At 44.0% G+C, this 72,089-nt stretch overlaps 3 protein-coding genes across 5 annotated transcripts; all 3 read left to right on the top strand.

Moving 5' to 3' along the window:
* Window positions 1-11,138: 11,138 nt before the first annotated feature.
* LOC125552425 (histone H3.2) lies at window positions 11,139-11,797 on the top strand. Its single transcript, XM_048715977.2, has one exon. The coding sequence runs from the start codon at window positions 11,240-11,242 to the stop codon at window positions 11,648-11,650; it is 411 nt and encodes a 136-aa protein (XP_048571934.1). The 5' UTR covers window positions 11,139-11,239; the 3' UTR covers window positions 11,651-11,797.
* A 21,928-nt stretch (window positions 11,798-33,725) lies between these two features.
* On the top strand, window positions 33,726-42,441 carry RIK (RS2-interacting KH protein). Of its 3 annotated transcripts, XM_087518763.1 has the most exons (13): window positions 33,728-33,948; window positions 34,143-34,359; window positions 34,462-34,560; window positions 34,664-34,698; window positions 34,779-34,854; window positions 35,586-35,714; window positions 38,717-38,800; window positions 39,004-39,097; window positions 39,171-39,288; window positions 39,621-40,080; window positions 40,873-40,908; window positions 41,614-42,004; window positions 42,093-42,441. In XM_087518763.1, the coding sequence occupies exons 1-13, from the start codon at window positions 33,890-33,892 to the stop codon at window positions 42,146-42,148; spliced, it is 1,854 nt and encodes a 617-aa protein (XP_087374889.1). In that variant the 5' UTR covers window positions 33,728-33,889; the 3' UTR covers window positions 42,149-42,441. The 3 variants fall into 3 exon arrangements, with proteins under 3 accessions (XP_048571937.1, XP_087374889.1, XP_048571936.1); XM_048715979.2 differs by lacking the exon at window positions 40,873-40,908 and having other exon boundaries at window positions 33,730-33,948; XM_048715980.2 differs by lacking the exons at window positions 41,614-42,004; window positions 42,093-42,441 and having other exon boundaries at window positions 33,726-33,948; window positions 40,873-41,071.
* Window positions 42,130-47,315, top strand: LOC125552426 (putative inactive purple acid phosphatase 1). The gene is made up of 13 exons (XM_048715978.2): window positions 42,130-42,267; window positions 43,053-43,240; window positions 43,462-43,553; window positions 43,709-43,775; window positions 43,865-43,987; window positions 44,312-44,404; window positions 44,762-44,891; window positions 45,101-45,182; window positions 45,294-45,426; window positions 45,888-46,093; window positions 46,193-46,318; window positions 46,457-46,766; window positions 46,860-47,315. The coding sequence occupies exons 2-13, from the start codon at window positions 43,055-43,057 to the stop codon at window positions 47,163-47,165; spliced, it is 1,854 nt and encodes a 617-aa protein (XP_048571935.1). The 5' UTR covers window positions 42,130-42,267; window positions 43,053-43,054; the 3' UTR covers window positions 47,166-47,315.
* Window positions 47,316-72,089: the final 24,774 nt, after the last annotated feature.

The following is a 72,089-nucleotide window of genomic DNA, read 5'->3' as shown; positions in this document are numbered from 1 at the left end:
GCACCTCATTTGGACACTCCTAGCTCCCTCTATGCCTATAAATATCACCCCCCCCTCCGAAATTCACGGGTCTCCCCTCCCCCCTAAACCCTAGATCCATCCGCCGCCGCCGCCGCCGGACGTGTCCGGACGGAGCCGGACAGCGTCCGCCCGCCGCCTCCAGCCATCCGCACACCGACACGTGGCAGCCGCCACCTCCCGCCGCCGCCGGCCCGCCCGGCCCAGGCGAGGCCCCCGCGGCCCGAAGAGCCGCGCCGCCACCTCCCTCCTAGCCGGCCGCCGCCCCGGGTCACCGCGGCGCCCGCCGCCCACGTCGCCGACTCCGGCCGCCGCCGCCGCCGCGCCGGCTTCGCCGCACTGCCCCGCGCCGTGGTCGCCGCCCCGCCGCCTCTCCGACTCCCCGCCGGCCGGATCCGGCGAGATCCGGCCCAGGAGCACCTCGCCACCGTCATCCCGCTCCGGCCACCTCCGTTTTCCGGTGAACCTCGTTAGGCGCGCCACGATCCAGATATGGCAGCTACAGTAAACCCTAGGTCGAATTTCTTCTAAGTCCTGAGATTTCTAATCCATGTGCTCCTGTTCGTCAGGCTATATCTCCGCATCTGTAACTCCGTTTTTGGCATATAGCATATCAAAATGTTCATCTCAGAGAGTACATCATTTCATTCCATTGCATCATTTTCATTTGAGTTCATCTTGATGCCCGAAATGCTGTTAGAAGAGGGCTACTTGAGATAATTGTCAGATCTGCTACTCCTTTTGCATATTTGTCATTTTTGCCATGATTATTGTGTGCATGATATGCCCATGAGCTCTACATATATTTTGTTAAGGGTTTTGCCATCTCTCCAGAGGTGCAACCCATGTATTTTTGTGATGTGTGTGGTGACTAGTGCAAGCTTGCAAAGTGAGGCACTTGGTAGTGCTGATTTCAGGGACTTAGCTATTCCACTAAGTCCTTGACCTGTTTATTTCACATGGCCATATGTTCATGTTGTTTCCTAGTGATCCGTGCCTCTTTTGAGGATGATCAGTAAGGATGCTTTGTTAATCTTGTAGTGCTCTATCCATCCATGTCTTTTTTTGCAATTATGGAGCACCCTATCTTGAGTCAATCGAGCTCTACTTTTGCTACTTTGTGAAACTGGGCAGATTGTCAACTTGTTTGCAATTTTGCCGATGTTGTTGTAGTTGATCCGTGCATGCTATGTTATTTGTTCTTGCCATGTCTAGCTTGAATTTTGTGTGTTCTTGATAGATGTATGCTTAGCTTTACATGTCTTGCTCCGTAGTGAGTGCATCGACCTCGTAAACATGCCTACTTGATATCTGTTTTCAGCATGCTCCAGTTTTCACTAAGTCTGTGATCTGATTATGTTTTTGCCATGTTCACATGCTTGCAATTGTATTTTCTGATCCCTTTTGGCTCAAGGTCACTAAGGGACTTTTGTTAAGCTCTTTGAGTAGCTCCATGTCATGCTTTACTTGCCATGTTCAGGTTCTGTAGCATGTAGTTTTGTTGCTCCGAAGAGTGCTACCTGATCTGAAATTCCAGACAAGTGTTAATTTCACTAAGTCTGAGATCTGTTTGCCATATGCATTTTTGCCATGCTTGTTTGAACCTGTTAATGGATGAATTGGCCGTGGCTCAGTGCTAGATTTTTGTTAAGCATCTTGAATGCATCCATGCCATGTATTTTGTTGTCATGTTTGGGTGCTGTAGCATGTTCATCTCATTGCATTTAGATGGCTACTTGCTGCAAATCGCAGACCGGTGTCATATTTGAATCGCTTGCCATTTTCAAACCGTAACTCCGATTCCGGCGTTCTTTATATCGTTTTCAAGCGATTTCATCTCATCTTTCCAGTGGAACACTTGGATTTCCAAGTTGAGGCCAGGTTCATGCATCCCTCGTCAAATCGTGCATATGCATCCCGCATCGCATCCCGCGTAGCATGCCATCCTTGCATCTTATTGTTTGATCCTTGCACGTGGTTGATTGTGTCCTTGTTGCTTGTTTGTCTTGTTTGGGTAGAGCCGGGAGACGAGTTCGCTAACGAGGAGCCCGTTGAGTTTTCTTTCGAGGATCTAGTCAACTCTGACAACTGTGCAGGCAAGATGATCATACCCTCGAAATCACTACTATCTTTGCTATGCTAGATTGCTCGCTCTTTTGCTATGCCAATGCTACGATGCCTACCATTTGCTTTCAAGCCTCCCAAATTGCCATGTCAAACCTCTAACCCATCTTGTCCTAGCAAACCGTTGATTGGCTATGTTACCGCTTTACTCAGCCCCTCTTATAGCGTTGCTAGTTGCAGGTGAAGATTGAAGGTCGTTCCTTGTTGGAACATTTTTTTACTTGTGGGGATATCATTATATTATCTTGCTATTTTATGCATCTATATACTTGGTAAAGGGTGGAAGGCTCGGCCTCTCGCCTAGTGTTTTGTTCCACTCTTGCCGCCCTAGTTTCTGTCATATCGGTGTTATGTTCCCGGATTTTGCGTTCCTTACGCGGTTGAGTTATAATGGGAACCCCTTGATAGTTCGCTTTGATTAAAGCTTTTCCAGCAATTCCCAACCTTGGTCTTACCTTTTGCCACCTAGCCTCTTTTTCTCTTGGGTTTCCGGAGCCCGAGGGTCATCTTATTTTAGCCCCCCCAGGCCAGTGCTCCTCTGAGTGTTGGTCCAACCGAGCGATGTCCGGGGCTACCAGGGGCAACTCTGGGCTGGCCTACCCGACGTCTGGCTCATTTGAGTGTGCCCTGAGAACGAGATATGTGCAGCTCCTATCGGGATTTGACGGCACATTCGGGCGGTGTTGATGGTCTTGTTTTAACCTGTCGAAGTGTCTTGAAGAACCGAGGTACCGAGTCTGATCGGAACGTCTCGGGAGGAGGTCTATTCCTTCGTTGACCGTGAGAGCTTGTCATGGGCTAAGTTGGGACTCCCCTGCAGGGATTTGAACTTTCGAAAGCCGTGCCTGCGGTTATGGGCAGATGGGAATTTGTTAATGTCCGGTTGTAGATAACTTGAACCTTAACTTAATTAAAATGAATCAACTGAGTGTGTTACCGTGATGGCCTCTTCTCGGCGGAGTCCGGAAAGTGGACACGGTGTTGGAGTAATGTTTGCGCAGGTTGTCCTCTAGTTTCTCGCTCACGCTTTGCCTCCTCTTCTCGCTCTCTTTTGCGAATAAGTTAGCCACCATAGTCGCTAGTCGCTTGCTGCAGCTCCACTCATATTTACCTTGCCTTACCTATAAGCTTAAATAGTCTTGATCGCGAGGGTGCGAGATTACTGAGTCCCTGTGGCTCACAGATTACTATTACACCAGATGCAGGGCCTGATGATTCCTCTCCAGGTGACGCGCTCGAGCTCAAGTGGGAGTTCGACGAGGACTCTCAACGATACTATATTTCTTTTCCTAATGATCAATAGTGGTGCCCAGTTGGGGGTCATCGGGACCGTGTCGCAGGTTGGGTTATCTTTTATTTTGGCGCCGTAGTCGGGCCATGAGTGTTTGGATGATGTAATGTTATTTATGTACTTGATTGACGTGGCGATTGTAAGCCAACTATGTTATCCCTTTTTATTATCTATATTACATGGGATGTTTGTGATGATTGCCTGACTTGCGACATATGCCTTCAATGCGATTATGCCTCTAAGTCGTGCCTCAACACGTGGGAGATATAGTCGTATCGAGGGTGTGACAGAACACCACAGCGTAATGGTGTGTCCGAACATCGTAATCGTACTTTACTAGATATGGTGCGATCTATGATGTCTCTTACTGGTTTACCGCTATCATTTTGTGGTTATGCTTTAGAGACAGCCGCATTCACGTTAAATAGGGCACCATCGAAATTCGTTGAGACAACGCCTTATGAACTATGGTTTGGCAAGAAACCAAAGTTGTCGTTTCTTAAAGTTTGGGGCTGCGATGCTTATGTGAAAAAGCTTCAACCTGATAAGCTCGAACCCAAATCGGAGAAATGTGTCTTCATAGGATACCCAAAGGAGACTGGTGGGTACACCTTCTATCACATATCCGAAGGCAAGACATTCGTTACTAAGAATGGATCCTTTCTAGAGAAGGAGTTTGTCTTGAAATAAGTGAGTGGGAGGAAAGTAGAACTTGATGAGGTAACCATACCTGCTACCTTATTGGAAAGTAGTTCATCACAGAAACCAGTTCCTCTGACGTCTATACCAATTAGTGAGGAAGTTAATGATGATGATCATGGAACTTCAGATCAAGTTGTTACTGAACCTTGTAGGTCAACCAGAGTAAGTTCCGCACCAGAGTGGTACGGTAATCCTGTTCTAGAGGTTATGTTACTAGACCATGACGAACCTACGAACTATGAAGAAGCGATGATGAGCCCAGATTCCGCAAAATGGCTTGAGGCCATGAAATCTGAGATGAGATCCATGTATGAGAACAAAGTGTGGACTTTGGTTGACTTGCCCGATGATCGGCAAGCCATTGAGAATAAATGGATCTTCAAGAAGAAGGCTGACGCTGATAGTAATATTACTGTCTATAAAGCTCGACTTGTTGCGAAAGGTTTTCGACAAGTTCAAGGGATTGACTACGATGAGACCTTCTCACCCGTAGCGATGCTTAAGTCTATCCGAATAATGTTAGCAATTGCCGTATTTTATGATTATGAAATTTGGCAAATGGATATAAAAACTTCATTCCTGAATGGATTTCTGGAAGAAGAGTTGTATATGATGCAACTGGAAGGTTTTGTCAATCCAAAGGGAGCTAACAAAGTATGCATGCTCCAGCGATCCATTTATGGACTGGTGCAAGCCTCTCGGAGTTGGAATAAACACTTTGATAGTGTGATCAAAGCATTTGGTTTTGTACAGACTTTTGGAGAAGCCTGTATTTACAAGAAAGTGAGTGGGAGCTCTGTAGCATTTCTGATATTATATGTGGATGACATATTGCTGATTGGAAATGATATAGAATTTCTGGATAGCATAAAGGGATACTTGAATAAGAGTTTTTCAATGAAAGACCTCGGTGAAGCTGCTTATATATTGGGCATCAAGATCTATAGAGATAGATCAAGACGCTTAATTGGACTTTCACAAAGCACGTACCTTGATAAAGTTTTAAAGAAGTTCAAAATGGATCAAGCAAAGAAAGGGTTCTTGGCTGTGTTACAAGGTGTGAAGTTGAGTAAGACTCAATGCCTGACCACTGCAGAAGATAGAGAGAAGATGAAAGATGTTCCCTATGCTTCAGACATAGGCTCTATCATGTATGCAATGCTGTGTACCAGACCTGATGTGTGCCTTGCTATAAGTCTAGCAGGGAGGTACCAAAGTAATCCAGGAGTGGATCACTGGACAGCGGTCAAGAACATCCTGAAATACCTGAAAAGGACTAAGGATATGTTTCTCGTTTATGGAGGTGACAAAGAGCTCATTGTAAATGGTTACGTTGATGCAAGTTTTGACACTGATCCGGACGATTCTAAATCGCAAACCGGATACGTGTTTACATTGAACGGTGGAGCTGTCAGTTGGTGTAGTTCTAAACAAAGCGTCGTGGCGGGATCTACATGTGAAGCGGAGTACATAGCTGCTTCGGAAGCAGCAAATGAAGGAGTCTGGATGAAGGAGTTCATATCCGATCTAGGTGTCATACCTAGTGCATCGGGTCCAATGAAAATCTTTTGTGACAATAGTGGAGCAATTGCCTTGGCGAAGGAATCCAGATTTCAAAAGAGAACCAAGCACATCAAGAGACGCTTCAATTCCATCAGGGATCTAGTCCAGGTGGGAGACATAGAAATTTGCAAGATACATACGAATCTGAATGTTGCAGACCCGTTGACTAAGCCTCTTCCACGAGCAAAACATGATCATCACCAAGACTCCATGGGTGTTAGAATCATTACTATGTAATCTAGATTATTGACTCTAGTGCAAGTGGGAGACTGAAGGAAATATGCCCTAGAGGCAATAATAAAGTTATTATTTATTTCCTTATATCATGATAAATGTTTATTATTCATGCTAGAATTGTATTAACCGGAAACATAATACTTGTGTGAATACATAGACAAACAGAGTGTCACTAGTATGCCTCTATTTGACTAGCTCGTTGATCAAAGATGTTTATGTTTCCTAACCATAGACATGAGTTGTCATTTGATTAACGGGATCACATCATTAGGAGAATGATGTGATTGACTTGACCCATTCCGTTAGCTTAGCACTCGATCCTTTAGTATATTGCTATTGCTTTCTTCATGACTTATACATGTTCCTATGACTATGAGATTATGCAACTCCCGTTTGCCGGAGGAACACTTTGTGTACTACCAAACGTCACAACGTAACTGGGTGATTATAAAGGTGCTCTACAGGTGTCTCCGAAGGTACTTGTTGGGTTGGCGTATTTTGAGATTAGGATTTGTCACTCAGATTATCGGAGAGGTATCTCTGGGCCCACTCGGTAATGCACATCACTTAAGCCTTGCAAGCATTGCAACTAATGAGTTAGTTGCGGGATGATGTATTACGTAACGAGTAAAGAGACTTGCCGGTAACGAGATTGAACTAGGTATTGAGATACCGACGATCGAATCTCGGGCAAGTAACATACCGATGACAAAGGGAACAACGTATGTTGTTATGCGGTCTGACCGATAAAGATCTTCGTAGAATATGTGGGAGCCAATATGAGCATCTAGGTTCCGCTATTGGTTATTGACCGGAGACGTGTCTCGGTCATGTCTACATAGTTCTCGAACCCATAGGGTCCGCACGCTTAAAGTTTCGATGACGGTTATATTATGAGTTTATGAGTTTTGATGTACCGAAGGTTGTTCGGAGTCCAGGATGTGATCACGGACATGACGAGGAGTCTCGAAATGGTCGAGACATGAAGATTGATATATTGGAAGCCTATATTTGGATATCGGAAATGTTCCGGGTGAAATCGGGATTTTACCGGAGTACCGAGGGGTTACCGGAACCCCCCGGGGGCTTAATGGGCCATAGTGGGCCCTAGTGGAGAAGAGGAGAGGCGGCTAGGGCAGGGCCGCGCGCCCCTCCCCCTCTAGTCCGAATAGGACAAGGATAAGGCCCCCCCCCTTCCTTCCTCTCTCCCTCCTCTTTCCCTCCTTCTCCTAATCCAACAAGGAAGGGAGGGAGTCGTACTCCCGGTGGGAGTAGGACTCCTCCTGGCGCGCCTCCTCCTGGCCGGCCGCACCTCCCCCCTTGCTCCTTTATATACGGGGGCAGGGGACACCCCATAGACATAACAATTGATTTGATTTTTTAGCCGTGTGCGGTGCCCCACTCCATCATAGTCCACCTCGATAATATTGTAGCGGTGCTTAGGCGAAGCCCTGCGTTGGTAGAACATCATCATCATCACCACGCCGTCGTGCTGATGAAACTCTCCCTCAACACTCGGCTGGATCGGAGTTCGAGGGACGTCATCGGGCTGAACATGTGCTGAACTCGGAGGTGACGTGCGTTCGGTACTTGATCGGTCGGATCGTGAAGACGTACGACTACATCAACTGTGTTGTGCTAACGCTTCCGCTTTCGGTCTACGAGGGTACGTGGACAACACTCTTCCCTCTCGTTGCTATGCATCACCATGATCTTGCGTGTGCGTAGGAATTTTTTTGAAATTACTACGTTCTCCAACAGCCGCGTCGCCGTGGACGACACCGCGTAGTTGTGACTGCAGTCCTGGCCGTGGACATCGCCACCGGTTCCGCACTCCTCACCGCATGAGGACAATCTATTATCCGTCTCCGTGCCTGTCGCGCGGCCGTAGTATTGGTCACCATCGCGCAGCCTCTGTACTCTGCCAACCCCACTCTCCAAATCCATGGGTAAAGTGTGAGTGTCTCCAACCTAGCACCGTCCTCCTCTAGCGGCCTAAAGCACAAGTTCTCCGGCGACGCATCCGCAGCCCTCCACACGGATCTCTCATCCAGCGGGTACTCTAGGTCGCAGTTTCCCTTCTTTTTTCTTCTGCGGTTGATTGTACACAAAATGTGATTTTGTAGCGCCTCATTTTTCTGCTCGTCATGGGCTTGTGCTGAAGGCTTCATTTTTCTGCTCGTCATGGGAATGTGCTTGAAGGATCTTGATTATGGCTCTCTTTTTTCAAGTTCCGCAATACTTTTTATTGCAAGGAAGACGAATTCCTTAAGAAACTAGAAGACATTCAGTTATTGTTTATACATGCTAATTGCTGTTGAATTTCAAATAAGGATTGGGTGCTGTTGTTGTTGACGGAGGGCGAGCCTCGGGGCGCTGGTAAAATACCTCACTCTCTTTTCTCTTTTCCTGTCTTATATTCTTTCCCATGAAGGTCACATAATGCCTCCAATTTGTACTTCTTGCTTCATAATTCGTTTTCCTGAAACAAATGAAATAAGATGATTATACTTTTGGTTATTTTGGATCATTCAATTTGATGATGATCTCTTGCAGATCTCCAAAATGGAAAAAGTAATGTTTCATTATCTCCCACCGCAAGGGAAACAACTCGAAATTTTTAACAACCTTGCTCCTGTAGAACGGGCTCACCAGGTCACCTTGTAAAAGTGCAACTCACTTAGATCCAGTGTTGCTTGTTGTCGTTGTTGTATCCATATCCAATGCTACCATATGTTATGAAGTTTATGTTGATATGAGATTCTGATGTACTCACTGAATGCAGAGGTGAGAAAAGAGCACACGATTGGGGCAAGCGAAAAAGGGAGGAGGCATATTTGTCCACAACATGAACTAGGGACTGGATGCGTGGAAGGTGGAGTTGAAGCATGTGTCCTGTTTAGCCCAGCTTTGGAACATGAGGAGGAAGGTGTTGTTTTCTTGGTAAGTAAATTAGTGTTGCACTGACCATGGTAGTGTTTCCTGGGTAAATCCTCTGTCATCAGTGTCAGGAGGAACCGGGGGAGGAAGAGAACATCAGTAGCCCCTGCAACAAGGACCCATGCAGGCTACAGCGGTGACGCCAGTGGCATGGCTAGCATGAATTGCAGTAGCATCTCCCAGTAGCTGACGAAGACGCTGCCCGACTGGCATGTTGATGGCTTCCTCTTGGACGATGCCACGACCTCAGCTGCAGTCGTAGTCTCCATACCGGGGTCACTTTACGTGCTATTTTTTATTGTACATATATGTTTCAAGCTACTGCAAGCAAGATGCAGAAATAAGGACAACAAAGGTAGCCGAGGATGATAAAGATCATATTCATCTTTATCTTGTTTTTCATATGGGACTTAGTGTGGAGAAAGGGACATGGTGATTGGCGGAAAGAGAGCTACGTGGGAGAAAGACAACAAAGTTTTTTGAATTTTAAAAATAGAAGACTTGTTGCTCAATGACATGGTGAGAAAACTTCATGATATGTTGTGGTATGTAGATAATTTAGCATCTAGTATGAGGTTTATCCGTGGTTCAGTTTTTGTTCAGTGAGCGAGCATATAGTGACCAAACTGTGTTCAGTTTATATATGTCACCAACATATCCCAGTAAGATTTCGCTCATATTTATGTTTTGCCTTCCCAACTCAGTATGCTTCATCTACTCCTGATTTGACCAGACTGGAAGAACATTTAGTGTCTTAGCAAACCAAGAGCAAAAGCGAGCACAATGATGAATTCACTTTTTTTAGGTCTGATGAATTCACTTATTCTGAGAATTTTGTGATGCTTGGTGAGAATGAAAGAGGGAAAACACATGAAGCATTTATTTGAACGTCTGGTTGGTCCAAAGTCCTCATGAAAACACACATACACATGAGCGCAATCAATCAAACCATAAAAGAACAAATCACAATCATCGCAAGAGTTAGCTTATCATCTCACAATGAAGCTATATCAAGTGAAGTTATACCAGGACATCAAAGCTAGAGCGAAGTGGCGGACCAGTGAAGGAAGATCAATGTTTGTCTGTTTATTTGTGGGATAAGAAATATGTCAAGAAAAATAGAACCAGTGAAGGGTCAAGAAGGACAAATACAACAATAAAACATTGTTGTGCTGCTCCATGGCAATTGACGGGCAGTCAGCTAGTTATGTATAAGTTCTTCTTGTCAAGCAACCAACATGAGCTATGACTTTTTAGAAGATAGAACAAGAGAATTGACGAATTTATTAAAAAGAACTAGCCAAAAACCGATACATATCCACACACGCCAACCTCGAGGCTAGGGTACAAATGAGCCAACGACTTTGTAGCCCAAGAAACGTGAGACAACACCCTACCACACGACCCGGACCCGACGCTCTAACCACACAAACGCACGGACCGGCCCCGAGGTTGCGTACCGAACGAGTTTGTCGACTCTGCCCCCAAGCAACCCAAGATGCAACCATGGAGGGTGAACTCCGGAGCCGCCGCTCCGTCTTCCACATCACCCCCAGGTCATGCACCCACCTATCCGACAACGATGCAAAAAAAACCTCATGTGCTAGTGTTATCCGACAGAAGATGATACCTCCAAGACGACTCCCCCAAGGAGCATGCGACGAGAACAACGTTGACGCCCACTCCAACCAAGGCCGGAGCTTGGGTTTTTTGATCAGCTTCATGATGCAAATTTGAACCAAAAATCAGGAGAAATTCAGAAAAGGCTCAAACACATATCCGCATAACAAGGTAAGCAAGATGACGCGGGAGATGTGAATTAGACCGTGGTAAAAATTATCGATCATGCAACGGTCCATTTAACATTTTAAACATCCTTTTAACAAATTGCTCCGGAACTAGGTTATATTATCATCTTTTGTTTTCAAATGACAATCAATTCTTCAGAACACCCCCCCCCCCCCCCCCCCCTCCCAAAAAAAACAATTCTTCAAAAGTTTCAGTACAAGACTGAAATGCTTCGTAAAAGTCTACCCCCGCAAAAAAAAAGTCTACTGCTCTAGTCCCGCTCAACAGCAGCACACCGCTCGTGAGGCACACGGATAGCGATCCGCGTGACGGCCGCAAACTTGAATCCAAACCGTCCATCTGGAAGCGATCCAACGGTGCCCGTGCCACCCTCCGCCGCCCGCCCGGCGAAATCCAAACCCCAAAATCATCGCGCGCAAAGCACCAAAACCCATCCCAGATCCTATTTATACCCCCCTCCATCCCTCCACGAATCCACCACCGCGAGAAATCACAATCTCAATCTCCAAACCGTAGCAGCAGCAGCAGCATCTCTCCCCTCTCCAACAAGCTTCGATGGCCCGCACGAAGCAGACGGCGCGCAAGTCCACCGGCGGCAAGGCGCCGAGGAAGCAGCTGGCGACCAAGGCGGCGCGCAAGTCCGCCCCGGCCACCGGCGGCGTGAAGAAGCCCCACCGCTTCCGCCCGGGGACCGTCGCCCTCCGCGAGATCCGCAAGTACCAGAAGAGCACGGAGCTGCTCATCCGCAAGCTCCCCTTCCAGCGCCTCGTCCGGGAGATCGCCCAGGACTTCAAGACCGACCTCCGCTTCCAGTCCTCCGCCGTCTCCGCCCTGCAGGAGGCCGCCGAGGCCTACCTCGTCGGCCTCTTCGAGGACACCAACCTCTGCGCCATCCACGCCAAGCGCGTCACCATCATGCCCAAGGACATCCAGCTCGCCCGCCGCATCCGCGGGGAGCGCGCCTAGGCTCCGCACGCGCCCTGCCCGCTCCGCTTGGTTGCCGGTAGCTGTCTATGGTTCTGTAGTTGTTTGCCCTCCTTGTATGTCCTGTGGGTGCCATCGATTGTTCAAATCTCTGGTTTGATAAATGGAATCACGCATCTTTTATTCAAATTCTGGCTCGTTTTCTACATTTTCTTTTTGCTGCTAGATCTTGTATGCTTGATGGTCCGATTATGTGGGTTCACTGTAAGTGCTAAGGCCCCCATTTGATTATTGCGATCTGGGAGTGCATCTGCGGGCTACAGTTTCATGGTCTGTTGGCTTTTTTGAGTCCTCATGGTTTTTTGGCGACTACCAGTTTCTTGGAAATTGAGGCTGTGATACATCTAGGTGAAGTGAAAATGCAGATCTGATGGTCTCTTTTGAGCAATTAGTAATCCTGTATACATTTTATCTTTATATAGGTAACTATTTGCTGCGGGTTCAGTTTTAATAAGTAAAAATGACAATCTGCTAGTTCCTTGTTCAGCTAACAATCAATTCTAAAACAGCTCATTTGTGACGAGAGGCTTGCTCATATGGAATGACAAATATTTTGGCACACTTGTTTTATCGTGATGCTCTATTATGCCACTGAAACACCATTTTCCCATGTGGTGCTATTAGATCCATGTCTTTCAATGTGTTATTTGAAGAGGGTTTTCCCATGTGGAGTATCAAAAGTAGTGTAGTTTGTCTGTTCCAGCTTCAGAGTTGAGCGAGTCACTGAGAGTTGTAGCTGCAGATTTTTCTTTTCCTGCATACAAATCTTAGCAGAAGCGTTCCATGTAATTTTTTTTCTCCACACAAGACAACAATCAATTCTGATGCACAAACCAGGACATGAGGATCATAATAGCACTCACTCAAACTTTCTTGTTTCCATGCTTTTGTTTTGTTCTGGGGTTAACTGGAATGATGCCTCTACAATTTTCGCCAATTTGAAAGATGCCAATGCAGCTTTCCTCTTTTGAAAAATACCATTGTAATTATAGCTATTTAAACGCATACGTGGTGAAGCATATGCCGTATTTCAAACTGCAGGCACACATGGGCGGTCGGTTTGTCCACATGACTCAAACTGCCACTGAATTAAAAACAAAGGGACTGCCCCCATTTGATTGCTGTAACCTGGGGACACCTTTTTTTTTCCTTTTTGAGGAATAAAATCTGCGTGATACAAGCAAATGTTCATCTTCTCTTTTGGTGAATAACACGTTTTTCTGTTGTATTTTTTGGTGTTGGATTCTCTGGTTGGAACACCTGCTGGTAAAGGGCCTTAGAAGTATGGTACTTGCTGCTTAGCACATTGATTATTTGCCTTCCTTTTCGGAATCGAGGAGCTTTCATACCTGATTTTCATATCCAAAAAACCTGGTAAGACAACGCCATTCAGGATTACAAACCACTCCATCACGGCGTCATGACCGACCACCCAATCATCACATTCTTGAGAAGTAAACAACATCTACCTTAACAGGTATCACATGTTTCCCAGAGATCAGCAACATAACAATTTTGAATTCAAGAACAATTTTTGGAAGTCACGAACATTTTCTGAATTGACGAATATTTTTTGAAATTCATGAACATTTTTTAATGGATGACAAATTTTTGAAATTTGCGACCATTTTTTTAATTGATGAACAACTTTTGAATCCCTACACATTTTCCGAATCATCTTACATTTTATAATGATGATTTTTTAATTTTGGAACAATTTTTGAAATTCACGAATAATTTTTGAATTGTCATTTTTTTGAATTCGTGAACAATGGACGAAGATTATTTAAATTTTCATAACAAATTATAAAATCCACAAATATTTTGAATTAAAAATATTTTTATAAAATTGTCAACATTTTTTGTATTCATGAGAAATCGGCGAACATTATTTACATTGTTGTGAAAATATTATAGAAAAAATCATGAACATTTTATGAAATCCCGAACATTTTTGGAATTCATGAACAATTGACGAATGCTATTCATATTTTGCGATTTTTCTAAATTCATAAACCTTTTGAATTCACAATATTTCAAAAAGTCTTGAACATTTTCTGAACTCATGTACAATCGGCGAATACTATTTAATTTTTGGGAACATTTTTTGAAAAATAACGAAAATTTTGAATCCATATTAAAAAAGCATGGACATTTTATGATATCCAAAACATATTCAAATTCGTGGACATTTTTTGAAATTTGGATTTTTGTTTTCATATTTTGTTTTTAAATTAAAGAACATTTTTTGAAATCCAAACATCTTTCCCAAATTTGAGATCCATGAAGAATTGTCAAAGTAAAGAAAAATGAAAAACGGAGCGCCCAAACCGTACATGGGCCGGCTCAAATTGGCGCGTGGGCAGCTAGGGGCGCGTGTGACCTCGCTTTCTAGGGCGCGGGTGGGGAAATAGGAGGACTCGCACTGTTTCGAAAGGAATCAGCCTCCCTTTCTGGGCCAGTGCTTATTCTTATCACGAACCATTACTTATTGAAGAGAAGAAATAATGTGGTTCATTGGAATCCATAAAGAGAGGCTTCTTCATGTTTTTTAGACGAGATCTCGATGGTCCTTATATTTTACTACAGCTGCAGTAGTCGTTGGTTCTGATTAATTGTAGTATTCAACTACTAGATGGAATCACGCACTCTGATATTATGGCGCCAATAAAAGGCTCTATTGTGCGAACACATTATGTCGTGTAGAAATATATTGTCATTCAAATATTTAGGATAGATAAATAAGAATTGAGAATTTTGAACAAATGAAAAAAATATTACGATTCCCCGCAAATAAAAGGGAAATAATAATTCGATGTTCAAGCATATATAAAAAACATTGATGTCGTATAACTTAGTTTAATTGACGGTCATTTATATGCATGTCCAAGATCATCGACAACAATCTCATTTGTGCACTGAGTAATACAAAAGAAAACCCTTTATTTCTACCAATTGTTTTTTTTGACTGACGCAAACCTCCTCGTGAGACGTCCGGGTGTTCGAGATCGTGCGACTCTCGTCTCTCGCGCGTGCTCAATCAGCCAGTGCACTGCAACCAGGCCCAGATCGTCAGCATCTCGCGCACCTATTTCACGATCTGGAAAGGGAAAGAGGTTGCAACATTTATTCCCTGACCAAAATTGAGCAGCACCCAGATCTAACGGAACCACCTGATGCGACGGTCCTTGCAACTTCGATCTTCCGGAATGGCGAAGCTGCCGCAAGATTGGGATGTGCAAATCAGGCGGGAACGTATGCAAAGGGGCTTGATGAGCGGTGTTCTTGGGGGCTGAGGGGCTCGTCAGAGCCGCCACGTTGGGACGGGGGAGCTCGACTGGAGTGTAGGGCTCGTTGTACAGTAGAAGGGCGCACGTGCGGGTTGATTTGCTTAGTTTTAGGTAGAGTTTCAGAGTAACTATTCCACTGAGCACAACAATCAATCCATAGTCATGGGCTTCAATTTTTTTTGGCTAAATTAGTGTTTCGGTGCATCACATACCGAGATCTGTACTCATTTGCTTCCATTGTTTGGATGTGACAGGGTTTGATTCTTTGTAACCGGGAAGTGATGGTGCATTGCAACTCATACCTTTTTTAGTGGTTTTGTTTTTTACATTGGTCAAGTGTAGAAAAAGCTTTTTATCAATGTCTACTGGATTATTTGTTTGCACTATCTGGGTTTGTGGGTGTTGTCTACGTGTTGGTGTTGTGTGTTATTTGTTTATAAGTGGTGTGTCAGTGTTTAGATAAGTTTTTTATGTCGGCAAGTTGTGTGTTTCATCTAGTAGTGGCCAATGCAGGGCGATTATTTGTGCTTATCCAAACATTCTACAGCTACTGTTGCACAATTTATAATAAGGTGGTAGTTTGTTGTGTTTTTCTTTTGTTTTTTGCAAAGCCTCGAGAATGGATGATGAAGAACCTGCTGATGGGTCCTTCACAACACGCTTTTCAACTACTCATTCACGCCAGGTTGATGTGAAACATCTGAGCGACAACAAAAGGGGAATCTTAAATAACTGCAGTTTTGGATCTTTGATGAATATCGCCCCTTCTTTGTACCAGATGAGTTGTTTGACTACATACCGAGGGAGTAGTCATGAAGATTTACCCTAAGCAGGGTTTTGTTTAGGTATCAAAACACCCCCAAACATTGCAATTTTTTATGTTTCCTTTCCTCTCGGAATGTTTTTTCCCTAAGTGACACACGTCTTCTATTTTTTTCTGTCATAAAAGAAGACTATATTGTTTACGAGCGGCACAATGCAATTTGTTTTTAATGTCCCATCGGAGACAAGGTCCGTGGAGCTCTTGAAGAGGAGTGAACCTTGTGAGCCAAGTGACATTTATCGAGATGGGACAAGGCCTTCAATAAAGAAACTATATATGTATTTCAGAAGACGAGGAACGATGACACTATGACCGGCGTGAGGACTTGGGTGCTTTTATGCACCACCCTTGTGCTAGTCCGTGGCACCGGCAACCTGGTGACCCTATACTACCTTGCTAGCCTAAAGGACATGGGCATGGAATTCTCTTCACAGTCGTTTGATAAGTTTGTTGGTTGTGAGTTACACTATATTAGTGAAATTTGATGTACTATTAGAAAACACAAAACTCCATTACCCATGATCTTAAATTACAAAATTCAATTGCCTATGATCTTAAATTGCAAAACACCCTTCTATATTTGTGATTTTGGTTAGTCAAAGGTGCTAATATTATTGTTATGACAACTCCAACACATGCACATGTAATTGTACTAACTCTCTCGTATGCTAACTTTTTCATCCCCGAACATAGCATAGATTACATGATTTTGATAGTGCATGTTAAATATGTCTTGAAGTTACCGGGATGGGGATGGGAGGGTGATACGTCTCTAACGTATCTATAATTTTTGATTGCTCCATGCTATATTATCTACTGTTTTGGACTATATTGGGCTTTATTTTCCACTTTTATATTATTTTTGGGACTAAGCTATTAACCGGAGGCCCAGCCCAGAATTGCTGTTTTTGCCTATTTTAGTGTTTCGAAGAGACGGAATATCAAACGGAGTCCAAACGGAATAAAATATTCGGGAACGTGATTTTCTCACCGAACGTGATCCAGGAGACTTGGACCCTGCTCCAAGGAACAAAAGAGCGATCACGAGGGGGGGGGGGCGCCCCCCCTAGGGCGCGCCCCCCTTCCTCGTGGGCCCCTCGTTGCTCCTCCGGCGTACTTCTTCCTCCTATATATACACACGTACCCCCAAACGATCAGAACAGGAGCCAAAAACCTAATTCCACCGTCGCAACTTTCTGTATCCACGAGATCCCATCTTGGGGCCTGTTCCGGAGCTCCGCCGGAAGAGGGCCGTCATCACGGAGGGCTTCTACATCATCATAGCCTCTCCGATGAAGTGTGAGTAGTTTACCTCAGACCTTCGGGTCCATAGTTAGTAGCTAGATGGCTTCTTCTCTCTCTTTGAATCTCAATACAAAGTTCTCCCCCTCTCTCGTGGAGATCTATTCGATGTAATCTTCTTTTTGCGGTGTGTTTGTTGAGATCGATGAATTGTGGGTTTATGATCAAGTCTATCTATGAATAATATTTGAATCTTCTCTGAATTCTTTTATGTATGATTGGTTATCTTTGCAAGTCTTTTCGAATTATCCGTTTGGTTTTGCCAACTAGATTGGTAGTTCTTGCCATGGGAGAAGTGTTTAGCTTTGGGTTCAATCGTGCGGTGTCCTTACCCAGTGACAGAAGGGGCAAGAAGGCACGTATTGTATTGTTGCCATCGAGGATAACAATATGGGGTTTATTTCATATTGCATGAATTTATCCCTCTACATCACGTCATCTTGCTTAAGGCGTTACTCTGTTTTTAACTTAATACTCTAGATGCATGCTGGATAGCGGTCGATGAGTGGAGCAATAGTAGTAGATGCAGAATCGTTTCGGTCTACTTGTCACGGATGTGATGCCTATATACATGATCATGACTAGATATTCTCATAATTATGCACAATTCTATCAATTGCTCAACAGTAATTTGTTCACCCACCGTAGAATACTTATGCTCTTGAGAGAAGCCACTAGTGAAACCTATGGCCCCCGGGTCTATTCTCATCATATCAATCTCCATCACTTTTATATTGTTTTGCTATTTACTTTGCCTTTACTTTTTACTTTGCATCTTTATATCAAAAATACCAAAAATATTCTATCTATCAGATCTCACTCTCGTAAGTGACCGTGAAGGGCTTGACAACCCCTAATCGCGTTGGTTGCGAGTAGCTATCGCTTTGTGCAGGTACGAGGGACTTGAGCGTGGGCTCCTACTGGATTGATACCTTGGTTCTCAAAAACTGAGGGAAATACTTACGCTACTCTGCTGCATCATCCCTTCCTCTTCGGGGAAAACCAACACAAGCTCAAGACGTAGCAAGAAGGATTTCTGGCGCCGTTGCCGGGGAGTCTACGCAAAAAGTTAACATACTAAGTACCCATCACAATCCCTATCTCTCTCATTACATTATTTGCCATTTGCCTCTCGTTTTCCTCTCCCCCCAATTCACCCTTGCCGTTTTATTTTCCCTCTCTCTCTATCTTCCCTCTCTGTTTGCCTCTTTTGTCTGCTTGCTTTTTGTTTGCTCGTGTGTTAGATTGCTTGTTTGTCACGATGGCTCAAGATACTACCAAATTGTGTGACTTCACCAATACCAATAATAATGATTTCCTTAGCACTCCGATTGCTCCTCTTACCGATGCTGAATCTTGTCAAATTAATACTGCTTTGTTGAATCTTGTTATGAAAGATCAATTCGCCGGCCTTCCTAGTGAAGATGCCGCTACTCATCTGAATAGCTTCGTTGATTTATGTGATATGCAAAAGAAAAAAGATGTCAATAACGATGTCGTTAAATTGAAGCTATTTCCTTTTTCGCTTAGAGATCGTGCTAAAGCTTGGTTTTCGTCTTTGCCTAAGAATAGTATTGATTCATGGAACAAGTGCAAAGATGCTTTTATCTCTAAGTATTTTCCTCCCGCTAAGATCATCTCTCTTAGAAACGATATTATGAACTTTAAACAACTTGATCATGAACATGTTGCACAAGCTTGGGAGAGAATGAAATTAATGATACGCAATTGCCTACTCGTGGTTTGAATTTGTGGATGATTGTACAAATTTTTTATGCCGGATTGAATTTTGCTTCTAGAAATCTTTTAGATTCAACCGCGGGAGGCACTTGTATGGAAATCACTTTAGGAGATGCTACTAAACTCCTAGATAATATTATGGTTAATTATTCTCAATGGCATACTGAAAGAACTTCTAATAAAAAAGTGCATGCGATAGAAGAAATTAATGTGTTGAGTGGAAAGATGGATGAACTTATGAAATTATTTGCTTCTAAGAGTGTTTCTTCTGATCCTAATGATACGCCTTTCTCTACTTTGATTGAGAATAACAATGAATCTATGGATGTGAATTTTGTTGGTAGGAATAATTTTGGTAACTACGCTTATAGAGGGAATTTTAATCCTAGGCCATATCCTAGTAATCCTTCTAATAATTATGGGAATTCCTACAACAACTCTTATGAAAATTATAATAAGATACCCTCTGATTTTGAATCTAATATTAAAGAATTTATTTCTTCGCAAAAGAATTTTAATGCTATGATTGAAGAAAAATTGCTTAAGATTGATGATTTGGCTAGGAACGTTGATAGAATTGCTCTTGATGTTGATGCTTTGAAACTTAGATCTATTCCACCTAAACATGATATTAATGAGTCTCTTAAATCCATGAGAATTTCAATTGATGAGTGTAAAGAAAGAACCGCTAGGATGCGTGCTTCCAAATATGCCTTTATTAAAGCGTGTTCTTCCAATTCCTATGAAAGTAATGATGAAGATCTAAAAGTTATTGATGTGTCTCCAATTAAATCTTTGTTTTGCAATATGAATCTTGATGAAACTGAATATGATCTTCCTTTACCTGGAAGGCGTTCTAAAAATTCGGAGTGTTTAGATCTTAATGATGAAATTGATGAAAGTGGGATGGAAAGAAATAAAAATCTAGATGTTACTAAACCCACAATATTGGATTTCAAGGAATTTAATTATGAAGATTGCTCTTTGATTGATTGTATTTCCTTGTTGCAATCCGTGCTAAGTTCTCCACATGCTTATAGTCGAAATAAAGTCTTCACCGAACATATTGTTGATGCCTTGATGCAATCTTATGAAGAAAAACTTGAGTTGGAAGTTTCTATCCCTAGAAAACTCTATGATGAGTGGGAACCAACTATTAAAATTAAAATTAAAGATCATGAGTTTTATACTTTGTGTGATTTGGGTGCTAGTGTCTCTACTATTCCCAAGACTTTGTGTGATTTATTAGATTTCCGTAATTTTGATGATTGCTCTCTAAACTTGCATCTTGCGGATTCCACTATTAAGAAACCTATGGGAAGAATTAATGATGTTCTTATTGTTGCAAATAGGAATTATGTGCCCGTAGATTTCATTGTTCTTGGTATAGATTGCAATCCTTCTTGCCCTATTATTCTTGGTAGACCTTTCCTTAGAACGGTTGGTGCGCTTATTGATATGAAGGAAGGGAATATTAGATTTCAATTTCCATTAAAAAAGGGCATGGAACACTTTCCAAGAAAGAAAATAAAATTACCATATGAAACTATCATGAGAGCCACTTATGAATTGCCTACCAAAGATGGCAATACCTAGATCTATTCTTGCTCGTTATGCCTAGCTAGGGGCGTTAAACGATAACGCTTGTTGGGAGGCAACCCAATTTTTTTTTATTCCTTGTTATTTGCTCCTGTTTAGTAATAAATAAATTATTTAGCCTCTGTTTAGGTTGTGCTTTTTGTGTTTAATTAGTGTTTGTGCCAAGTAGAACCGTTGGGAAGACTTGGGGAAAGTCTTGTTGAACTTGCTGTAAAAAACAGAAACTTTAGCGCTCACGAGAACTGCTGTCATTTTTATTTGAAGAATGCTATTTAGTTAATTCTTTTTGCAGATGATTAATAGATAAATTCCTCACTTCCAGCAATTTATTTTAGAATTTTTGGGGTTTCAGATCTTGCGCTAGCTACAGATTACTACAGACTGTTCTGTTTTTGACAGATTCTATTTTTCGTTTGTTGTTTGCTTATTTTGATGAATCTATGGCTAGTAAAATAGTTTATAATCCATAGAGAAGTTGGAATACAGTAGGTTTAACACCAATATAAATAAATAATGAGTTCATTACAGTATCTTGAAGTGGTCTTTTGTTTTCTTTCGCTAACGGAGCTCACGAATTTTCTATCTTAAGTTTTGTGTTGTGAAGTTTTCAAGTTTTGGGTGAATACTTTTGATGAATCATGGAACAAGGAGTGGAAAGAGCCTAAGCTTGGGGATGCCCATAGAACCCCCATGATAATCCAAGGACACCAAAAAGTCAAAGCTTGGGGATGCCCCGGAAGGCATCCCCTCTTTTCATCCACTTCCATCGATAATTTACTTGGAGCTATATTTTTATTCACCAACATGATATGTGTTTTGCTTGGAGCGTCTTGTATTATTTGTGTCTTTTTGTCTTAGTATTCCACAATCATCCTTGCTGTACACACCTTTTTAGAGAGCCATACATAAATTAAAATTTGATAGAATACTCTATGTGCTTCACTTATATCTTTTGAGCGTTATAATTTTGCTCTATGTGCTTCACTTAGATATTTTAGAGCACGGTGGTGGATTCGTTTTAAAGAAACTATTGATCTCTCATGCCTCACTTAAATTATTTTGAGAGTCTCTTACTAGCATGGTAATTTGCTTGATAATAATATGCTTGGTATTCAATATTTGCGAAACTTTTTTTTGAGTGTGTTGAATACTAAGAAAAGATTGAAGCATGATAATTGTTTTGAGATATGGAGGTGATAATATTAAAGTCATGCTAGTTGAGTAGTTGTGAATTTAAAGAATACTTGTGTTAGAGTTTGTGATTCCCGTAGCATGCACGTATGGTGAACCGTTATGTAACGAAGTCGGAGCATGATTTGTTTATTGATTGTCTTCCTTATGAGTGGCGGTCGGGGATGAGCGATGATCTTTTCCTACCAATCTATCCCCCTAGGAGCATGCGCGTAGTACTTTACTTTGATAACTTCTAGATTTTTGCAATAAGTATATGAGTTATTTATGACTAATGTTGAGTCCATGGATTATACGCACTCTCACCCTTTCACCTTTGCTAGCCACTCTAATACCGCGCACCTTTCGCCGGTATCATACACCTACCATATACCTTCCTCAAAACAGCCACCATACCTACCTATTATGGCATTTCCATAGCCCTTCCGAGATATATTGCCATGCAACTTTCCACCATCTAGTTCATCATGACACATCCATCATTGTCATATTGCTTTGCATGATCATGTAGTTGGCATAGTATTTGTGGCAAAACCATCATTTATAATTCTTTCATACTTGTCACTCTTGATTCATTGCATATCCCGGTACACCGCCGGAGGCATTCATATAGAGTCATACTTTGTTTTAGTATCGAGTTGTAATAATTGAGTTGTAAATAAATAGAGGTGTGATGCACATCATTTAATAGAGCATTGTCCCAAAAAAAAGAGAAAGGCTAAAGAAAAAAAAGAGGCCCAAAAAAAAATAATAAATAAATAAAGGGGTAATGCTACTATCCCTTTTTCCACACTTGTGCTTCAAAGTAGCACCATGATATAGCGAGTCTCATATATTGTGCTTCAAAGTAGCACCATGTTCTTCATATAGAGAGTGTTGGAAATATGCCCTAGAGGAAATAATAAAAGCATTATTATTATATTTCCTTGTTCATGATAATTGTCTTTATTCATGCTATAATTGTGTTATCCGGAAATCGTAATACATGTGTGAATAATAGACACCAACATGTCCCTAGTAAGCCTCTAGTTGACTAGCTCGTTGATCAACAGATAGTCATGGTTTCCTGACTATGGACATTGGATGTCATTGATAACGAGATCACATCATTAGGAGAATGATGTGATGGACAAGACCCAATCCTAAACATAGCACAAGATCGTATAGTTCGTTTGCTAGAGTTTTCCAATGTCAAGTATCTTTTCCTTAGACCATGAGATCGTGTAACTCCCGGATACCGTAGGAGTGCTTTGGGTGTGCCAAACGTCACAACGTAATTGGGTGACTATAAAGGTATACTACGGGTATCTCTGAAAGTGTCTGTTGGGTTGACACGGATCAAGACTGGGATTTGTCACTCCGCATGACGGAGAGGTATCACTGGGCCCACTCGGTAATGCATCATCATAATAAGCTCAAAGTGACCAAGTGTCTGGTCACGGGATCATGCATTACGGTACGAGTAAAGTGACTTGCCGGTAACGAGATTGAACGAGGTATTGGGATACCGACGATCGGATCTCGGGCAAGTAACATACCGATTGACAAAGGGAATTGTATACGGGGTTGCTTGAATCCTCGACATCGTGGTTCATCCGATGAGATCATCGAGGAGCATGTGGGAGCCAACATGGGTATCCAGATCCCGCTGTTGGTTATTGACCGAAAAGCGATCTCGGTCATGTCTACATGTCTCCCGAACCCGTAGGGTCTACACACTTAAGGTTCGGTGACGCTAGGGTTGTAGGGATATGTATATGCAGTAACCCGAATGTTGTTCAGAGTCCCGGATGAGATCCCGGACGTCGCGAGGAGTTCCGGAATGGTCCGGAGGTAAAGAATTATATATAGGAAGTGCTATTTCGGGCATCGGGACAAGTTTCGGGGTCACCGGTATTGTACCGGGACCACCGGAAGGGTCCCGGGGGTCCACCGGGTGGGGCCACCTGTCCCGGAGGGCCACATGGGCTGTAGGAGGTGCGCCTTGGCCTACATGGGCCAAGGGCACCAGCCCCTAGAGGCCCATGCACCTAGGGTTTCAAGGAGGAAGAGTCCTAGGAGGGGAAGGCACCTCCTAGGTGCCTTGGGAAGGAGGGATTCCTCCCCTTGGCCGCACCCCCCTAGGAGATTGGATCTCCTAGGGCCGCCCCCCCCTTGGCCCTCCTATATATAGTGGGGAGATGGAGGACTTCTTACCTCTTGCCTTTGGTGCCTCCCTCTCCCTCTCCAATACCTCCTCCTCCTCCATAGTGCTTGGCGAAGCCCTGCCGGAGTACTGCAGCTCCATCACCACCACGCCGTCGTGCTGCTGCTGGAGCCATCTCCCTCAACCTCTCCTTCCTCCTTGCTGGATCAAGAAGAAGGAGACGTTACGCTGACCGTACGTGTGTTGAACGCGGAGGTGCCGTCCGTTCGGTGCTAGGATCTTCGGTGATTCGAATCACGTCGAGTACGACTCCCTCATCCCCGTTCTTTGAACGCTTCCGCTCGCGATCTACAAGGTACGTAGATGCATCTAATCACTCGTTGCTAGATGAACTCCTAGATGGATCTTGGTGAAACCGTAGGAAAATTTTTGTTTTCTGCTACGTTCTCCAACAGTGGCATCATGAGCTAGGTCTATGCGTAGTTCTTTTTGCACGAGTAGAACACAATTTGTTGTGGGCGTTGATGTTGTCAACTTTCTTGCCGCTACTAGTCTTATCTTGCTTCAACGGTATTGTGGGATGAAGCGGCCCGGACCAACCTTACACGTACGCTTACGTGAGACCGGTTCCACCGACAAACATGCACAAGTTGCATAAGGTGGCTGGCGGGTGTCTGTCTCTCCCTCTTTAGTTGGAGCGGATTCGATGAAAAGGGTCCTTATGAAGGGTAAATAGAAGTTGACAAATCACGTTGTGGTTTTGGCGTAGGTAAGAAACGTTCTTGCTAGAAACCTATAGCAGCCACGTAAAACTTGCAACAACAATTAGAGGACGTCTAACTTGTTTTTGCAGCAAGTGCTTTGTGATATGATATGGCCAAAGTTGTGATGAATGATGAATGATCTATATGTGATGTATGAGATGTTCATGCTATTGTAATAGGAATCACGACTTGCATGTCGATGAGTATGACAACCGGCAGGAGCCATAGGAGTTGTCTTTATTTTTTGTATGACCTGTGTGTCATTGAGAAACGCCATGTAAATTACTTTACTTTATTGCTAAACGCGTTAGCCATAGTAGTAGAAGTAATAGTTGGCGAGCAACTTCATGGAGACACGATGATGGAGATCATGATGATGGAGATCATGGTGTCATGCCGGTGACAAGATGATCATGGAGCCCCAAGATGGAGATCAAAGGAGCTATGTGATATTGGCCATATCATGTCACTATTATTATTTGATTGCATGTGATGTTTATCATGTTTTTGCATCTTGTTTGCTTAGAACGACGGTAGTAAATAAGATGATCCCTCATAATAATTTCAAGAAAGTGTTCCCCCTAACTGTGCACCGTTGCGACAGTTCGTTGTTTCGAAGCACCATGTGATGATCGGGTGTGATAGATTCTAACGTTCACATACAACGGGTGTAAGACAGATTTACACATGCAAAACACTTAGGTTGACTTGACGAGCCTAGCATGTACAGACATGGCCTCGGAACACAGAAGACCGAAAGGTCGAGCATGAGTCGTATAGAAGATACGATCAACATGAAGATGTTCACCGACGTTGACTAGTCCGTCTCACGTGATGATCGGACATGACCTAGTTAACTCGGATCATGTTATACTTAGATGACTGGAGGGATGTCTATCTGAGTGGGAGTTCACTATAATTTGATTAGATGAACTTAATTATCATGAACTTAGTCTAAAATCTTTACAATATGTCTTGTAGATCAAATGGCCAACGTAGTCCTCAACTTCAACGCGTTCCTAGAGAAAACCAAGCTGAAAGACGATGGCAGCAACTACACGGACTGGGTCCGGAACCTGAGGATCATCCTCATAGCTGCCAAGAAAGATTATGTCCTACAAGCACCGCTAGGTGACGCACCTGTTCTCCCTGCAGAACAAGACATTATGAACGCTTGGCAGGCACGTACCGATGACTACTCCCTCGTTCAGTGCGGCATGCTTTACAGCTTAGATCCGGGGCTCCAAAAGCGTTTTGAGAGACACGGAGCATATGAGATGTTCGAAGAGCTGAAAATGGTTTTCCAAGCTCATGCCCGGGTCGAGAGATATGAAGTCTCCGACAAATTCTTCAGCTGTAAGATGGAGGAAAATAGTTCTGTCAGTGAGCACATACTCACTATGTCTGGGTTGCATAACCGCTTGACTCAGCTGGGAGTTAATCTCCCGGATGACGCGGTCATTGACAGAATCCTTCAGTCGCTTCCACCGAGCTACAAGAGCTTTGTGATGAACTTCAATATGGAGGGGATGGAAAAGACCATTCCTGAAGTATTTGCAATGCTGAAATCAGCAGAGGTAGAAGTCAAAAAGGAACATCAAGTGTTGATGGTGAATAAAACCACTAAGTTCAAGAACTGCAAGGGTAAGAAAGCCTTCAAGAAGGACGGCAAGGGAGTTGCCGCGCCCGGCAAGCAAGCTGCCGAGAAGAAGCCAAAGAATGGACCTAAGCCCGAGACTCAGTGCTTTTATTGCAAGGAAAGTGGTCACTGGAAGCGGAACTGCCCCAAATACTTAGCGGACAAGAAGGCCGGCAAAACGAAAGGTATATGTGATATACATGTAATTGATGTGTACCTTACCAGTACTCGTATTAGCTCTTGGGTATTTGATACCGGTGCAGTTGCTCCCATTTGTAACTCAAAGCAGGAGCTGCGAAATAAGCGGAGACTGGCGAAGGACGAGGTGACGATGCGCGTCGGGAATGGTTCCAAGGTCGATGTGATCGCCATCGGCACGCTACCTCTACATTTACCTACGGGATTAGTTTTGAACCTCAATAATTATTATTTAGTGCCAAGTTTGAGCATGAACATTGTATCAGGATCTCATTTAATACGAGATGGCTACTCATTTAAATCCAAGAATAATGGTTGTTCTATTTATATGAGAGATATGTTTTATGGTCATGCTCCGATGGTGAATGGTTTATTTCTAATGAATCTCGAGCGTAATGCTACACTCATAGTGTGAGTACCCAAAGATGTAAGATTGATAATGATAGTCCCACATACTTGTGGCACTGCCGCCTTGGTCACATAGGTGTCAAACGCATGAAGAAGCTCCATGCTGATGGACTTTTAGAGTCTCTTGATTACGAATCATTTGACACATGCGAACCATGCCTTATGGGTAAAATGACCAAGACTCCGTTCTCAGGAACAATGGAGCGAGCAACCAACTTACTGGAAATCATACATACTGATGTGTGCGGTCCAATGAGTGTTGAGGCTCGCGGTGGCTATCGTTATGTTCTCACCCTCACTGATGACTTGAGTAGATATGGGTATGTCTACTTAATGAAACACAAGTCTGAGACCTTTGAAAAGTTCAAGGAATTTCAGAGTGAGGTTGAGAATCAACTTGACAGAAAAATCAAGTTTGTACGATCAGATCGTGGAGGAGAATACTTGAGTCACGAGTTTGGCACACACTTAAGAAAATGTGAAATAGTTTCACAGCTCACGCCGCCTGGAACACCTCAGCGTAATGGTGTGTCCGAACGTCGTAATCGCACTCTATTAGATATGGTGCGATCTATGATGTCTCTTACCGATTTACCACTATCTTTTTGGGGCTATGCTTTAGAGACTGCCGCATTCACTTTAAATAGGGCTCCGTCGAAATCCGTTGAGATGACACCGTTTGAATTATGGTTTGGGAAGAAACCTAAGCTGTCGTTTCTAAAAGTTTGGGGATGCGATGCTTATGTCAGGAAACTTCAACCTGAAAAGCTCGAACCCAAGTCGGAAAAATGCGTCTTCATAGGATACCCTAAAGAAACTATTGGGTATACCTTCTACCTCAGATCCGAAGGCAAGATCTTTGTTGCCAAGAATGAGTCCTTTCTAGAGAAAGAGTTTCTCTCAAAGGAAGTAAGTGGGAGGAAAGTAGATCTTGATGAAGTATTACCTCTTGAACCGGAAAATGGCGCAACTCAAGAAAATGTTCCTGAGGTGCCTGCACCGACTAGAGAGGAAGTTAATGATGATGATCAAGATACTTCTGATCAAGCTCCTACTGAGATTCGAAGGTCCACAAGGACACGTTCCGCACCAGAGTGGTACGGCAACCCTGTCTTGGAAATCATGTTGTTAGACAACGGTGAACCTTCGAACTATGAAGAAGCGATGGCGGGCCCGGATTCTGACAAATGGCTAGAAGCCATGAAATCCGAGATAGGATCCATGTATGAAAACGAAGTATGGACTTTGACTGACTTGCCCTTTGAGCGGCGAGCCATAGAAAATAAATGGATCTTTGAGAAGAAGACAGACGCGGATGGTAATGTGACCATCTATAAAGCTCGGCTTGTCGCTAAGGGTTATCGACAAGTTCAAGGGGTTAACTACGATGAGACTTTCTCACCGGTAGCGAAGCTAAAGTTCGTTCAAATCATGTTAGAAATTGCCGCTTTCTACGATTATGAGATATGGCAAATGGACGTCAAAACGGCATTCCTTAATGGTTTCCTTAAGGAAGAATTGTATATGATGCAGCCGGAAGGTTTTGTCGATCCTAAGAATGCTGACAAGGTGTGCAAGCTCCAACGCTCGATTTATGGGCTAGTGCAAGCATCTCGGAGTTGGAACATTCGCTTTGATGAGATGATCAAAGCGTTTGGGTTTACACAGACTTATGGAGAAGCCTGTGTTTACAAGAAAGTGAGTGGGAGCTCTGTAGCATTTCTCATATTATATGTAGATGACATACTTTTGATGGGAAATGATATAGAACTCTTGGACAGCATTAAGGCCTACTTGAATAAGAGTTTTTCAATGAAGGACCTTGGAGAAGCTGCTTATATATTAGGTATCAAGATCTACAGAGATAGATCAAGACGCCTCATAGGTCTTTCACAAAGCACATACCTTGATAAGATACTGAAGAAGTTCAATATGGATCAGTCTAAGAAGGGGTTCTTGCCTGTGTTGCAAGGTGTGAAATTGAGCTCAGCTCAATGTCCGACCACGGCAGAAGATATAGAAGAGATGAGTGTCATCCCCTATGCCTCAACCATAGGTTCTATTATGTATGCCATGCTGTGTACCAAACCTGATGTAAACCTTGCCGTAAGTTTGGTAGGAAGGTACCGAAGTAATCCCGGTAAGGAACACTGGACAGCGGTCAAGAATATCCTGAAGTACCTCAAAAGGACTAAGGAAATGTTTCTTGTTTATGGAGGTGACAAAGAGCTCGTCGTAAAGGGTTACGTCGACGCTAGCTTCGACACAGATCTGGATGACTCTAAGTCACAAACTGGATACGTGTATATTTTGAATGGTGGGGCAGTAAGCTGGTGCAGTTGCAAGCAGAGCGTCGTGGCGGGATCTACATGTGAAGCGGAGTACATGGCAGCCTCGGAGGCAGCGCATGAAGCAATTTGGGTGAAGGAGTTCATCACCGACCTAGGAGTCATACCCAATGCGTCGGGGCCGATCAAGCTCTTCTGTGACAACACTGGAGCTATTGCTCTTGCCAAGGAGCCCAGGTTTCACAAGAAGACAAGGCACATCAAGCGTCGCTTCAACTCCATTCGTGAAAATGTTCAAGATGGAGACATAGATATTTGTAAAGTACATACGGACCTGAATGTAGCAGATCCGTTGACTAAACCTCTCCCTAGAGCAAAACATGATCAACACCAGAATTCCATGGGTGTTCGATTCATCACAATGTAACTAGATTATTGACTCTAGTGCAAGTGGGAGACTGTTGGAAATATGCCCTAGAGGCAATAATAAAAGCATTATTATTATATTTCCTTGTTCATGATAATTGTCTTTATTCATGCTATAATTGTGTTATCCGGAAATCGTAATACATGTGTGAATAATAGACACCAACATGTCCCTAGTAAGCCTCTAGTTGACTAGCTCGTTGATCAACAGATAGTCATGGTTTCCTGACTATGGACATTGGAAGTCATTGATAATGAGATCACATCATTAGGAGAATGATGTGATGGACAAGACCCAATCCTAAACATAGCACAAGATCGTATAGTTCGTTTGCTAGAGTTTTCCAATGTCAAGTATCTTTTCCTTAGACCATGAGATCGTGTAACTCCCGGATACCGTAGGAGTGCTTTGGGTGTGCCAAACGTCACAACGTAACTGGGTGACTATAAAGGTATACTACGGGTATCTCCGAAAGTGTCTGTTGGGTTGACACGGATCAAGACTGGGATTTGTCACTCCGCATGACGGAGAGGTATCACCGGGCCCACTCGGTAATGCATCATCATAATAAGCTCAAAGTGACCAAGTGTCTGGTCACGGGATCATGCATTACGGTACGAGTAAAGTGACTTGCCGGTAACGAGATTGAACGAGGTATTGGGATACCGACGATCGGATCTCGGGCAAGTAACATACCGATTGACAAAGGGAATTGTATACGGGGTTGCTTGAATCCTCGACATCGTGGTTCATCCGATGAGATCATCGAGGAGCATGTGGGAGCCAACATGGGTATCCAGATCCCGCTGTTGGTTATTGACCGGAAAGCGATCTCGGTCATGTCTACATGTCTCCCGAATCCGTAGGGTCTACACACTTAAGGTTCGGTGACGCTAGGGTTGTAGGGATATGTATATGCAGTAACCCGAATGTTGTTCGGAGTCCCGGATGAGATCCCGGACATCAGAGGAGTTCCGGAATGGTCCGGAGGTAAAGAATTATATATAGGAAGTGCTATTTCGAGCATCGGGACAAGTTTCGGGGTCACCGGTATTGTACCGGGACCACCGGAAGGGTCCCGAGGGTCCACCGGGTGGGGCCAGCTGTCCCGGGGGGCCACATGGGCTGTAGGGGGTGCGCCTTGGCCTACATGGGCCAAGGGCACCAGCCCCTAGAGGCTCATGCGCCTAGGGTTTCAAGGAGGAAGAGTCCTAGGAGGGGAAGGCACCTCCTAGGTGCCTTGGGAAGGAGGGATTCCTCCCCTTGGCCGCACCCCCCTAGGAGATTGGATCTCCTAGGGCCGGCGCCCCCCCTTGGCCCTCCTATATATAGTGGGGAGATGGAGGACTTCTTACCTCTTGCCTTTGGTGCCTCCCTCTCCCTCTCCAATACCTCCTCCTCCTCCATAGTGCTTGGCGAAGCCCTGCCGGAGTACTGCAGCTCCATCACCACCACGCCGTCGTGCTGCTGCTGGAGCCATCTCCCTCAACCTCTCCTTCCTCCTTGCTGGATCAAGAAGAAGGAGACGTTACGCTGACCGTACGTGTGTTGAACGCGGAGGTGCCGTCCGTTCGGTGCTAGGATCTTCGGTGATTCGAATCACGTCGAGTACGACTCCGTCATCCCCGTTCTTTGAACGCTTCCGCTCGCGATCTACAAGGTACGTAGATGCATCTAATCACTCGTTGCTAGATGAACTCCTAGATGGATCTTGGTGAAACCGTAGGAAAATTTTTGTTTTCTGCTACGTTCTCCAACAGAGAGTCTCATATGTTGTCACTTCCATATACTAGTGGGAATTTTACGTTATAGAACTTGGCTTGTATATTCCAACGACGGGCTTCCTCAAATTGCCCTAGGTCTTCATGAGCAAGCAAGTTGGATGCACACCCACTAGTTTTTTTGTTGAGCTTTCATACATTTATAGCTATAGTGCATCCGTTGCATGGCAATCCCTACTCACTCACATTGATATCTATTGATGGGCATCTCCATAGCCCGTTGATATGCCTAGTTGATGTGAGACCATCTTCTTCTTTTTGTCTTCTCCACAACCATCATTCTATTCCACCTATAGGGCTATGTCCATGGCTCACGCTCATGTATTGCATGAAGATTGAAAAAGTTTTGAGAAAGTTAGAGTATGAAACAATTGCTTGGCTTGTCATCGGGATTGTGCACGATTTAAATACTTTGTATGGTGAAGATGAAGCATAGCCAGACTATATGATTTTGTAGGGATAACTTTCTTTGACCATGTTATTTTGAGAATACATAATTGCTTTGTTAGTATGCTTGAAGTATTATTATTTTCTATGTCAATATAAACTTTTGTCTTGAATCTTTCTAATCTAAATATTCATACCACAATTAGGAAGATTTGCATTGAAATTATGCCAAGTAGCACTCCGCATCAAAAATTCTCTTTTTATCATTTACCTACTCGAGGACGAGCAGGAATCTATAATTTTTGATTGCTCCATGCTATATTATCTACTGTTTTGGACTATATTGAGCTTTATTTTCCACTTTTATATTATTTTTGGGACTAACCTATTAACCGGAGGTCCAGCCCAAAATTGCTGTTTTTTGCCTCAGTGTTTCGAAGAAACGGAATATCAAATGGAGTCCAAACGGAATAAAATCTTCGGGAACATGATTTTCTCACCGAACGTGATCCAGAAGACTTGGACCCTGCTCCAAGGAACAAAAGAGGCGGTCACGAGGGTGGGGGCGCCCCCCTAGGGCGCGCCCCCCGCCTCGTGGGACCCTCATTGCTCCTCCGGCATACTTCTTCCTCCTATATATACACACGTGCCCTCAAACGATCAGAACAGGAGCCAAAAACCTAATTCCACCGCCGCAACTTTCTGTATCCACGAGATCCCATCTTGGGGCCTGTTCCGGAGCTCCGCCGGAAGAGGTCCGTCATCACGGAGGGCTTCTATATCATCATAGCCTCTCCGATGAAGTGTGAGTAGTTTACCTCAGACCTTCGGGTCCATAGTTAGTAGCTAGATGGCTTCTTCTCTCTCCTTGAATCTCAATACAAAGTTCTCTCCCTCTCTCGTGGAGATCTATTCGATGTAATCTTCTTTTTGCGGTGTGTTTGTTGAGACCGATGAATTGTGGGTTTATGATCAAGTCTATCTATGAATAATATTTGAATCTTCTCTGAATTCTTTTATGTATGATTGGTTATCTTTACAAGTCTCTTCGAATTATCCGTTTGGTTTTGCCAACTAGATTGGTAGTTCTTGCCATGGGAGAAGTGTTTAGCTTTGGGTTCAATCGTGCGGTGTCCTTACCCAGTGACAGAAGGGGCAAGAAGGCACGTATTGTATTGTTGCCATCGAGGATAACAATATGGGGTTTATTTCATATTGCATGAATTTATCCCTCTACATCACGTCATCTTGCTTAAGGCGTTACTCTGTTTTTAACTTAATACTCTAGATGCATGCTGGATAGCGGTCGATGAGTGGAGCAATAGTAGTAGATGCAGAATCGTTTCGGTCTACTTGTCACGGACGTGATGCCTATATACATGATCATGCCTAGATATTCTCATAATTATGCACAATTCTATCAATTGCTCAACAGTAATTTGTTCACCCACCGTAGAATACTTATGCTCTTGAGAGAAGCCACTAGTGAAACCTATGGCCCTCGGGTCTATTCTCATCATATCAATCTCCATCACTTTTATATTGTTTTGCTATTTACTTTGCCTTTACTTTTTACTTTGCATCTTTATATCAAAAATACCAAAAATATTCTATCTATCAGATCTCACTCTCGTAAGTGACCGTAAAGGGCTTGACAACCCCTAATCGCGTTGGTTGCGAGTAGGTATCGCTTTGTGCAGGTACGAGGGACTTGAGCGTGGGCTCCTACTGGATTGATACATTGGTTCTCAAAAACTGAGGAAAATACTTACGCTACTCTGCTGCATCATCCCTTCCTTTTTGGTGAAAACCAACGCAAGCTCAAGAGGTAGCAGAGGGGCAGATATAGTGGCTGGAGGAGGAAGAATGGCTAATTAAAAGTATAAGGTAAACACGATTGATATTGAATCAATAGAATATATAACAATTAACTAGTGTAGCGAAAAAGAATGAAAGGAGAGATTAACAAAAAAATCAAGCGAATCTTTTCGAAGAAAACTTAAAATCCAAACTCGTTGACAAATCCAGAGCAGTACAAACCAGATTCAGCCATCTCGTCGGCCGCACGCATCCAACCATAGGGCCCGCTACTGTACAGCCCTACCCAGCCCAAGTCGGTTTTCCCCAATCCAGTCATCTCGTCGGCCGCACGCATCCACCCCATCACCGCCGCCGTCTCGCGCCCGTCTCGTCCGGCTCGTCCCAACCTCGAGGCCACCCGCCGGCGACCGAGCGTCCATGACGGAGGAGCGCATTTCCAGGGCCTCAGACGAGCCCCCCACCGCGACCAAGCAGAGGTATGAGCTTCTTGTCCCCGCTACTTCTCCGATTTCCGAAGCTCCCGAACCCTGGAGATCCGTTCGGCGCCTAGCGCTGTTCCCCTCCTTCCACCGTCGGCCGCAAAAAAATTCGCGCCGCCCGTATTTCTCCATCGGAGGCCATAGTTGCGCGATGTGAGGGCTGGGCTGAAACGTGTGCGGTTGCCTGTCAGGAAGAAGAGGAAGTGGGATCAGCCCGCAGAGGACTTGGTCGCCGCGGCTGCGGCTGCTGCTGCTGCTGCGGGACTGCCCGTGTTGAACGTCGCAGCTCTGGCCGGCGTTCAATTCCCTGGCACTACTGCGTATCCTGCCGCCCCTTATGCTTTGCCGCCGCAGCTCGCTCCATCGGTGCTTCAGAGTGCTGCTGCTGCGATTCAGAAATTAAGTCAGGTCTGTCTTCCATGATACAGTCCCCAGTCCCCATATGAGCAATCTAGTCTATGTATTATCTGGGCACACATATTTACTATCTAGTGTTTCTTGTCGCCTCAGGCAAAACTACCGGATGAGCTTATAGCACGAGAAGTTGTTATAAATGACGCTGATCCATCTGTGCGATATAAGCTCACGAAGCGGCAAACACAGGACGAGGTAAATCAGTAACCACGAAACAATCGTGACTGTGATGTTCTTCTTCTGTGAAAATCAGTTTCTTGACAATAAAGGTAATAACCGCTTGCTTGATACTCAACAGATTCAACGATGCACATGCACTGTCATCATTACAAGGTATCCTGACATGCACAATTGGTGTCCACTCATTATTGACTTGGGACGATGCCTTTCTGATATTTATTTGACCCGCCCAGGGGAAAATACCATCCTCCTAATGGACAGCCTGATGGTGAGAAGCCACTCTATCTACATATCTCTGCAGGATCTCAGGTAAATAATGCCCACACGATGATATCTTAAAGTTCCACTTCACTTCTTTGATTTTCTGTTATTCCTGGAGTAAACTTCAACTGCTTCGTAGTCTACCTTTCTGTGGGAAAGTTCTCTGGAAGCTGAAGAAATTACCATGTTGCAACCTTTACAGTCCAATACAATACTATTAATCACTGTTTCGAGGGGCTATATAATATCTGTTCAATCTTGTTGCAAGTTTGTAATTTATTCTCCACGTTCTGTTATGTCATTGTCTTTTTTTTTGTTTTGTGTCAAATTGGACTCAGTACGGACATGTTGATGGGTTACCATCATTTTGAAATTCGAAATTGTCAAGTTCAGATTGCCTGTTATTTGTTCAACTGTAAATGCTTTGCAAGGGTCAGGACTTAAGTTCATAACTGTCTGAATTCTGCTTAGTTAGGGCGCTCATATTATATGTCTTTTCGTGTTAATTGTCATGAAGCAGTAGTAGTGCCAATGGTAATATTTGAAGATAATATACTAGTTTTGTAACTTGTGGTGATGCGGGATGAACATGCCTGTGTTCTTGGCACAGTACACTCTATCTGTGTAATGACTTCCTCTATTCATTATATAAGTGTTATTATCATATTTTTCTGTTACTATAGAACTAAACAATTACAATGGCTTACACATAGCAGCATTTTTTAACTACTTTCTAGTTAGAGTTAGATAATGACAAACTAACCTTTTTCCCGCTTTAGCTAAAAGATACCGCTGAGCGCATTAAAGCAGTTGATCTTGCAGCCTCAATGATCGAGGACATCTTGAAACATGGCCAAATGCCAGAAGCCACATCAGCCAATTTCCCTTCTATCCAGAGCAACAGACAGGTCTCTCCTTCATATCTCAGTCTGCTTAACTTGATAATTTAGTGGACGGAAAACACCTAATAGAACAGTACATCGTGCGTTATTTACGGCATTTGTTAGTACTCGGTCTAATTATTTTCTGAACTCATCCTTTGTCCGCATTTATGTCGATTTGTATTGATAGAATGCAAGTGTTGGCATAACATTAAATACTCAGATATATGGATGATGCTTGTTACAATGTTTGCTGAGTAAATGTAAGTATGTAAATCATTTCCAGTGTTGATTTTTCGGGTATGTGCCGATAATAGATCTTCTGATTAGGAAAACACAGCTTAAGAAGTTATGCAGCTAAATACTTACAAAGATTGCATCATTTGGGGAAATATCGCTCTATGGCCTTTCATTGGCTCCTTTTGCTGGAAAAGGATGCATCGTGCAAATGAAAAAAATACCAAGAAAAAATTGATAAGCTGTGAAAGTATATGTGATAATAACGGTAGCCATAAAATAAAGAAAAGCGTTGATCCTTCATCGAAATTGTGGCACTGCTGTTTAGGTTACATTCAGAGAGGGAGGATGGAAATCTCGTTAAGTAATTCTTCATTCATTAGACTTTATGACTTCCAAGCCAATGTATATTGATTGTATAAAGGGAAAATATGTTAGAACAATCGCGAAAGGAGCAACTAGAAGCACAAAACATTTTGAATTAATTCACAATGACATTTTGAATTGATGATGTCCAGAAGGCGATTAAAGAGAAGAAAGATTGCTTCAAACGCCTATACCTGGATAGGAGTGCAGACAACATAGAGAAGTACAAGATGGCGAAGAAGGCCGCAAAGCGAGCTGTTGGTGAAGCAAGGGGTCGGGCATATGAGGACCTCTACCAACGGTTAGGCATGAAGGAAGGTGAAAGGGACATCTATAAGATGGCCAAGATCCGAGAGAGGAAGACGAGGGATATTGGCCAAGTCAAATGCATCAAGGACGGAGCAGGCCAACTCTTGGTGAAGGACGAGGAGATTAAGCATAGATGGCGGGAGTACTTCGACAAGCTGTTCAATGGGGAGAATGAGAGTTCTACCATTGAACTGGACGACTCCTTTGATGAGACCAGCATGCGTTTTGTGCGGCGAATCCAAGAGTCTGAGGTCAAGGAGGCTTTAAAAAGGATGAAAGGAGGCAAGGCGATGGGCCCTGATTGTATCCCCATTGAGGTGTGGAAAGGTCTCGGGGACATAGCGATAGTATGGCTAACCAAGCTTTTCAACCTCATTTTTCGGGCAAACAAGATGCCAGAAGAATGGAGAAGGAGTATATTAGTACCAATCTTCAAGAACAAGGGGGATGTTTAGAATTGTACTAATTACCGTGGAATTAAGCTGATGAGCCATACAATGAAGCTATGGGAGAGAGTCATTGAGCACCGCTTAAGAAGAATGACAAGCGTGACCAAAAATCAGTTTGGTTTCATGCCTGGGAGGTCGACCATGGAAGCCATTTTCTTGGTACGACAACTTATGGAGAGATATAGGGAGCAAAAGGACTTGCATATGGTGTTCATTGACTTGGAGAAGGCCTATGATAAGATACCGCGGAATGTCATGTGGTGGGCCTTGGAGAAACACAAAGTCCCAGCAAAGTACATTACCCTCATCAAGGACATGTACGATAATGTTGTGACAAGTGTTCGAACAAGTGATGTCGACACTGATGACTTCCCGATTAAGATAGGACTGCATCAGGGGTCAGCTTTGAGCCCTTATCTTTTTGCATTGGTGATGGATGAGGTCACAAGGGATATACAAGGAGATATCCCATGGTGTATGCTCTTTGCGGATGATGTGGTGCTAGTTGACGATAGTCGGACGGGGGTAAATAGGAAGTTAGAGTTATGGAGACAAACCTTGGAATCGAAAGGGTTTAGGCTTAGTAGAACTAAAACCGAGTACATGATGTGCGGTTTCAGTACTGCTAGGTGTGAGGAGGAGGTTAGCCTTGATGGCCAGGTGGTACCTCAGAAGGACACCTTTCGGTATTTGGGGTCAATGCTGCAGGAGGATGGGGGTATTGATGAAGATGTGAACCATCGAATCAAAGCCGGATGGATGAAGTGGCGCCAAGCTTCTGGCATTCTCTGTGACAAGAGAGTGCCACAAAAGCTAAAAGGCAAGTTCTACAGGACGGCGGTTCGACCCGCAATGTTGTATGGCGCTGAGTGTTGGCTGACTAAAAGGCGACATGTTCAACAGTTAGGTGTGGCGGAGATGCGTATGTTGAGATGGATGTGTGGCCACACGAGGAAGGATCGAGTCCGGAATGATGATATACGAGATAGAGTTGGGGTAGCACCAATTGAAGAGAAGCTTGTCCAACATCGTCTGAGATGGTTTGGGCATATTCAGCGCAGGCCTCCAGAAGCTCCGGTGCATAGTGGACGGCTAAAGCGTGCGGAGAATGTCAAGAGAGGGCGGGGTAGACCGAATTTGACATGGGAGGAGTCCGTTAAGAGAGACCTGAAGGATTGGAGTATCACCAAAGAGCTAGCTATGGACAGGGGTGCGTGGAAGCTTGCTATCCATGTGCTAGAGCCATGAGTTGGTTGCGAGATCTTATGGGTTTCACCTCTAGCCTACCCCAACTTGTTTGGGACTAAAGGCTTTGTTGTTGTTGTTGTTTCACAATGACATCTGTGGTACTTTTCCCGTGAAATATGCGGATGGATTCGACGCTTTGTCACTTTCATGGATGACTTCATACATTTATCCCATCCATGATTCTGAAGCACCCGAAAAATTTGATGTATTAAAGGCTTAGGTTAGGATCAGATCCCTAACCTTTACAACTAACAGACCAGAACCTTCCCATAGCACTGTCCTAGATTTAGGATCTTTTCATGGCACAGTTCAAGTCTTCCCTTCTTTTTTGGAGGCGAGAATCAGCTGTAAAATAGTTATGGTATTACTATGTAATAAAATTTTCCTTACTAGATTAACACCTTCCTTCTTATTTCACAGGCTGTTCCTTTTAGCGCCTCAATCTTTTTGGGTTTTGACGCAGATCCATCATTGAACGTTGCAGCTCGCATCCGTGGACCAAATGTATGTTCTTGGAAAACGATAAGCGACACTGGTTAAATTTAATCATGTTATTCTTGATATCCCTCCTCTTTTATTTGTCAATAGTCTTGTTTTATTTCCTCTTTGTTGAAAAAAGAACTAATTGTGAATGCTTTCTCTGACATCCCAATCTGGATGGGAAAAACTGTTCTTGTTCTGCTGGTGCTTCTGATTTGTTTATGCAGGATCAGTACATAAATCACATTATGAATGAAACAGGGGTCACTGTTGTACTAAGAGGAAAAGATTCAGGGAACCTTGGCAATTGTCATGCTGAAGGTTGGTGATTTGTAGTAGCTTCTGGAAATTTGTATCTTGCAAGCCTGTATTTATCTCGTAATGTCTATTGCAGCATCACAGCAACCTCTGCACATACACCTATCAGGTGTGCATTTGAAGAGCCTAGAAGCTGCAAAGGTTTTAGCAGAAAACCTTCTAGATACAATAGCAGCGGAACTTGGCGCTTCCAGGTCTGTATATTTTGACCAGGTTTAATCCCCTTAATAGTTTTATTTGTTTCTCTGGCTACATCAGAACAATTTTGCATTCTATTTCTACCAAACCAATGGGATCGATTTGCTGACTAGCATAATGCAATAATATTCATACTTTACTGTACTTATATGCTATGATTAATGACTAACTCACTTGTGATTCTGTTAGTTTATCCTTTGGAATACTGTAAGAATATGACTATTAATGTACTTGTACCAGTTAACACAGTATCTAGCTTACCACATCAGCGAAGCAAGAAATTAGAAATGTCTTGGCATATATTCTCACTATGTTTTTTGTATGACAGAATTTCTTCTTCAAAAGTATATGGTGCTGTTCCACCTCCTCAGCAACTGTTGACTGGTGTGCACACCTCGGGAACATCAGACATGTGTGTGTCAACTGGAGCATCACATTCCTTTGCCCCTACTGGAGTTACTTCTCCCATAGCTGCCCCTTCAGTGACACTTCAATCTGGGGCGCCAACTTATTCCGGGATTCTCCCACCCAGTAACCTGATCTATCCTAGTCAAGCAGCAAATCATGGGGCTTTTTACAATGGCTATGGAGACATCTATCCCCAGGCAACTCCATTGCAGCAGGTGGCATTAACACTCAAGCATGCTTCATCTTCGACAACTCAGGTTATTCCAGTGGCATCCACATCAACAAGCATGACGACAAGTGTGAACACAAGTACAAAGTTGGAGGCAGATAAACGCTCACAGAGGAGGAAATTCCAGGAACTGCCAACAGCAGATCTTCAGGTGCGGATTATTTGAACTAATTCAACTGCTACATCTTGGACTTGATATTTGATCACAGCTACACTCTTCCCAAGCCAATCTCTTGCAGCCTTCAGTCTACCCCTCAGAAAAATTCCCCATCCATCATTCACCCCCACTGCTCGCCCCCTTCCTCTCCATGTCTATCCCCACATTACCACCCTAGTTGAACTGTTCTCAGTGGCTCACCTTTTCCAGCTTACCTTGTGCCATCTTTGATAAGATCACTATCTGATGTCTTATCTACACGAATTCAAGGCAAATATTGCTAGTGGAGAACCCGTATGAATTTTGTTTGTTGTATATCTTGATTTTATGAAATCTTTATCAAATCTTTGCATCATCCTAATCTTAAATGTGATTTCAGCATGTTATATTAAGAAAGTGATGTTAACATTGTAGCACCTACAGAGTTTAAACTAGAGACACACTTTTGATTATTAAGGAGTTTCTGGTGCAAAATAGCAATGTTCTGCAGTTTGCCATAGGATATTGTATCTGATAACACTGACCACACTTGAATAGTTTGAAAACTTTGAAAATAACAATAGCACTTCATGTTATATTTGTCTTGTTTTAAACTGGAAAAGGACCACACAAATAGATTTGTGAAATTTGCTTTTTCATTAAGCAATTTCAGTTCCTGCAATGTAGGGGAACTTTACATTTCATATAGCTAAAAACTATTGTAACTTGTAAGTTGATGACTGCCAGATTCACATATTCATTTTTTTGGACCGTCTTATCTGCTTCTAACATATAATTTCATTCCAGGTATTTTCTCTGACCATGTCTGAAGCTCGCAGGGTGGTAATAGATCTATATGTGTTCTTTTTTCCTACAGGGTTTATTCCAAGTTGGAGTTTGCAATCGCGATGGTGTTTTGCTGATAAGATATGCAGGGTTATTCTGCTTGTAATTGGATGATTACTTCTATTTTCTTGTTGCTAATGCAAAGTACCCTTGTTTTCAATCTGTTGCTGCCAGCATGCAGACTTCATTAAATGACAATTAACATTGCTACCATACGCTTCAGCAAATGACTATTAACATCGCTAGCAATATGGCATTCTTGGCTGATACAGTTTTCTTAATAGGTATTGGTATTAATCTGGTTAAGCCCCACTTTATTCCTCTGAGAAAATGCCTACAGTTCTGCATTTAGAAAACTTGCTCGCTTAGTCACAGTATATAATAACTAGTACAAATTTTACTATTTTTTGTTTAGAACGAAATGGCTTTATTAGACACTTATAGGGAAGCTTTCCTTATTTTCTTAGTTGTACAAACATTGCCGTTCCCAACTTGCTAAGTCGGCATGATTAATGGTTTTCCATATGTCATGTTTACCTGTACTGCAATTCGATATAATTCATGTATTTATGCACTGGTGGTGCTGTTTGTGGACAGTAGTTGCTGATTTCATCCTTCTTTTGCATTTTACCATTAATATGCTTTAATTTAATTCAATGCAAAGGAATTTGATGGGAAAGTGTTTTTGTTTCATGTTTCCAGAACTCACAACAGGGGTCCAAATTTGTTAAGACAGGTTTAGATGATCTAGGTAAAATGAACAGTTCATCGGTTGCAGCTACAATGAAAGTTCAGCCTGGATCAAATAGGATACTTCCACAAGATCCACATCCATCTCATCCATCTGTATACACTAGCATGCCGCCACCACCACCACCCAAGAACATGTCACTGCCATATCCCAATAGCATGCCACCGCCACCGCCCAGGAGCATGCCTCCGCCACCACCTAAGTTCCCTTCAAATGAAGTGTTAAGAAATGAGAACAGGCATTCAGCTGTAAAGGAGCTGCTGGCGCCTCCGAGATCGAGTTCTGCTGCACCACCTCCGAAGGAGCCTAAAGAGGAAAAGCCAAGCAGTGCATCTGTTTCCGGTAATAGAGGAGAACCATGATATAACCTTTTGTATATAGAGCTAATCTAACTTCTGTAAGCTTATATTATCTCTGCATCCATTTTCAGATACTCTGCTGAAGCTTATGGACTACGGGGATGATGATGAAGAGGACGACGACTAGCGTGCCTGGAGGGAATACAGCTCCCAGTTCAGGGCAGAAGCCGTTTTGGTCTGTGCGAGAATGAGCGTGTAATGTAACTGTACTGTGGGTAACACTAGTGCGGTGAATTGGAAATGCAGGTAGACAGCTTAATTACCTGTCCTGATGCATTTTCTCAACGCAACAAGTCGTTGAGCTTGTCATTTTGTATCAGTGTTATCAGGTCAGCAGATACCCCTGATCTGGATACACGTGATTTTCCCATCTGAAGTGCAGTCAGTAATGAGCATGGTTCCTTGAGTATTCTTTCGATATGTTTATATGTGTTTAGGTGCTGTTAGCATTGTACTACTCCCTCCGTTCTAAATTATTTGTCTTGGATTTGTCTAGATACGGATGTATCTAGACTCATTTTAGTGCTAGATACATCCGTATCTAGACAAATCTAAGACAAGTAATTCGGAACGAAGGAAATACCTTTTTATAAACTGTGTACAATCAAATACTCCCTCCGTTTCAAAATAGATGACTCAACTTTGTAGTAAAGTCATCTATTTTGAAACGGAGGGAGTATAATATAATCTATTCACACACGACGGCGGCCTTACAGCTGCATAAAGCCTCTGTTTGCCGTTTGGAATACGAGTTTGGTACGACACGAAACAGTTCAGTTCCAAGACGGATAAAGAAAGTTTTACGCGACCCTGAACACATGGCACGGCACCTGAGCGTTGTTCTCATCTTTACCTCTCTTCTTCCTTTTGTGAACGTCTGAACTTTCTTTTGTCTATGGCTTAGCTTAGACGTCACTCGTTCCTCGGGCCATCTGCTGATATTCTGCTCCATAAAACTATTGACTCCCTTCCCCTATTAGTATCATCAGTATATATATTTATAGTGTGCTGCTGTGGTCTGTGAGCTCTAGGGATGAAGTCGCCGCCGGGAACGACGATGGTGGCGGCGCTGGTGCATCTGCTGGCCGCCTTCAGCGCCGCCGTGTTGGCCGCTGCCGGCGGCGAGCAGCCGCTGTCGAAGATCGGCATCCACCGGGCCACCTTGGCGATCCATCCGGGCGCCTCCGTCGACGTCTCGCCGCTGCTCCTCGGCCTGCAGGTGAGCTTTCCCCACCATCGTTCCTTCTTCCCGCCCCGCGAGCACCATGCGCATGAGGTCCAGAGCTTGAGCATTTTGGTCCCATCTAGAATTAAATTTGGTCAATCAGTATCAGTACCAGTACGACTGTAGCTGCTGATAGATAGAGAACCAAAGGGTCACATTTGACTGAAGCAGTCGATACACTGTCAGATTAATCGGCTGCACCACATTTGTTACAGGGGCAGGACCAAGAATGGGTGACCATCGGATTTAACAACCCCAAGCCATCCAAGGATGACTGGATTGGGGTCTTTTCCCCTGCTAATTTCAGGTAAGATGCACACCTTGACCATGATTTGCCCTTGTGTGACAGTTTATTCTTCTCCGCTTCTCGTTGCTGAATTGAAGGGCTTCATTAAGAGAGCAGAAAAGTTTGATGGATTGGACACTGGCTTACTCACAGATTCGTTTTGCTGTATTTATCAGTGACTCCATTTGCCCGTCGGAGAACCAATGGGTCGAGGCCCCTCTTTTGTGCACGGCTCCTATTAAGGTTGGTGTCATTCTCCGCGATTCTTCCTCCGTGTGTGACCTCGGAACATTTTTAACATATGCTGAATAATGAGGTATCATCTTTGGCAGTTCCAATATGCAAACTATACGACGTCCGACTATGCGAAGACCGGAAAGGGGTCCTTGAGGCTTCAGATAATTAATCAGAGGAGTGATATATCATTCGCATTGTTTTCTGGAGGACTCTCAAATGTAAGTACGAATGCTCCTTGTTTGTTCATATCGGAGCTCAGCTCACTACGCTGAACCACAGGGTGTTGGAAGTTGGAACTGAACATCGTTCATTTTTTTTTTCTGGGGGAAAGAGTTGAAGAGTGATCACTCTGATTTTGTGCATGGTAGATTGATAGCCAATGCTGTTTTTCTTTTCTTAGACCATGACAGTTAATGCCGTTTCAGCTGAGATACACTGGAGTAATATTTATTTTAGCCTTCTCATTTTTTATTAGTGCCGTGACTTTTAAATAGTGCTTGCTCTAACATGGCTACTTGCATCTTTTCTATATAATATAACAGCCGAAGCTTATCACACGTTCAAATAGCATAACTTTCGCAAACCCGAAGGCTCCTGTGTACCCACGCTTGGCACAAGGAAAGTCCTGGGATGAAGTAAGTACCATTTCCTTAAATATTTCATTAATGAATGGGTATAAACTGAACATTGTATATTGTGACATAAGGAGGAAAAAAACACCAAATGCAAATAGATGAGAAATCTAGCTTATTACTTTCACCGTTTCTGTAACAAAAGCTATACACAAAGGAGCTGGAATTTCAGAGCGACTGAAACAGGAATTTAATGTCTTTCAGATAGTTCTCATTTAGGGTAGTACTTGTAGGTTTTATGTTCAGAATTGTTCTTTGTCTTCAAAGTTTCTTGAAGAAATATGTTCCTAGCGCTTCTGTAAATTATACTGTACCATATTTTCAGAGTTTCTTGATTGATGTTAAATGACTTGATGCTAGATGACAGTGACATGGACAAGTGGATATAGTACGAAGGAGGCTACACCGTTTGTTGAATGGGGCATACAAGGGCAAATCCAAATCCTTTCTCCTGCAGGCACCCTTACGTTCAGTCGCGACACTATGTGTGGTCAGTAACTCTTACCATGTATAACGGAACTAACATCTTTATAAGGTCTGAAACAAAACAGAAAATTGTATTGAAAGAAGATTATAATTGCCGAACAGTTCTTATTGTATATAGCATGGCAGAGTTCTGAATGAAGCACGATTAACACGTACCTTCTGATTAAGCCCATAAGGCATATGACATAGTGTTTTATTATGATTTTACAACAGGCCCACCTGCTAGGACAGTTGGATGGCGCGATCCTGGTTTCATACATACAAGCTTCCTCAAGGACCTATGGCCTAATCTTAAGTAAATTAGTGTTCATAAGCTTGGTCTATTTGCACATGTGCTCCTAGTATTAGCTATTCAATTGTACAAGTGCAAGCACCTCGGAGATTTATAGGCGAGTGCAAATTTCAGGTACACGTACAGGATTGGCCATCGGCTATTCAATGGTCAAATTGTTTGGGGACGTCAGAATAGCTTCAAAGCACCTCCCTATCCTGGGGAGGATTCTTTGCAACGTGTTGTCATATTTGGAGATTTGGGCAAGGTGAGTTCTGTGCCACTTCACCAGTATGATTTCTGCGATTTTAAAATAAATTAAAAGCTGTAAGAGCATGGGGCAGAATTATTAGATTACTGATTAGCCTATGGAAGTATTTCATGGCAGAAGCCATTTTAGCATATGTTGATTTCTGGTCCGTCTTATCTGCACTCGAGTTGAACTATGAATATATAAGTATATAACGAAAGAATGTGCGTTTTATTGTTGTTAAGAGTACCAATCCTTTTTGTCACAGCATCCATGCTGTACTTTCAGTTAGGCTTAGCAAAAACCTGTTTTCTTAAGTTTTACCATGTTGAGTTAAAGTAACAAGTACTAAAAAGTAAAATAAGAACATTAATTGTGTTCTACTTTTCGTAAAATACAAGAGAAATTTGTTAGGAGGAAATAGACGAGCTTATTTTTTCTGCCTGGCTTCAAAACTGGCAATTGAACTCTTTGCTCAGGCCGAGATTGATGGCTCAAACGAATACAATGACTTTGAGCGTGGTTCAATCAACACAACTTACCAGCTAGTTAAGGACTTGAAGAATATCGATATGGTGATGCATATCGGAGACATCTGCTACGCCAGTGGTTATCTGTCACAGTGGGATCAGTTCACTGCACAGGTTGAACCCATTGCTTCTACAGTACCTTACATGGTGGCAAGGTACTCCAACTTAGTGACAATAGAAAATGGGGTAAACACAAGATGGAGCAAAGTAGGCTCTGTTCTTCTCTGATGATATTGATGATTTGTCATTTGCAGCGGTAACCACGAAAGAGACTGGCCTGGATCAGGATCCTTTTATGGGACTCTGGACTCGGGCGGTGAATGCGGCGTGCCAGCTCAGAACATGTTCTATGTGCCAGCAGAGAACCGTGAGCAGTTCTGGTAGGCTGGCATTTCCTTCCTTTCTGAATTTGTTCAGGATATGACATGAAACCTGAACATGTCTCCAATCACATTTGAATCTCTTCTCATACAGTCAGCACTCATGATCATCGATCCTTCCTTCGACCTTCTGTGTAGGTACTCGACGGACTACGGGATGTTCCGGTTCTGCGTAGCCAACACGGAGCTGGACTGGCGGCCAGGCACCGAGCAGTACAAGTTCATCGAGCACTGCTTGTCGTCCGTGGACCGGCAGAAGCAGCCGTGGCTCATCTTCCTCGCCCACCGCGTCCTGGGCTACTCGTCGGCCACCTTCTACGGCGCCGAAGGGACGACGGAGGAGCCCATGGGGAGGGAGAGCCTCCAGCTCCTCTGGCAGAAGTACAGGGTCGACATCGCCATGTACGGCCACGTCCACGGCTACGAGCGAACGTGCCCAGTCTACGAGGTACGCAGCTAGCCCCTGCCTCTGCCTCTGTCCATGGCTGTGGCCGTGGTGTCCTCACGCTAGCTCACGGCAGGGGTCTTTGTGAGAATGCAGAACGTGTGCGTGGCCAAGGGGTCGGACCGGTACAGCGGCGCGTTCACGGCGACGACGCACGTGGTGGTGGGCGGCGGCGGGGCGAGCCTGGCGGAGTACACGGCGGAGCGGGCGCGGTGGAGCCACGCGCAGGACCTGGACTACGGGTTCGCCAAGCTGACGGCCTTCAACCACACGACGCTGCTCATGGAGTACAAGCGGAGCAGGGACGGCAGCGTGCGCGACAGCTTCACCGTCTCGCGCGACTACCGCGACGTCCTTGCCTGCGGCGTCGACAACTGCGCCAGCACCACCATGGCGTCCTAGAGCGCCGCTCTTTTCGCTGCGGCTCGGCTCTGTTGTTGTTGTTGGATCGATGGATGCAATTTTGTTCTCGTGATGATACTTGGATAGATATGCAGTGTTCAGTTCATAGATGACTGAGAAACCCATGCAGAGGCGTTTCGAGTTTCGATATTTTCTTGAAGTGTTTCCATATTTAAAAAAAATCCCTTATTAAAAATGAACTAAAATAAAAGTGTTCATGAATTAATTTTTTTTTGACATGTTTTCATATCCCTGATTAAAGAAAACATTAAACACATTCCATCATACAAAACAATGTTCGTGGATTTAAAAAAAGTTCCAAGTTTCAAAACACGTTCATTAATTTTAAAAACGTTCCTGAACTATAAAAATGTTCCCAACTAGAGCATTGGTGAATTTTCAAAAAGGTTTCCGAATTTAAAACATGTTCACAAATTTGAAAAATACTCCCATATTTCATAAATGTTTCACGGATTTGTTAATTTTCCTCGGATTCCAAAAAAATTCAACATTATAAAAATGGAATAAGAATAAAATCCTGTAAAATCAACAAAGAAAAGACACAGTATAATTCTCCATGGAAAGTTCTAGACCATACGAACACCGGTGGGAAAAGACATAAGAAAAGCCGGAAATGGGCCAGCCCATTGAGAGTGTGCCAGCGCTCGGGGTGCATTTATGTATCAACCCAAAATAACTAACTAATTATGGTGTACTTTTTGCAAAGGTTACTCCCACCTCTTCAGATTGGGACAAATGATGCACATATAGTGCGCCTTCACGAGAAGGGAAAAGACATAAGAAAAGCCGGAAATGGGCCAGCCCATTGAGAGTGTGCCAGCGCTCGGGGTGCATTTATGTATCAACCCGAAATAACTAACTAATTATGGTGTACTTTTTGCAAAGGTTACTCCCACCTCTTCAGATGAGACAAATGATGCACATATAGTGCGCCTTCACGAGAAGGAAATCCGTGTCTCGCGCGAAAGAAAAAAAATGTGTTTTTTTCTTTTTCGAGAGGCATAGTTGAAATAAATCCGTGTCTTTCGCGAAGAACACACACACATACATTTTTTTCCTTATTTTCAAGAGGCACAACTCCGCCTCTCGCGGAAAAAACAAAAAACGAAAAAACTCTTTTCTCCTTTCTCCGAGAGGCACAACTCACGTAATCAAAATCTGTACCTTGACGAGAAGTAAATATGTGCCTCTCGTGGTTGCCAAAACATTTTCCCCTTTTTCTGAGAGGCACAACTCGCGAGAGCAAATATGTGTTTCTCGCAGGAAAAAGAAAGAAAACATGTTTTTTCGTGCAAAATTGTTTTTCTCCAGAACCTAAGAAAAACTGGGAGGAAACTGGAAAAGCTGAAAAAACAAAAAATCATCTAAAAGCTAAAAACACGTACAGAAAAATAAATAAGTAAAATTCATAGATCGCGTCCAGCACGCGACACGTGGCGACGACTGAGAGCGCACCAAGTGGCATGCCCCAGCCAACCAAAAGTGACCCTTACAAAGGCTCCCAAAGGAGTACTCGTCGATTAATTGCTCTCGTATCCACCGCGCTGTCACAAAAGAAAAACATGTATCGCCCGCGGGTCAATCCCATTTTACGCCCGCAGGCGGCAAATAGTCATGGCTTCGCTGAAGCAAGCCTTCAGTTGGGCTGGCCCACGTACATGTTCATGCGATGTTTTCATTCGCTGCTGTTTCCTGCGGGTTTTTGTTCTGTGGGTTTTCACTTCCGTTTTTTTCACCATTTGTCCAGATTTTAGTCTAGTTATTCTGGTTTTTTGTTTTTATATTTATTCTCAGTTTTTTCCTTTTACGTTTCTATTTCTGCTCCTATTTTTTCTTTCCTTTCTTTGTATATTCTCTATCTCTATCTATCTACAATTATACTACTCCCTCCGTTCCTAAATATTTGTCTTTCTAGACATTTCAAATTACTATTACATGCGGATGCATGTAGACATATTTTAGAGTGTAGATTCACTCATTTTGCTCCGTATGTAGTCATTTGTTGAAATGCCTAGAAAGACAAGTATTTAGGAACGGAGGGAGTACTTAAGAAACACATTAGTATGGGCAGGCAAAACACATGCAAACGTAATAAAATATATTAAAATTTCATGGTGCACTATGAATATATTAATGATAGATTAAGAAAATGTTCACGTTTTATCATGAAAAACTCCACCCTGCATTGCAAAAATGTTCATCGTGTGTTACAAAAATGTTCATCATATACTACAGAATGTTCATTGTGTATTTGAAATCTGTTCATCCCATATTATGAAAAAAAAATTGACCTGTGTTGCGAATGTTCATTGTGTATTTCAAATTTGTTCAACGTTTTTAACAAAAGAAGTTCACTGTTTTTTTAACTTTGTTTCCACGAGAATGACAAATTTGCTTCATGTGAAGGCACAAATTTGCTTCCACGGAAAGCACAGTTGTGCTTCTCAAAAAGGAAAAAGATCTTCGCTTCCATGACAAGCACAGATTTGCTTTCGCGAGAAGCACAATGCTTCCACAAGAAGCACAAATTTGTTTCTCGTGCAGACAAAGATTTGCTTCCGCGAGTTGTGTTTCTTGAAAAGGCGAAAAGGTGGGAAGAAAAACCGTGCTTCCGGCTTTGTCTTTGTCTTCCATTTTTGTCATTCATTGGTTTGGTTGACTTTTTTTAATCATTTTTTCAAAAAAAAAATCTTGGTGTCCCTTTTTTGTGATCCTTTTTCGTTGAAACTTATTAACATGGAATCTAGTTTCAAAGATCTTGATGCAAGAAATCCAACGGTAAAAACGGTTTGGGATTTGGACGCATGATTCAAGATATAAAACGTTATGAATGAACGAATAAACCAAAAAAAGGGAGAACTTCTAGATTGCGACAAATGACTAAAATGGAGTGTCTCACTTGTCAACGCATGAGAAGGTGAGAGTGACCTTTGTAAGAGGCAACCCTTCACTAATGATTTCGGTCCTATAGGGACTCTCTCTACCGCGTTACTTGTGGAATAGGAAACACACCCTCGCCATACAGTAGGGGCCGTGATGTTGAACAAGCATGCAGCCTGCAACATGAATGGGCCGGCCAAACTCGGGCCTCCCCAAGTATTTCCTTTTTTTGTGACGTTTTGTTGTGATTTTCAGTTTTGATGTTTATTTTTCTTTTTCAGTTTTTCACTTTCACCCTTTAAAAACATTTATATAATTTAATAATATATTTTTTAAAATTCGTAAACATTCTAAAGAATTTTATAAATCAATGAACAAATTTTCAATTTTGTGATTTTTTGAAAATTCCCCAAAAATCAATTTGACAAGGTTTTATTGTTTTATAAAATTAAGGAAACATATTTTAAATTTAACATTTTCTAAAATACATGTATATTTTATATATTGTGAACATTTTTAAATTCCCTATTTGAGAACATTTGTTGAATTGTATTTTTTCTTATTTTAAAAACATTTTCATTTAGAAAAAGGCTTAAAACTTATTGGCCTAGAAACGAAGAAAATCGTCGTGGTATATGATAACTGGGTGTCACTCGTAAAAAACAAAGGAATGGAAGAATTAGTGGAAACCGCTAAAGGGGTCGGTCCATTAACACATTGCACCGGCTGGTCCAAGGGGGGGATGTATCCGGTGCACCCGCACTTCCGGTGCTACCAGTGCATCGATTGTCATAGAACATTTTAATAAATTTTGTATCAAAATTTGAAACATTTCTTAAGATACAAAAAATGACAAATTAGACATCACTGTGGCAATGGGCCAAATCTAAAGTCCAACTTATATTATCTCCTATTCAGTGTTGAAATTGTCATTTTTGTTTTCCGAGCTATTTTTTAAATTTGGACATGAATTTTTGTGACAACCTACATTAATGTTTTTTTGTGTGAATGAACCTATATTAATGTTGTGTGAATGTACTAATGTTTTCAGATATTTTTTGAACATTTCAAGATGTGCAACGTGAGTTTGGTGTACCATTAGCACCAAAAGCTCTGGTGCACCAGATATTTCCTCGGTTCAAGGGAAGAGCTAGCTGCGACATGTCTTCCAAACCCTAGAAAAATGGTTCCTATTTTACTTTTCTTCTGATAGTTTTTGCTTTTTTGAAAGGAGAGCATTTCCTCGGCGTAAGCATCATATGATGGACATATCCATATTCATTAAGCTCAAAGTGTCACACATTCACAACATCATACGAAATGCACAAATAAATAAAGAACACTCGGCTCAAAACAATTGGACGTTGACAAAATAAAATTCATAAATCTTATCATTGAACCCACATCCAACCCGGTTCGTAAAAAAGAAAATGCAGCCATCTCCAAATGGTTGCGCGGAAGTAGGGCCGGGTACAATACAAATTAAACTGGTGGCTTTGTAGATAACCTGTAAAAATTTGAAAGCTTAGATGTGTTAACACAAGGTCATGTCCGCGGCAAAGCACAAACACCGACACGTAATATGTGACACTGTCAACGCCAGCCATTATGTACTGTCAACGTCAGCCATTAGTACTATATCAGTATGACACTGTGACTGTTGGGCGGACAGAAACATCACGCGAGTGCATGTGCACGTCGCCAACAGTAGCGCCCAATCATAAATCTATATCTATACTACTATGTCATAGTGTACCAGTTTTGAAATTTTGAATCTCATAACTAGGAAGCAACCTGAACCATTGATAGAGTCCATCCAATAGTTGGAAATGCTAGGATTCGCTCCTACAGTTCTACCTACAATACTAGCGAAGCTACCGTTGTTCTCTGGAACCATTCACAGATGTCAATGCTGGAGAAATCCACATGCTTGCTGCTGTTGTCGGCCATCCGTGCGCGTAGCTGGCTGTCTCAGCCGCCTTGGCAGATGGTCCATAAGCATCGGTAGCGCTCGTACTAATCGCGTCATCGCAGAGGGATTTGAGACGGAGTTTTGAGCTGGTTGTTGTGCAATGCACCAATCGGTGGGACGAGGAAAGTCAATGCGTGCATTTGCACGTGCATGTATACTAGTAAAAGTAATGATGTTTGTAACATGTAACATAACAGTGCATATATATAGTGCATAATCCTAATCCTTCCATCATTATTTAGGTATAGAGAAGGGCATCTAAAAAAAAGGTATAGAGAAGGGAATCCGTCCGTCTCCACGAGCTTTTTTGGTGGAGAAAGGCAGAGGAGGTGGGCCCGGAGTGCAGATTTATTATGCGGGCTCGTAGTAATACTACTACTACTACTAAACTAAGACCAGCCATCACACTGATAATAACTACTAGCGACTTCACTCATTTTCCTTGGCAATCGCCATTCTTTCCCATTTCCGGGAAACTAGCCATCACCATCCCGGATCAACTTTTTTACGTTAACCACGTACGTAGATGCCATCCTGGATCGCCTGATTAGCCAGCGTCGCCGTCGGCTGAGGTGGATCCGGCGAGGCGAGAAGCTTTCCGGGCTTCATTTCCACGACTGCGACCGTCGGTCCAATCAGGCCCGGAGCTCGCGCCTCGCGGGGCCGCCCGCAGAAGCCCCGTCCGTCCGTCGCTCCTGCGTGCGAGACGTGGACGCGTCGCGGCCCAGCCCCACCGGGATCCTCCTGCGCCCCACCGCATCCGCGCGCTGACGTCGGGGCGATGCGGCCCGTGACGGATCGACACGTCGCCGGCGGCGGCGTCAAGTGGGGGCAACTTGCCTCGCCACTTGCCGGCGGGCCACCCTGTCGCTGTAGGCAGGCGCCTTTAACTGTTGGGGAAACGTGGCGCGGTCGGCGCCGGCGGCACACCTGGCGCGTCCGGCAACTTGGAGGGAGGGAGGAGGTACCCCCGGTGGTGGGCCGGAGGGCGGTGGCCTTTCGGCGATCCTGCGGAGTACGTGGGCCCGCCATGTCCGTGGCTACGGTGCTGCTCGTTCAGTCGTCCTTGTTCTGACGTGGAAGGGTGTACGTAACGCGGGGAGTACAAGCTGGGGCGATCTGCGCTGGCCTTCGCATGCATGGTTCTCGTGACCGTTTGCTTTCCTCGCGTTTCCTGCCGAGATCTGGCTGTGTAATTCCGTTTTCACGACAGATTTCAGGCTTTTTCCTATGCTATCACAAACTAGTGTACTTAGGCCAACTTCAACGCACAAACTCAAACGGATCGTCCGTTTGATCCAGATTATCCGTTTGAGTCCGCAAAACAGACACATCCGTCCACTTGTGGTCGTGCTGCCGTCCGTGCGCCCAATTGGACCGCCGCATCCCAAACTTTATGTTTTTTTAAATTTTTACCCCGAAACAAACCCAAATAAACATTGCAAATAATTTAACAGTAATATAAACATTAACATCCACAGTAGTCAAGTTCAACACATTAATACAAACTAAAACTTTAAAAACATAATAAAACTAGATAAGGCCCGTCGCGGCCGCGGCCGCCGTCGTCTTCAGTAGCCGGCGTCCTACTCGTCGTCGTCGTTTTCTGTGAGGTCGACGTACGATGGTGGCTGCCAGGCCGGAGGCGCCTGCTGTGATGGTTGCGGTGGCGCCTGTACAACCTCTTCCCGTGGCGGGGATGATGACCACTGGCCAACGTCCGCCCACCCAGGCTCAGGCGTGCACGGCATGATCTTCGTCCACGACCAGGACTGCTCGACTAAGGTCGGGTTCCATCCCGCCGACTCCTCCTTCCTCGGCGCCTCCGAGCGGATGTCCTCCACGGCCTCCTCCTTGACGTAGGCGTCCAGCTCCGGGAAGGCGACGTCGCCAGCCACTGACAAGGTCATCATCTCCTCGAGGCCCTGTCATTGGCGCTCGTCGTGGGTGTGGACGGAGTCCTTCATCACCCGCCTCATCAACTCCTCCTCGTCGGTGATAATTAGAGCGGGTGGTGGTGGGGACGGGGACGGTGAAGGCGTTGGCATCATGTCGCGAGCCAGCCTATGCCCTTGGCTGGGGCGGGCTGGGAGCGTGCGCAGTGGGCAGGGTGCGCCCGCGGCGGGCTCGGAGCACGACCAGCAAAAAAAGATTGTCGGCGTAGATCGTGCTGGTCGCGGAGCCACGTGTCCCACAACGAGGAGTCGACGATGTACCTCCAGTCATGGATGAGGTCCGGCGGCGGTCGATCTCCTCGCGGCGGGCGCACCCACTCATTGGGATCAGTTGAATGGGCACCCGATCTGCGAAGAGGTGCCAGTTATTGGGGAGGTGCACGTCCTTCCATGGTAGCGGTGTGCCCGTCTCCCAATAGCGCTTGCAGATCTCCACCTTGACGTACGGCCGCATCCGAGGTGCGTCCACCGGAGGCGTGATGTGGAATGCAGGAGGTGGATGGGTGGAGCTGCGACGACGACCGGATGATGACTGATGAGTGATATTTTCACTCATTTCAACCTTGTTTAAACCGAATCATCTCATTAAAAGAGAGATATTCGCTCTGATATTTCCACTAAGGACTAATGAATGCAAAAGGATTCCAAAAATCCTCTCTCTGATATTTTTCCACAGGAAATGGGCTAAAATGTAAGAAATCACATGGGAGAAATGAAAGGAAGGAAAAGGAGAAGAAACAAGTCACCAGTAGGGGTTAGAAGGCCGCCAGAGCCAAAGACGGCGTCCCATGCGACCGCACGCGCTCGCATGAGCAGTCGTCTGGCGTGGAAACTAAGGCATGTTGTCCACGTGAACAATTTTTATAAATGGGACCCCGTCGAAATGTCAACAAAACGAGAGATAGAGGAGCGTCGAGCATAGCCATAACCTGTTCATCATCATCTTCATTCACAAACCCTAGCCGCTACCATTTTCACCTCCATAGCCATCTCCACCACCATAGTGCTCTCTCATCTAGTTCATACTTGTAATCGTGCATTGCACAATGCATCCATTGTAAGACATATTACAATTAATCAATCCCAAGATGTGTTCTTCAATGATTTCTTCTCGCGGTCTGATCTCCATGTGTGAGTAGTTCAGTAAGGTATGGGGTGAGGCATGAGCCTTGCAACCCCAGGTAGTTGGTGAAGGGATCAATGGAAGTCTTTGACACAACGTCTTGTATGTGTGAAACAAAATTGTTTCATGAAGTATCTCTTGTCTTGTCCGCGATCTTCATCCCTGCAGGTATCCAGGATCATGGAGATTGAGCACTAGTGAGGGTAGGAGCAAGGGGACCGTGAAGTGTTATACCAAACTGAAGGAAATTTGCCCTAGAGGCAATAATAAAGTTATTATTTATTTCCTTATATCATGATAAAAGTTTATTATTCATGCTAGAATTGTATTAATCGGAAACTTAGTACATGTGTGAATACATAGACAAACAGAGTGTCACTAGTATGCCTCTACTAGACTAGCTTGTTAATCAAAGATGGTTATGTTTCCTAACCATGGACAAAGAGTTGTCATCTGATTAACAGGATCACATCATTAGTTGAATGATCTAATTGACATGACCCATTCCATTAGCTTAGCACCCGATCGTTTAGTATGTTGCTATTGCTTTCTTCATGACTTATACATGTTCCTATGACTATGAGATTATGCAACTCCCATTTGCCAGAGGAACACTTTGTGTGCTACCAAACGTCACAACGTAACTGGGTGATTATAAAGGAGCTCTACAGGTGTCTCCAAAGGTACATGTTGGGTTGGCGTATTTCGAGATTAGGATTTGTCACTCCGATTGTCAGAGAGGTATCTCTGGGCCTTCTCGGTAATGCTCATCACTTAAGCCTTGCAAGCATTGCAACTAATGAGTTAGTTGCGGGATGATGTATTACAGAACGAGTAAAGAGACTTGCCGGTAACGAGATTGAACTAGGTATAGGATACCGACGATCGAATCTCGGGCAAGTAACATACCGATGACAAAGGGAACAACGTATGTTGTTATGCGGTCTGACCGATAAAGATCTTCGTAGAATATGTAGGAGCCAATATGGGCATCCAGGTCCCGCTATTGGTTATTGACCGGAGACATGTCTCGGTCATGTCTACATTGTTCTCGAACCCGTAGGGTCCGCACGCTTAAGGTTACGATGACAGTTATATTATGAGTTTATACATTTTGATGTACCGAAGGTTGTTCGGAGTCCCGGATGTGATCACGGACATGACGAGGAGTCTCAAAATGGTCGAGACATAAAGATTGATATATTGTAAGCCTATGTTTGGATATCGGAAGTGTTCCGGGTGAAATCGGGATTTTACCGGAGTACCGGGAGGTTACCGGAACCCCCCGGGAGCTATATGGGCCTTAATGGGCCTCAGTGGAAGAAGAGGAGAGGCAGTCAGGGCTGGGCCACGCGCCCCTCCCCCCTAGTCCAAATAGGACAAGGAGAGAGGGGGCCGGCGCCCCCCTCCTTCTCTCTCTCTCTTTTCCCACCTCGCGAATCCTATTCCAACTAGGATTGGGGGAGAAGTCCTACTCCCGGAGGGAGTAGGACTCCTCCTGGCGCGCCCTATGATGGCCGGCCGGCCTCCCCTTCTTGAGCCTTTATATACGGAGGCAGGGGCACCCCAGACAAACACAAGTTGATCCACGTGATCTTATTCTTAGCCGTGTGCGGTGCCCCCTTCCACCACAGTCCTCGATAATATTGTAGCGGTGCTTAGGCGAAGCCCTACTGCAGTAGTACATCAAGATCGTCACCACGCCGTCGTGCTGACGGAACTCTTCCCGGACACTTTGCTGGATATGAGTCCGGGGATCGTCATCGAGCTGAACGTGTGCTAGAACTCGGAGGTGCCGTAGTTTCGGTGCTTGATCGGTCGGGCCGTGGAGACGTACGACTACATCAACCAAACGCTTCCGTTGTCGATCTACAAGGTACGTAGATCATACTCTCCCCTCTCGTTGCTATGCATCACCATGATCTTGCGTGAGCGTAGGAATTTTTTTTTGAAATTACTACGAATCCCAACAGTGGCATCCGAGCCTAGGTTTTATATGTTGATGTTATATGCACGAGTAGAACACAAGTGAGTTGTGGGCGATATAAGTCATACTGCTTACCAGCATGTCATACTTTGGTTCGGCGGTATTGTTGGACGAAGCGGCCCGGACCGACATTACGCGTACGCTTACGCGAGACCGGTTCTCCCGACGTGCTTTGCACATAGGTGGCTTGCGGGTGACAGTTTCTCCAACTTTAGTTGAACCAAGTGTGGCTACGCCCGGTCCTTGCGAAGGTTAAAACAACACCAACTTGACAAACTATCGTTGTGGTTTTGATGCGTAGGTAAGATTGGTTCTTGCTTAAGCCCGTAGCAGCCACGTAAAACATGCAACAACAAAGTAGAGGACGTCTAACTTGTTTTTGCAGGGCTTGTTGTGATGTGATATGGTCAAGAAATGATGAGATATAAGTTGTTGTATGAGATGATCATGTTTTGTTGAAGTTATCGGCAACTGGCAAAAGCCTTATGGTTGTCTCTCTATTGCATAAGATGCAAGCGTCCAATAATTGCTTTACTTTATCACTATGCGATAGCAATAGTTGCAAGAGCAATTGTTGGCGAGACGGCCACATGATGACACATTGATATAGATCAAGATGATGGAGATCATGGTGTCATGCCGGTGACGATAGAGATCATGACAGTACTTTGGAGATGGAAATCAAAGGCGAAGATGATGATGGCCATATCATGTCACATATTTTAATTGCTTATGATGTTTATCTTTTATGCATCTTATCTTGCTTTGATTGACGGTAGCTTTATAAGATGATTTCTCACTAAATTATCAAGAAGTGTTCTCCTTGAGTATGCACCGTTGCGAAAGTTCTTCGTGCTGAGACACCACGTGATGATCGGGTGTGATAGGCTCTACGCTCAAATACAACGGGTGCAAAACAGTTGCACACGCGGAATACTCAGGTTATACTTGACGAGCCAAGCATATACAGATATGGCCTCGGAACACGGAGACCGAAAGGTCGAGCGTGAATCATATAGTAGATATGATCAACATAGTGATGTTCACCAATGAAACTACTCCATCTCACGTGATGATCAGACATGGTTTAGTTGATTTGGATCACGTGATCACTTAGAGGATTAGAGGGATGTCTATCTAAGTGGGAGTTCTTAAGTAATATGATTAATTGAACTTAAATTTATCATGAACTTAGTCCTGGTAGTATTTTGCAAATTATGTTGTAGATCAATAGCTCGCATTGTTGCTTCCCTGTGTTTATTTTGATATGTTCCTAGAGAAAATTGTGTTGAAAGATGTTAGTAGCAATGATGCGGATTGGATCCGTGATCTGAGGTTTATCCTCATTGCTGCACAGAAGAATTATGTCCTTGATGCACCGCTAGGTGACGGACCTATTGCAGGAGCAGAAGCAGACGTTATGAACGTTTGGCTAGCTCAATATGATGACTACTTGATAGTTTAGTGCACCATGCTTAATGGCTTAGAATCGGGACTTCAAAGACGTTTTGAACGTCATGGAACATATGAGATGTTCCAGGAGTTGAAGTTAATATTTCAAGCAAATACCCGAGTTGAGAGATATGAAGTCTCCAACAAGTTCTATAGCTAAAAGATGGAGGAGAATCGCTCAACTAGTGAGCATGTGCCCAGATTGTCTGAGTAATACAATCGCTTGAATCAAGTGGGAGTTAATCTTCCAGATAAGATAGTGATTGACAGAATTCTCTAGTCACCATCACCAAGTTAGTAGAACTTCGTGATGAACTATGATATGCAAGGGATAACGGAAACGATTCCCAAGCTCTTCGTAATGCGGAAATTGATAAAGGTAGAAATCAAAAAAAACATCAAGTGTTGATGGTAGACAAGACCACTAGTTTCAAGAAAAGGGCAGAGGGAAGAAGGGGAACTTCAAGAAGAACAGCAAGCAAGTTGCTGCTCAAGTGAAGAAGCCCAAGTCTGATCCTAAGCCTGAGACTAAGTGCTTCTACTGCAAAGGGACTGGTCACTGGAAGCGGAACTACCCCAAGTGATTGGCAGATAAGAAGGATGGCAAAGTGAACATAAGTATATTTGATATACATGTTATTGATGTGTACTTTACTAGTGTTTATAGCAACCCCTCAGTATTTGATACTAGTTCAGTTGCTAAGATTAGTAACTCGAAACGGGAGTTGCAGAATAAAGACTAGTTGAGGGTGAAGTGACGATGTGTGTTGGAAGTGGTTCCAAGATTGATATGATCATCATCGCACACTCCCTATACTTTCGGGATTAGTGTTGAACCTTAATAAGTGTTATTTGGTGTTTGCGTTTAGCATGAATATGATTTGATCATGTTTATTGTAATACGGTTATTCATTTAAGTAAGAGAATAAATTGTTGTTCTGTTTACATGAATAAAACCTTATATGGTTACACACCCAATGAAAATAGTTCGTTGGATCTCGATCGTAGTGATACACATAATCATAATATTGAAACCAAAAGATGCAAAGTTAATAATGATAGTGCAACTTATTTGTGGCACTGCCGTTTAGGTCATATTGGTGTAAAGCGCATGAAGAAACTCCATGCTGATGGGATTTTGGAATCACTTGATTATGAATCACTTGATGATTGCGAACCATGCCTCATGGGCAAGATGACTAAGACTCCATTCTCCGGAGCGAGCAACTGACTTATTGGAAATAATACATACTGATGTATGCGGTCCGATGAGTGTTAAGGCTCACGGCAAGTATCATTATTTTCTGAACTTCACAGATGATTTGAGCAGATATGGGTATATCTACTTGATGAAACATAAGTCTGAAACATTTGAAAAGTTCAAAGAATTTCAGAGTGAAGTGGAAAATCATCGTGACAAGAAAATAAAGTTTCTACGACCTGATCGCGGAGACAAATATTTGAGTTACGAGTTTGGTGTACATTTGAAACAATGTGGAATAGTTTCACAAACTCATGCCACATGGAACACCACAGCATAATGGTGTGTCCGAACATCATAACCGTACTTTATTGGATATAGTGCAATCTATGATGTATCTTACCGATCTACCACTATCGTTTTGGGGGTTATGCATTAGAGACAACTGCATTCACGTTAAATAGGGCACCATCTAAATCCGTTGAGACGACACCGTGTGAACTATGGTTTGGCAAGAAACCTAAGCTGTCGTTTCTTAAAGTTTGGAGTTGCGACGCTTATGTGAAAAAGTTTCATCTCGATAAGCTCAAACTCAAATCGGAGAAATATGTCTTCATAGGATACCCAAAGGAGACAGTTGGGTACACCTTCTATCACAGATCCGAAGGCAAGACATTCGTTGCTTAGAATGGATCCTTTCTAGAGAAGGAGTTTCTCTCGAAAGAAGTGAGTGGGAGGAAAGTAGAAAACTTGATAAGGTAATTGTACCTTCTCCCTTATTGGAAAATAATTCATCACAGAAATCTGTTCCTGTGACTACTACACCAATTAGTGAGGAAGCTAATGATGATGATCATGTAACTTCAGATCAAGTTACTACCGAATCTCGTAGGTAAACCAGAGTAAGATCCGCACCAGAGTGGTACGGTAATCCTATTCTGGAGGTCATGTTACTTGACCATGACGAACCTACGAACTATGAGGAAGCGATGACGAGCCCAGATTCCGGTAAATGGCTTGAGGCCATGAAATCTGAGATAGGATCCATGTATAAGAACAAAGTGTGGACTTTGGTGGACTTGCCCGAGGATCGGCAAGCCATTGATAATAAATGAATCTTCAAGAGGAAGACGGACACGGATAGTAGTGTTACTATCTACAAAGCTAGAATTGTCGCAAAAAGGTTTTCGACAAGTTCAAGGTGTTGACTACGATGAGAGTTTCTCACTCGTATCTATGCTTAAGTCTGTCCGAATCATGTTAGCAATTGCCGCATTTTATGAAATCTAGTAAATGGATAAACAAAACTGCATTCCTTAATGGATTTATTAAAGAAGAGTTGTATGTGATGCAACAAGATGGTTTTGTCAATCCTAAAGGTGATAACAAAATATGCAAGCTCCAGCTATCCATTTATGGACTGGTGCAAGCATCTTGGAGTTGGAATATATGCTTTGATAAGTTGATCAAAGCATATAGTTTTATACAGACTTGCGGTGAAGCCTGTATTTACAAGAAAGTGAGTGGGAGCACTACAAAATTTCTGATAAGTATATGTGAATGACATATTGTTGATCGGAAATAATGTAGAATTATTCTGCAAAGCATAAAGGAGTGTTTGAAAGGAGTTTTTCAAAGAAAGACCTCGGTGAAGCTGCTTACATATCGAGTATCAAGATCTATAGAGATAGATCAATACGCTTGATAAGTTTTTTCAATGAATACATACCTTGACAAGATTTTGAAGTAGTTCAAAATGGAACAGTCAAAGAAAAAGTTTCTTGCCTGTGTTACAAGGTGTGAAGTTGAGTAAGACTCAAAGCCCGACCACGGCAGAAGATAGAAAGAGAATGAAAGTCATTCCCTATGCCTCAGTCATAGGTTCTATAAAGTATGCCATGCTGTGTACCAGATCTATTGTATACCATACACTGTGTTAAGAGAGGGAGTACAATAGTGATCTAGGAGTAGATCAATGGACATCGGTCAAAATTATCCTTACTAGAATAAGGATATGTTTCTCGATTACGGAGGTGACAAAAGGTTCGTCGTAAAGGGTTACGTCGATGCAAGTTTTAACACTGATCCAGATGATTCTAAGTCTCAATCTGGATACATATTGAAAGTGGGAGCAATTAGCTAGAGTAGTTCCATCAGAGCATTGTTGACATAGAAATTTGCAAAATACATGCTGATCTGAATGTGACAGACCCGTTGACTAAACTTCTCTCACAAGAAAAATATGATCACTTTTTGGGTCTTAATCACATAGCGATGTGAACTAGATTATTGAATCTAGTAAACCCTTTGGGTGTTAGTCACATGGAGATGTGAACCAATCACATAAAGACGTGAACTATTGATGTTAAATCACATGGCAATGTGATCTAGATTATTGACTCTAGTGCAAGTGGGAGACTGAAGGAAATATGCCCTAGAGGCAATAATAAAGTTATTATTTATTTCCTTATATCATGGTAAAAGTTTATTATTCATTCTAGAATTGTATTAACCGGAAACTTAGTACATGTGTGAATACATAGACAAACAGAGTGTCACTAGTATGCCTCTACTAGACTAGCTTGTTAATCAAAGATGGTTATGTTTCCTAACCATGGACAAAGAGTTGTCATCTGATTAACAGGATCACATCATTGGTTGAATGATCTGATTGACATGACCCATTCCATTAGCTTAGCACCCGATCGTTTAGTATGTTGCTATTGCTTTCTTCATGACTTATACATGTTCCTATGACTATGAGATTATGCAACTCCCGTTTGCCAAAGGAACACTTTGTGTGCTACCAAACGTCACAACGTAAGTGGGTGATTATAAAGGAGCTCTACAGGTGTCTCCAAAGGTACATGTTGGGTTGGCGTATTTCGAGATTAGGATTTGTCACTCCGATTGTCGGAGAGGTATCTCTGGGCCTTCTCGGTAATGCTCATCACTTAAGCCTTGCAAGCATTGCAACTAATGAGTTAGTTGCGGGATGATGTATTACAGAACGAGTAAAGAGACTTCCGATAACGAGATTGAACTAGGTATAGGATACCGACGATCGAATCTCGGGCAAGTAACATACCGATGACAAAGGGAACAACGTATGTTGTTATGCGGTCTGACCGATAAAGATCTTCGTAGAATATGTAGGAGCCAATATGGGCATCCAGGTCCCGCTATTGTTTATTGACCGGAGACGTGTCTCGGTCATGTCTACATTGTTCTCGAACCCGTAGGGTCCGCACGCTTAAGGTTACGATGATAGTTATATTATGAGTTTATGCATTTTGATGTACCGAAGGCTGTTCGGAGTCCCGGATGTGATCACGAACATGACGAGGAGTCTCGAAATGGTCGAGACATAAAGATTGATATATTGGAAGCCTATGTTTGGATATCGGAAGTGTTCCGGGTGAAATCAGGATTTTACCGGAGTACCGGGAGGTTACCGGAACCCCCCGGGAGCTATATGGGCCTTAATGGGCCTTAGTGGAAGAAGAGGAGAGGCAGCCAGGGCTGGGCCGCGCGCCCCTCCCCCCTAGTCCGAATAGGACAAGGAGAGAGGGGGCCGGCGCCCCCCTCCTTCTCTCTCTCTCTCTCTCTCTTTTCCCACCTCGCGAATCCTATTCCAACTAGGATTGGGGGAGAAGTCCTACTCCCGGAGGGAGTAGGACTCCTCCTGGCGCGCCCTATGATGGCCGGCCGGCCTCCCCCTCTTGAGCCTTTATATACGGAGGCAGGGGCACCCCAGAGAAACACAAGTTGATCCACGTGATCTTATTCTTAGCCGTGTGCGGTGCCCCCTTCCACCATAGTCCTCGATAATATTGTAGCGGTGCTTAGGCGAAGCCCTGCTACAGTAGTACATCAAGATTGTCACCACGCCGTCGTGCTGACGGAACTCTTCCCCGACACTTTGCTGGATCGGAGTCCGGGGATCGTCATCGAGCTGAACGTGTGCTAGAACTCGGAGGTGCCGTAGTTTCGGTGCTTGATCGGTCGGGCCGTGGAGACGTACGAGTACATCAACCAAACGCTTCCGTTGTCGATCTACAAGGTACGTAGATCATACTCTCCCCTCTCGTTGCTATGCATCACCATGATCTTGCGTGAGCGTAGGATTTTTTTTTTGAAATTACTACGAATCCCAACACGAACACCGGTGACGGTAAGGTTTAGTAGGGTAACATGGATCATATGCTTGGGGATTCATGAGTTGTAGTAATTAAATGCCCAATGCTTTTGTCTGAATTATTTTCTTAATTATCAGGGCGACCCCACGAGATGGATAGGGCCTTTGGTAGGACAACTGATTCTTGATGCAGGATTGTGCCGGTCAAGATGTTATTTGGACACATCCCCCACTGGTACATCGAGGTGCTATACAAATGGTTTTTAATCCCTTTCCGCAACGGCGTTTTGAACCGTCGCCAAGTGAGTGACTGCAATAGGGGGGGTCCTTCCCACACGACCCAGAAACCGTCGGGGATAGCCCCTTCCGGCACACACGCTCGGAAAAATGAGGTCGTGTGCGACGGGCGAGCGGTCAAATACGGTTATACATACAGTTGTGCTAAAAAATACAATTATACAAGCCAAATCGTTTCTGTTCATATGTACATTCTACACAGTCAGTCCCGGCTAAACGTTTCTGTTCATATGTACATTCTACACAGTCAATCCAAGTAATACGTTTCCGTTAGTATGTACATCCCACACAGTTAATCCAAGAAGTATGTTTCCATTCGTATATACATCCCACACAGTCACTTGAAGAAAAACGTTTCCATTCGCAGGTACATCACACACAATTTTCCCTATTAAATCGTTTGTGATAGCGTTGTCATTGCACACGATATTAACAATTTTATCGTTTGCGTTATTGAATGCATCACACACGGTGCGTAGAAGAAACTGTGTGGCAAAGGCTATCTGCCACACACATTTTTTATGTGATAAACGTTTGCGCAAGGTGGCCTAACACAAACAATTTTCAAGAGGGTGTCGTGTGTGATTGTTCATTGATCCAACATAGTTTATTCCTAGAAACCTTGTGCGTTGCCTGAGGTCATCGCCCACGGTATTTTCTCAATAACCATTTGCAATAGAAAACCCCAATTAGCAGGCTAATTGCCCTATTATTAATAATCCATTTATTAATCTAATTGACATTTCATATTAAGCACACACTATATTATATTTTCATATTAAGGAAGCGAGATTTCATAATTGAAATATATCAGAGTACAACATCATATAGCTTCAGCACTCAGCTACCCCATTACACAACTACACGAGCACCAAGTTTCACATGCAATATCTATAACCTTTCGAAATTAGCATCATAGACGGTACATAGACAGATGGATATCATCTGGAAAATTGCTGAAGCTGAAGGCGAATATTGAGTCTTCATTGATGTTGAAGGTCTTTGCAGCTTTAGGCCAGTGCTTGTGGATGATTGACCGTCCATCCTTCGTCCTCTTCAGGAACACTTCAATATTGAATCGTGGGTGTTGTATGAATACCTTCCTTGCCTCCTGACCATATAAGTGGTTTGAGAGGTAATCATCAGTGAAGTGCTTTGAAAAGGCCCGAAAACAATGATATGCATAAATATCTTCTCTAGATTTGAAATTGCGCAAAGGAATAAAAAAGACAAGGTATAACAGTTAGTATCATCCTGTAGTGAATTGATGTCTTCTTCATTGTGCACACAAAGATCTTGTTGTTTTGTGTCGCTAATTTTTTTATCATAACAATCTTTTTGAGTTTCTTGACTTGACTGATATTCATGGACAACTCATTTCCACATATACAAAAAGGGTCAAACAGTGGGTCAAAACCTCTGAAAGCAGGACCTACATGTGCAACACCAAATTGTTAAAAACCTAATATTTAAAAACAAAAAGTTGAAAGGTATGTTATTAACTGCAACATGTCTAATATTTAAAAACAAGCAAACATAGTCATTCAAACTTGTATTGTGCAGGTCTAAGTACACTAGTTATTGGACCTATTTGGATCCATGGGTTAGAGTTAGTTTGAGCTAGTTTGGGCTCAAATAGCCCTAAAGTATCCAAACAGTGCCATTGTTAAATCAAATGGAAGGTGTGGTAAATACTCCCTCCAGTCCTTTTTACTCTGCATATAAGAATTGTTTGAAGTCAAACTTCATAAAGTTTGACCTTATTTATATGGAAAAATATCAACATCTACCATGCTAAAGTTACACAATATGAAAATTTAAGTCATGACACATGTACTGATATTGATTTCATATTGTGAATGTTGGTACTTTTTTCTATAAAGTTGGTCAAACTTTACGAGGCTTGACTCTAGACAAATCTTATATGCGAACTAGAAAGATTCGGAGGGAGTTCAACATGCTTAACAGTAACCAAATATAGTCATTCATAGAGCTATTGTTAAAATTGGTATTGATGAAATTGAACTGCATAGTTCATACTAGCATATATAGAACATCCCAATGTTAATAGCTGAAATAAAAAGGCATACTACGAACAACCAAAGATGGCAATTAAAACTGGACATATGCTAATTACAAAGAACCGAATAACCATAAACCGTAGAAATAAACAAGGCATAATGCAAACAACCAAATATAGCAATAAATATTGGATAGGTTCTCACTACAAAATGGTTCGAGAAAACAAATCATGGGTTTCCTCACTTGTCACAAATTGTCTCCTCCTCGTGGTCGCTAACAATGACATGTACGTAGGGTAGGGTCATAGGCCTGACCAAGACACCTTACCCAAGGACACTGCCCTAGAGTTAAAGACATTCAAAGTACAATAGAAGAAACCGACTGAGTTCACCAAGGAGTGCAATCCACTCGACCTCCAACCTCACTCGGAAATCCCAATTCCATTAGACCAAGATGAAGTCACTCGACCATAAAAGAAACCACTCGGAATACAGAAGACCTAAAGTCACTCAGGGTGGCAACGGTTAGGCGTTCACTCTATAGTCTTAAAGATCATTTATAGCTCTTTATAGCTGGCGTTACCAGTAACACCCTGTCTTAATGTACATTGAACCCTGTGTAATGCGGGACGACTGGGGTCCTGGCGCACTCTATATAAGCCACCCCTCCTCTGGCACAAGGGTTTGCACCCCCTATAACTCTCACGCATAATCCAGTCGATCAAGCCTCCGGGCACCGAGACATAGGGCTGTTACTTCCTCCAAGAAGGACCTGAACTCGTAAACCCTGCGTCCACAACCTCGCCGTAGTTAGGATCTTGCCTCCTCCTACGTACCCCCTATTCTATTGTCAGACTTGCTCCCACGACAGTTGGCGCCCACCTTGGGGCAGGTGTCTTAGCGACTTCCGGCGAGGTTGCAATTTTTCTGATCTTCATCATCATGGTTTCCGGCGATGGTCTAGCTTTAGGCCACGAGATCCGACTCGGCGCGCTCGTTTTCATCGCCGACGACTCCGTCTGGCTCCAGGAGGCCCCCCTCGACGTCGAGGCCCTTCCCATCCGTGGGGCGACGCACTTTCGCACGAGTGCTTGCGGCGTCCTCCTGCGGCAGCCGTCGACCCAGTATCGGCCGGTACCTTCGTCGTCCACTCTCCCCGCTGTACGCTGTCACAAGAGGTCTGGTCGATCGCGGCTTCAGCGCTGGGTGAAACATGCGGTGGCCCGCCAGTCTGCCACCCCCAAGTTGCGGCAATCGAGCTCGACGAACCCTTCTATGGACCACTCGACTGGTTCCGTAGACACTCTTTCCGATTGCGGAAGCAGCGACCCCGCGGCGGAGGTCCCTATGGTCGACTCCCGCCGCAGCCTGCCTGGATACCGTCGCAATGGTGGTGGAGGCGGCGATGGTCCGTCATATGTTCACGATGAGTATGAACCCCAGGCCCTCACCTCAGAGCAAAGGGATGAGCTGCATCGCCGTAACATGGAGGCTCTCTAGACCCCCATCGTGGGGGAGACTTCCGAGGCTCGAGCCCTGGAGACCGCGCGCCTAGCCACCTTGGCCGAGTGCGCGCGTATGGAGAACCTTCAGCATTCACTCGATGAGCGTGCCCGTCGATTGATCCCTGAATCCAGTTGACGACAACGACATTTGTTTCCGCCTGAGCCCCAGGTATATCGCACTTCGATTGAGAATCCTACAGCTGCAACCTGTATAGCAGAGTCGATTCAGCTGTCCCAATCAGAGGTTGGAAGAGGTTTGATGCAGATCCGAGCGCTGCTTCGGGCAGCAGGTGAGCAAAACACAGCCGTTTCTCAGTCGCGCAACAGGATCCACAACAGGTCTGTGGTAGCGGACACGGTCCAGTCGGCTCACAGCCCAAGATCGCCTCTGCGGCGTGAGGGTCGTGGTACCGCCACGGGTAGTACCTGGGTCAGAACCACTAGCAATACGATCATCGACTCGGCCGTGATGACCGCCGTCGAGTGCCAACGCCCCCTCTGAGGGGCGGATCATATGTGCCCCAGCAGTATGATGAAAGACACCCATACGGCGATGAGCGAAGGATCCCGGTTGACCCAAGAGAGCCTGGGTTTGATGCAAGATCAAGTCTTGTACAAGGTCTGGTTGACAGAAACCGGGCACACAGAGAAGGACAAGATAGGAATCACCTGAGTGGAGGCAGAGTTCACGTGTCTGGGCATGAATGCTTCAGCAGAGCCATCAGGGCCGCTGAGATTCCGCCCAACTTCAGGTTGCAATTTTTCCGATCTTCATCATCATGGTTTCCGGCGGTGGTCTAGCTTTAGGCCGCGAGATCCGACTCGGCGCGCTCGTTTTCATCGCCGACGACTCCGTCTGGCTCCAGGAGGCCCCCCTCGACGTCGAGGCCCTTCCCATCCGTGGGGCGACGCACTTTCGCACGAGTGCTTGCGGTGTCCTCCTGCGGCAGCCGTCGACCCAGTATTGGCCGGTACCTTCGTCGTCCACTCTCCCCGCTGTACGCTGTCACAAGAGGTCTGGTCGATCGCGGCTTCAGTGCTGGGTGAAACATGCGGTGGCCCGCCAGTCTGCCACCCCCAAGTTGCGGCAATCGAGCTCGACGAACCCTTCTATGGACCAGTCGATTGGTTCCATAGACACTCTTTCCGATTGCAGAAGCAGAGACCCCGCGGCGGAGGTCCCTATGGTCGACTCCCGCCGCAGCCTGCCTGGATACCGTCGCAATGGTGGTGGAGGCGGCGATGGTCCGTCATATGTTCACGATGAGTATGAACCCCAGGCCCTCACCTCAGAGCAAGTTTACTGGTGAGTCAAATCCCGACACTTGGCTAGAGGATTACCGAGTGGTTGTGCAGATTGGCGGTGGCAATGACGATATAGCCATGAAGCATCTCCCCCTGATGTTGGAGGGTTCAGCTAGAGCTTGGTTGAATCAGTTGGCTCCTGGTAGTATCTTCAGTTGGGAAGAGTTGGCCCGAGTGTTTGTCAGGACATTTGAGGGCACTTGCAAACGACCCGCCGGGCTAATTGAGTTGCAACATTGCGTCCAGAAACCGAATGAAACTTTGAGGGATTACATCCAGAGATGGACCACTCTTCATCATACAGTGGAGAATGTGTCACAACATCAAGCAGTTTGTGCCTTCAAGGAAGGCGTTCGGTACAGAGAGCTTAACCTGAAATTCGGTCGGACAGGAGATATGACCCTGGCCCGAATGATGGAAATAGCTACTCGGTACGCCAACGGCGAGGAATAAGACCGACTCCGTAGTGGCAAGAACAAACCAGTCGCCCAGGACACTGGAGGAGGAAATTCCAGTCAGAAGCATAAGCGTAAAGCCAAGTTCGTAGGTCGTGGAGAGGCTGCAGTTGTGAATCAAGGGAAATTCAAAGGAAAGCCTAAGGGGCATTGGATCCCCAAGAAAGTGAAAGATCAAGCGGGAAATGACGTGCTTGATTTGCCGTGTCACATACACACCAAGAAGGATGAAGAGGGAAACCTGATTTGCCCCAAGCATACCACTCGACAGTGTCGACTCCTGATTCAGAGCTTCCGAGAGGGTCAGCCTAGTGAAAAAGAAAAGGAATCTGATAAGAATGAGTACAAAGAAGAGGATGATGGTTACCCCAATGTCAATGCCACTTTAGTGATTTTTGCTGACATCGAGAGCAAAAGTCGACAGAAAGTTATCAATAGAGAAGTAAACATGGTTGCGCCGGCAACGACAATGTATTTGAAGTGGTCAAAGACTCCCATTACATTCGACCAGTCCGACTACCCAGCACATGTTGCTACCCCTGGGCGGCAAGCATTGGTGGTCGATCCAGTCGTTGGGGGCACCCGATTGACCAAGGTTCTGATGGATGGTGGTAGTGGTTTGAACATTTTGTATGCTGAGACCCTCCGAGGGATGGCGTTCCGATGTCCAAACTCAGCGAGAGCAACATGCGGTTCCACGGAGTCATCCCAGGAAAGAAATCCGACTCACTTGGTCAGATCACTCTTCACATGGTTTTCGGTGATTCAAAGAATTACCGTAAGGAAAAGTTGACATTCGAGGTGGTGGACTTCCACAACGCTTATCATGCAATTCTGGGTCGGCCTGCATATGCTCGTTTCATGGCTCGATCGTGTTACGTGTACCTCAAGCTGAAGATGCCTGGCCCCAGAGGTGTGATCACAGTCACGAGAAATCAGCAGAGAGTAGAAGAGTGCCTCCAGAAGGGCTCAAAAATTGCCGATGAACAGATGGCAACAGTAGAAATGGAAGAATACAAGAAGATTGTAGATCCGAGTGATTTGTTGCGCGCTAAGAAGCCTGCTTCGGAGTCTGCATTTCAGTCGTCGGGTGAAACAAAGTCTGTTCACATTCACTCGACCGACACCAATGCTGCTCCGACTCATATATCAACAACACCCGACAACAAATAGGAAGAAGGCTCACTCAGTTCCTCCGTGAGAACTAGGACATCTTTGAATGGAAACCGTCTGACATGTCGGGTGTACCCAGGGGACTGGCTGAGCACCGTTTGCGAGTCGACCCAAAAGTAAAACCAGTCAAAGAGTATCTCCATCGGTCCACCATGGAGAAAAGGAAGGCCATTGGCGAGGAAGTGGCTCGGCTTCTGGCAGCTGAGTTCATCCGAGAGATATACCACTCTGAGTGGTTTGCCAATGTCGTCATGGTCCCCAAGAAAGATGATTCACTTCGTATGTGCATCGATTTCAAACACATCAATCGGGCCTACCCGAAAGATCATTTCCCTCTCCCTCGAATCGACCAGATTGTCGATTCAACTGCGGGTTGTAAGCATTTATCCTTTTTGGATGCGTATTCCATGTACCATCAGATCCGACTGTATGGACCTGACGAAATAAAAGCAGACTTCATCACCCCATTCAGGTGTTTTTGCTATGTTACCATGCCTTTTGGTCTCAACAATGCTGAAACCACATTCATGCGCAAGATTCAGAAGTGTTTGCTCACTCAAATAAGTCGGAATGTGGAAGCATACATGGATGACATCGTGGTCAAGTCAGGTAAAGGTTCCGACCTACTGACTGACCATGCTGAAACCTTTGCCAACTTGAGAAGATATGATATCAAGCTTAATCCGTCAAAGTGTATATTCGGAGTCCCAGGTGGAAAGTTACTCGATTTCCTCATTTCTGAACAAGGGATCGACGCAAACCCAGAGAAGGTTGGAGCAATCCTCCGAATGAAACGCCTCGTGCGTGTGCACGACGTACAAAAGCTCACTGGTTGTTTGGCTGCGTTGAGCTGATTCATCTCTCATCTCGGTGAAAAGGCATTGCCTCTTTATCGATTGATGAAAAAGTCTGACAAATTCGAGTGGACTCCTGAAGTCGAAGCAGCGTTTGTAGAGCTCAAAGCATTGCTTTCCACCCAGCCGGTGCTTGCTGCTTGCTACCTCTTGAGAATGCGTTGGTTTTCCCTTGAAGAGGAAAGGGTGATGCAGCAAAGTAGCGTAAGTATTTCCCTCAGTTTTTAAGAACCAAGGTATCAATCCAGTAGGAGACTACACGCGAGTCACCTAGTACCTGCACAAACAAACAAGAACCTCGCAACCAACGCGATAAAGGGGTTGTCAATCCCTTCACGGTCACTTATGAAAGTGAGATCTGATAGAGATAATAAGATAAATATTTTTGGTATTTTTGTGGTATAGATTGGAAAATAAAGATTGCAAAATAAGTAGTAAACTAGAATTGTAGATTGGAAACTTATATGATGTAAAGTAGACCCGGGGGCCATAGGTTTCACTAGTGGCTTCTCTCAAGATAACATGTATTACGGTGGGTGAACAAATTACTGTCGAGCAATTGATAGAAAAGAGAATAATTATGAC

The sequence above is a fragment of the Triticum urartu genome, chromosome 4A (assembly GCF_056163025.1).
Source record: "Triticum urartu cultivar PI428250 chromosome 4A, HENAU_Tu73, whole genome shotgun sequence".
Taxonomy (NCBI): domain Eukaryota; kingdom Viridiplantae; phylum Streptophyta; class Magnoliopsida; order Poales; family Poaceae; genus Triticum; species Triticum urartu.
This window is presented reverse-complemented; position numbering and strand designations above follow the sequence as displayed.

Coding starts and splice junctions, on each gene's coding strand:
- RIK (XM_087518763.1), top strand. CDS start 33,890: ATGACGGAGGAGCGCATTTCCAGGGCCTCAGACGAGCCCCCCACCGCG. Junction 40,081..40,872: donor TGCCAACAGCAGATCTTCAG/GTGCGGATTATT, acceptor ATTTCATTCCAG/GTATTTTCTCTGACCATGTC. Junction 40,909..41,613: donor TGTCTGAAGCTCGCAGGGTG/GTAATAGATCTA, acceptor TCATGTTTCCAG/AACTCACAACAGGGGTCCAA.
- LOC125552426 (XM_048715978.2), top strand. CDS start 43,055: ATGAAGTCGCCGCCGGGAACGACGATGGTGGCGGCGCTGGTGCATCTG. Junction 43,776..43,864: donor TGTGCACGGCTCCTATTAAG/GTTGGTGTCATT, acceptor CATCTTTGGCAG/TTCCAATATGCAAACTATAC. Junction 45,427..45,887: donor TATTTGGAGATTTGGGCAAG/GTGAGTTCTGTG, acceptor CTCTTTGCTCAG/GCCGAGATTGATGGCTCAAA.
- LOC125552425 (XM_048715977.2), top strand. CDS start 11,240: ATGGCCCGCACGAAGCAGACGGCGCGCAAGTCCACCGGCGGCAAGGCG.